Source organism: Oncorhynchus nerka, linkage group LG16 (genome assembly GCF_034236695.1).
Source record: "Oncorhynchus nerka isolate Pitt River linkage group LG16, Oner_Uvic_2.0, whole genome shotgun sequence".
In the NCBI taxonomy this organism is placed as follows: Eukaryota; Metazoa; Chordata; class Actinopteri; order Salmoniformes; family Salmonidae; genus Oncorhynchus; species Oncorhynchus nerka.
The window spans coordinates 23,755,774-23,821,956 of record NC_088411.1 but is presented as its reverse complement, the minus strand read 5'-3'; the positions used below and the strand labels follow the sequence as shown (position 1 = coordinate 23,821,956).

At 42.1% G+C, this 66,183-nt stretch overlaps 2 protein-coding genes across 2 annotated transcripts; both read left to right on the top strand.

The window, feature by feature from the left end:
- Nucleotides 1–15,117: 15,117 nt before the first annotated feature.
- On the top strand, nucleotides 15,118–24,363 carry pmp22b (peripheral myelin protein 22b). Its single transcript, XM_029685184.2, has 5 exons — nucleotides 15,118–15,258; nucleotides 15,918–16,009; nucleotides 16,227–16,320; nucleotides 20,797–20,937; nucleotides 22,038–24,363. The coding sequence occupies exons 2-5, from the start codon at nucleotides 15,932–15,934 to the stop codon at nucleotides 22,196–22,198; spliced, it is 474 nt and encodes a 157-aa protein (XP_029541044.1). The 5' UTR covers nucleotides 15,118–15,258; nucleotides 15,918–15,931; the 3' UTR covers nucleotides 22,199–24,363.
- A 24,683-nt stretch (nucleotides 24,364–49,046) lies between these two features.
- LOC115144279 (uncharacterized) lies at nucleotides 49,047–56,665 on the top strand. The gene is made up of 4 exons (XM_065002531.1): nucleotides 49,047–49,354; nucleotides 49,504–49,550; nucleotides 51,983–52,084; nucleotides 53,608–56,665. The coding sequence occupies exons 1-4, from the start codon at nucleotides 49,176–49,178 to the stop codon at nucleotides 55,050–55,052; spliced, it is 1,773 nt and encodes a 590-aa protein (XP_064858603.1). The 5' UTR covers nucleotides 49,047–49,175; the 3' UTR covers nucleotides 55,053–56,665.
- Nucleotides 56,666–66,183: the final 9,518 nt, after the last annotated feature.

The window sequence follows — 66,183 nt, the reverse complement described above, 5'->3', positions numbered from 1 at the left end:
TCTTCACAGACATTTTCAATCTCTCCTTGTCCCTGTCTATAATCCCAACATGTGTGAATACGCTCTTTATGGCCGATGTGAGTAAAACTTAAAAAGGTTAATACTCATGAACCGCCGGGCCAATTGGAATACCAGGGTATATTCTTAAAGCATGTGCAGAACAGCTGGCAAGTGTCTTCACAGATATCTTCACAATCTCTCCCAGTCTGTAATCCCAACATGTTTCAAATTTACCACCATTGTCCCTGTTCCCAAGAACTTCAAGGTAACCTGTTAAAATAACTATTGCCCTGTAGCACTCACATGGTGAGGGTAGGCAACAAGCAACACCTCCAGCAAGTTTACCATCAACATGACTCCAATCCCATCATCAACTTTGCTGACTACAAAATGGTGGTAGGCCTGCTCACCGGCGGTGATGAGACAGCCTACAGGGAGGATGTCAGAGACTTAGCAGTGTGGTGCCAGGACAACAACCTAAATGTCAATAAAGACCAAGGAGCTGATCGTGGACTACAGGAGGAGAGAGCACGCCCTCATCCACATCAACAGGGCTGAGGTGGAGCAGGTCAAAAGCATCAAGTTCCTTGGTATCCACATCACTAAAGGCTTAACATGGTCCCCACACACCCGCAGAGTCGTGAAGAGGGCCCGACAGCACCTCTTCCCCCTCAGGAGGATGAAAAGATTTGACATGGGGTCTCGGAGCCTGAAAAGGTTCTACAGCTGCACCATCGAGAGCATCTTGACTGGCTGCGTCACTGCTTAGTATGGCAAATTCCCCTCCTTCGACCACAAAGCACTACAGACGTTGGTGCAGACAGCCCAGTACATCACTGGGGCTGAGCTTCCTGTTATTTAGGACCCCTACTGGTACTGGTACTTCCTGTATTTAGCTCCATTCTTGTATTTTATTGCTCTTGTGTTTCTATTTTAATTTTTATGATTATTTTTTAACTCTGCATCTTTGGGAAGGGCTCGTCAGCAAGCATTCACGGTAAAGTCTAAACCAGTTCGGCACGTATGACAAATGCAATTTTACTTAATTTGATACTGTTTGAGTCCCTGCCCAAGTTCCGAAAACTTCTGAAACCCTACCTCTTCAAAGAGTATCTTAAATAATACATTTCAGTCTTACCCCCCAGTATTTTTGTCACAAAAACTGTTGCATTAAATTTCAAATATACCTACTCTATCTCTCTACTATCTCATAGATACAGTGCCGATAGGCTGGTCTACATGATAAGATTATTATTGATAAGAGCATTCAAGCATCATGTCACCAGAATAAGACCCTCAATATTTATTGGAAAGGAGCATCAGGCTCCTAGTGTACACTTTCACCATGTGAAGTTCATCGTAATTTATTTAATCTGTAGCCTAATAAAAAAATTGTTTTTAATTTTACCTTTATTTAACTAGGCAAGTCAGTTAAGAACAAATTCCTAGGAACAGTGGGTTAACTGCCTGTTCAGGGGCAGAAGGACAGATTTGTACCTTGTCAGCTCGGGGATTTGAACTTGCAACCTTCCAGTTACTAGTCCAACACTCTAACCACTAGGCTACCCTGCCGCCCAAATCTGAATGGTTTCCCAAGTCATAGCGGGAGGACCACACACCATATCTATCAGGAATCAAGGTAAGACCCAGATGCAGACTTTCGAAGTAACAATGTTTATTATAGCAACAGGGGCAGGCAATGACAAGTCAAGGCAGGCAGGGGTCGTTAATCCAGAGTATAGGGGAAAACGTACAGGACGGCAAGCAGGCTCAGGGTCAGGTCAGGCAGAGGTTGGTAATCCAGAGGTAGGGCAAAGGTACAGGACGGCAGGCGGGTTCATGGTCAGGGTCAAGACAGGTAGAGTAGTCGGGCAGGTGGGCTCAGAGACAGGAGCGGCAAGGGTCAAAACCAGGGGGGGGCGAGAAAAGGAGAGACTGGGGAAAAGCAGGAGCTGAGAAAAAAGCTGGTTGACTCAACAAACAAGACGACCTGGCAACGGACAAACAGAGAACACAGGTATAAATACACAGGGGATAATGGGGAAGATGGGCGACACCTGGAGGGTGGTGGAGAAAATCACAAGGAAAGGTGAAACAGATCCAAAAAAACTGATTGGCCCTCTGATTGGACAAATTAACACAGGTTGGGTGAGCTAACGCAGTGAGAAGGTTTTGAGGGTTGCGAGCGTGAAACTGAATGGGGAAAATATATATATTCATACATATTTTAATAGGCTACATGTAGCCTACCATTTGTATTTTATATGTATCTTTGCTTATTCGATCTGGTCACTAACATAGGCCTACAGCATTGCACCACAATCTTGTTTCAAAAACGAGAACCAAAAAGTTGCGCTTCTTGACTGTTGACCAATGACCAGTCATCAGCATTGGGACGCAAAGGCAGGCGCACATATCCAGATTAGTGACCAGAAAACGTTGTTCAAATTTCTCTGGTTTTGCATAGCAAAAACAGAATAGCCTACCTACATTAATATTATCCATATAACTATTATTTAGCGATCTGCTTTAAATATCTTTGCCACAACAATAGGCTACCTGGTGATGATTGAATTTATCATTTTCATATTTGTGCATGGGGTTCGCAAGCTTTGAACCACTTCTTATTGGTGGTCATGGGTCAAATCATCTGATTTGCTGTACAGCTATATGATTGGGTGCAGCGTAAATGTCAAATTTTAGGGAGAGATGACTATCATAAATGAATATGCATCTGCAGCTCCAAAAATTGTTTGGTGATCAAGAATATGAACCGTTTGCTTTGCATGCTCACCAGCAATGGGGCATCAAGCAACAATTACTAGCATAGGCATACTGGTCTTTTGGTATGTCAAAATTGCTTGAAATTGATCATTTGCTTATCAAACAAGTCATTGCCTGTAAGGCCAGAGGGGCAGCCATCCTTATCAGAAAAGGCACCCCGTTTGTCTCCTTCAAAGTCATTTCAGATACTAACGGCAGTGATGGGGAAATTGTTTAGCACACAGGTTATTCTGGCTAACCTCTATGGTCCTAATTGGGATGATGCTACATTTTTCTGACCTCATTGGAACACTTCCCGACCTTAAACTCTCATCATTTGATACTGGGCGGAGATTTCAATTGTGTATTACATCCAAGTCTAGACATATCCAGACCGAAGCCCAACAATGTAATTTCAAAATCAGGCTCGGTAATCAACTCATTTTTAGAATCCTATCATTTGTCTGTTCCATAGAGGAGGAGCAACCCCACTGCTGAACAACACTCCTTTTTTTCTCCAGTCCACCAATCATAGAATTGACCTTTTCCTGTCGGACAATAGAATTCTTCCTTTTGTAACTAATAGCCAATATCACATCCTCTTTATCTCAGACCATAGTCCAGCTAGATGTCCAGCTAGATTGTCCAGCTAGATTTTCGTCTTTCCGGACAGTACCGTGTCACAACACGCGTGGCGACTTGACCCACTACTACCATCCTGTAGTCCCTTTAATAAATACATATCAACCTACATTGATGTCTTTTTACAGATCAACTGCACCCCTGACGTGTCTCATTATGCTGTGTGGGAGTCTTTAACAGCATATCTAAGGGACAAATGATTTTATACACAGCATATGACAACAAACTGCGCACTAAACGCTTATCGGCGCTATCTCAACTCATTCTAGATGTGTGTGTGTGTGTGTGTGTGTGTGTGTGTGTGTGTGTGTGTGTGTGTGTGTGTGTGTGTGTGTGTGTGTGTGTGTGTGTGTGTGTGTGTGTGTGTGTGTGTGTGTGTGTGTGTGTGTGTGCGTGTGTGTGCGTGCGTGTGTACCAGCTTGTTTTTGTGTTAGAGGTTAAACTTGCACTTTTATTCAGGGGTGCCATGTTTTATGACTGCACTGTATGTTATCTATTGTTTGCACAGAGATTCCCATATGACACACATACACACACACACGTCACTGCCCTCCCCCCTGCTGTACAAACAGTATTGCGCTTGACTGTGGCCTACAGCAGTAAGTACATGGTGGATCCACAGTGGTTTCTAGCATTCCCACCCTCCAGTGTTTGTTTGCAGGCCCCCCCACCTATCTCCCTTACATCACAAGACTTGTGCCTCTCATCGCTCAGTGATTAGACTTACTGACGGGCAGAGAACAGAGCTGAGGCTTTCCCTCATCGTCTCCCTCTCTTTGTCTCTCAGTTTCTAAGTGTGTTTATCTTTATCTGTCTTTCTGTCTTTTTCTCTCCCCCTATCTCTTTTTATAGTCCCTCTTTTGACCTCCTGTCCCTCCTCTCCCACCCCTGCATACAGGGAATGTCCTCTGGAATTGTCCCCACAGTCCAAGCATCTTGGCAGTTTATAACTTTGGTTATAGATGACCCTCAGTTCATAAACACAGCACAAAAAGGAACGTCCCTTTTTCAGGACCCTGTCTTTCAAAGATCATTTGTAAAAATCCAAATAACTTCACAGATATTCATTGTAAGGGTTTCAACACTGTGTTCCATGCTTGTTCAATGAACCAGAAACAGTTAATGAACATGCACCTGTGGAACAGTCGTTGAGAGACTAACAGCTTACAGACGGTAGGTAATTAAGGTCACAGTTATGAAAACGTAGGACACTAAAGAGGCCTTTCTACTCACTCTGAAAAACACCAAAAGAAAGATGTCCAGGGTCCCTGCTCATCTGTTTGAACGTGCCTTAGGCATGCTGCAAGGAGACATGAGGACTGCAGATGTGGCCAGAGCAATAAATTGCAATGTCCGTACTGTGAGACGCCTAAGACAGCGCTACAGGATGGACAACCTTATTGTCCTCACAGTGGCAGACCAGGTGTAACACCTGCACAGGATCGGTACATACGAACATCACACCTGCGGGACAGGTACAGGATGGCAACAACAACTGCCCGAGTTACACCAGGAATGCACAATCCCTGCATCAGTGCTCAGACTGTCCGCAATAGGCTGAGAGAGGCTGGACTGAGGGCTTGTAGGCTTGTTGTAAGGCAGGTCCTCACCAGACATCACCGGCAACGGTGTTGCCTATGGGCACAAACACACCGTCGCTGGACCAGACAGGACTGGAAAGAAGTGCTCTTCACTGACAAGTCGTGGTCTTGTCTCACCAGGGATGATGGTTGGATTCGCGTTTATCGTCAAAGGAATGAGCATTACACCGAGGCCTGTACTCTGGACCGGGATCGGTTTGAAGGTGGAGGGTCCGTCATGGTTTGGGGCGGTGTGTCACAGCATCATCAGACTCAGCTTGTTGTCATTGCAGGCAATCTCAACGCTGTGCGTTAAAGGGAAGACATCCTCCTCCCTCATGTGGTACCCTTCCTGCAGGCTCATCCTGACATGACCCTCCAGCATGACAACGCTGTGAGGTACAGGGAAGACATCCTCCTCCCTCATGTGGTACCCTTCCTGCAGGCTCATCCTGACATGACCCTCCAGCATGACAATGCCACCAGCCATACTGCTCGTTCTGTACGTGATTTCCTGCAAGACAGGAATGTCAGTGTTCTGCCATGGCCAGCGAAGAGCCCGGCTCTCAATCCCATTGAGGACGTCTGGGACCTGTTGGATCGGCGGGTGAGGGCTAGGGCCCAGAAATGTAAGTTCCCAGAAATGTCTGGGAACTTGCAGTTGCCTTGGTGGAAGAGTGGGGTAACATCTCACAGCAAGAACTGGCAAATCTGATGCAGTCCATGATGTGGATATGCACTGCAGTACTTAATGCAGCTGTACTTAATGCAGCTGGTGGCCACACAAGATACTGACTGTTACTTTTGAACACATTATTCAATTTCTGATGGTCTGTGGAACTTGTTCTGATTGGTCTGTGGAACTTGTGGAACTTGTTCAGTTTATGTCTGTTGTTGAATCTTGTGTTCATACAAATATTTACACGTTATGTTTGCTGAAAATAAACGGAGAGGACGTTTCTTTTTTTGCTGAGTTTATATTTTATGTACTATGTTTAGACTAGAGAGCTGATGATGTTTAGTGGGGAGCCACAGTTCAATACTATATCGGTCTCAACTCCACATACATTTTTAAAAGCCATATGGGTCGTTCCACCAATTTTGAGAAGTTTTAATTTCACCTCATTTTAACATTCTGTCAAAAAGACCACATGTTCAACTTCATAAAAAACACCTTTCCCATCTCAAGAGGTTAAATAATGAAAGTTCTGTAGTAAGTGCTTATTAAAGACATGGCCCGGTGACTAAGAAAGTATTTGAAAAACCTCGCCAATTTCGCCTGGATGTGTCACTGCGTAGTTCATACATTTATAATCTATGAGCAGCGACTGTTTACTTGAAGCTGTGCCGCTCCATTTTCAGTCATTTAGCAGACACTCTTATCCAGTGCAACTAGGGTTAAGTGCCTTGCTCAAGGGCACATCAACACGTTCTTTACCTAGTCGGCTCTGGGATTCAAACCAGCAACCTTTTTGTTTACTGGCCCAACGCGCTTACCCGCTAGGCTACCTGCCACCCATTCCCTACAATTCCTTCCACGTGGGCCAGCCCTCTAACATTTACCGTTCTAGCCTATGAGCTTTAGCCTCTCGCATTTGTGTGACAGCCAGTCCCAATGGCTCAGTGGACACAGCAGAGAGAGAGAGAGAGAGAGAGAGAGAGAGAGAGAGAGAGAGAGAGAGAGAGAGAGAGAGAGAGAGAGAGAGAGCAATATCTGCACGTGTGACGTAGTACGCAGAAGTATACAAAAGTACCAGAGAATTTCTTAAAGTGTCAAATAAAGTAACAGGGTTGACTAACAGGGTTGATGATTTCTTAAAATCAGCCATAAATCCCCTTGTGACAGGGAAAATGGAAGCTTACTGTGTATAACAGTAAGTGTTGTGCTTGACAAGCTCAGTTTTCCACCGCAAAACATCAGAAAATGGTCAAATGAGTAGAACCAGCTCACATGCTTTTACTCTATGATTTTACTATCAAATGTTAAATCTTTAAAAAAATTCCCTTATTAAAATGAGAGTTCAGTTCACGTAACAGGATTTTACTTAAAATGAGGGAAAGACGTAAATGATTCACTAATGACATGAAATAAACAATAATCTTCAGAAATGACTTTGTCAAAGCAACAAATAACTAGGGCTTTACAATGATGGTGTAACTTGGAGACATTTGGGGATTAAGTGGGTTAAAATCTTCCTAGAAGTGACACAGGGTTGACAGAGGCACATGACTATATTAAAGGGCACTTAATTTATTATAACGGGCTTTTAAAATTCAATATTGGAGAACAAGTTCTACTTAAAATATCAAAGCGACGCAAAAGGATCTCATTTCGTGGGAGACCCACATAAAATATAATATTTGTGAGGGCCTCCTGGGTGGCGCAGTGGTCTAGGGCACTGCATTGCAGTGCTAGCTGTGCCACCAGAGACTCTGGTTTTGTGCCCAGGATCTGTCGCAGCCGGCCGCGACCGGGAGGTCCGTGGGGCGACGCACAATTGGCCTAGCGTCATCTGGGTTAGGGAGGGTTTGGCCGGTAGGGATATCCTTGTCTCATCGCGCACTAGCGACTCCTGTGGCGGGCCGGGCGCAGTGCACGCTAACCAGGTCACCAGGTGCACGGTGTTTCCTCCGACACGGTGTTTCCTGGATTCCGGGTTGGATGCGCGCTGTATTAAGAAGCAGTGCGGCTTGGTTGGGTTGTGTTTCGGAGGACGCATGGCTTTCGACCTTCGTCTCTCCTGAGCCCGTACGGGAGTTGTAGCGATGAGACAAGATAGCAGCTGGAATACTACTAACAATTGGATACCACGAAATTGGGGAGAAAAGGGGGTAATATATATATATATATATATATATACAGTATATATATAATATTTTTTTATTACATTCTATTTTCCAGATGTGTCTTGGAGACAGAGTGACGTGAAACTAAACTTATCCCACTCTAGAAATTGATATTGAATTACTATACATTTTTCACATTTTGACCATTCAATTAAATTTTCTTAGGAATCAAGGCCAATTTAATCGAATCCTATAGTATAATTTATGTGGCTCTACTACCTGTGTGCATAGATTAGTCCGTTGAAAAACTATATTACACTTGTATACTAGAAAATGCAATGATATTATATAACATCAAAAGGCAATACCTCAATGCATCCAAGTCTGATAGTGGTTATGATAATGTTACCTGCTAATTTCACAAAACAAAAAAGGTGTGATTCTCTACCTGGGAGGAGTGTCATATTACAACATTATGACAGTCATATGGATTATTCAACAAGTGGAACATTAGCTCATCTAATCTCTCATGGACAGACTAATTATATCTTAGTTCTGGACAGAACCTGGGTTAACCGAGACTAGCTCATCTCTGATCCCATAGTACCACCAGGGCCCCCATACAACCAAATCCTCCACAGCTGGTACAAAGGCCTGCAGGAATATGACAACAAGCAAACTAACTGTGTCTAACCTGACTTCTCCTATTGAGTTTTCAGTTTCCACATCATGCTAACAGTGAACCCTAACATCCACAGGAACAATTGTCTTCTCAGGGGACTTAGTCCCTGGCCTCACCACTAATATTAGGCTAGTGTAGATTCTGACTATGAGAAACGGAAGGGCTGTGATGGTGAGAGAAAAACAGTAGTAGAAGGGTGCGAAGGTGAGAGGTCACACCCTAGTACACATGATTTAATCTACGGCTAAGCAGGCATTCAACGTGACTTGTTTCATGGAACCTATGCGTAATGATAGGAAATGTTGATACCAAATGTGTCTCTATCCTGGGATTGATGTAATACATTTATTTTTGGTAATTTTGTAATAATCCTAGACCTCATGGAGATACAGTCAGTATGTGATGTCAGCTCTCTCTTTGTGGTCATGAGAAGAAGAAAACGGCCCAACATCAGTCACTGTAGTCGTGCAATCCCTCCCGACCGTTAGAGTGAAGCAAGAGGAAGCTTGAGGCAGCCAAGATAATGCTTTTCTCTGCATGGTTTCCTATCATAGCTGACATTGGCCATGTCACAGTGATGCTTTTTATCCCTTTTATTCTCAGTATTGCCATAGTTCTAACCTGTCATTCAATCCCTCATATCACTCACCGGCATACTCCACATAACTAAGTTTCATCAAACAAAGTGAAATGATAAGATTCAACTGCAACCTGAAGATCAGGATTCATAAGCAATGTATTGAATCACATTGGGTTAAAGAGAGATGGCCAACTCATGGAGCCAAGAGTCTGAAGATTCCACAGTGAAATTGTTTGGAATGCCTGGACAATCTATTTAATAGATCGGTTGTTCTCTCCTTCGGTTCATTCTGCAGGCAGATATTATGTTAGACTGAATGAGAGAGAGAGAAAGAGAGAGAGAGAGAGAGATGGGTGGGTGGGTTTGGTGGGGTGAAGGAGTGAGGAGAGGGGGGTGATGTTAGCCGACTGTGCTGAGAGTGTGGGATGATTCTAGAATTTATCTTCATTCACTGTTGTTTATTTATTTGTCTGTCTCTAAGGAGACAACAGGAAATGGGGTAGTTATAGAAAGATAAGGGAAAGAGGCCGTCAGGCAGCCAAAGCAGAGCAGTTCCTCACACCACCGTGAACTGATTCTGATCATAGATGATCACATTATCTTTAGAAACAGCACAAACACCTCGCAAATTAGCATATTTTAGCAGTGGCACTCTTTGGTTTTGTTTCCGAATGGTACTCTATTGCCTATGTAGTAGACTACTCTAGTCAAAAGTAGTGCACTATGTAGGGAAAAGGGTGCCATTTCAGACACAGACTCCATTGTCAACACCTCGTGCTTTGTTTGTCTGAGAATGTAATGTAAACCTGATGACAAGACTGCCATACTAGAGCATGAGGTTAAACTAATAGATACACAAACACACTTAATCGTGTATCCCTCTCTCTCTCTATCTCTCCAACCATCCCCCTCCCTGCCTCCTCCCAGCACATTCTGTTTCTCTGACTACACACGCAACATTCTCCTAACCTCCTCACACACACATGCTCAGAAAATGTGCTGACTCATATCATGCCACTGTTTCCTATGCGTGCCATTTTACCGGAAGAAACACCATGTGCCTTCACTAATCCCCTCTATGTAAACCTGCTTTATATTTGCATCTCCATGAACCCTAACCCACATGCATATATGTGCATATGCACGTGTGTTTGTACGTGCATGTGTGTACGTTTGAGAGAGACTGCATCTCAATGTCTTTAAATAGCAGGACTTAGCAGTCCATTGTGACACATCTGGGCTGTGTCAGACAGAGGGAGGGAGCGGGGCAGAGCGGGGGCGGGCGGTGAGGGTGGGTGGGAAGCTGTTGAACTAACTCTAAGGGCCAACAGAGATGAGCACTTCACACTGATGCCAGCCCAGGACACTGGGAGCAACCTAACCCTCGTCTGACCAACACCCAATGGCAGCTTTCCAAGTGGTTATCCTTTGTCCCTGGGTACTCCTGACCTCCAAGGAAGGAATCCCACCTGGAACCTATTGCTTTGCTGTCCGTCAATAGCCAATCCACTGTAAGTCTGATGAGTTCTTTCCCGGGTAACTACGTATCTTTCTTTTTTTGCTCTCTGCACCTACAAGTAACTGAATGGGCTCTATTTGAACGTACATACATAAAAAAATGGTAGCATCCCCTAGTCGCTTCTTCACACTTCTTCACGTTGAGACTGGTGTTTTGCGGGTACTATTTAATGAAGCTGCCAGTTGAACACTTGTGAGGCGTCTGTTTCTCAAACTAGACACCCTAATGTATTTGTCCTTTTGCTCAGTTGTGCCCCGGGGCCTCCCACTCTTCTTTCTATTCTGGTTAGAGACTGTTTGCACTGGTCTGTGAAGGGAGTAGTACACATCGTTGTACGAGATCTTCAGTTTCTTGGCAATTTCTCATATGGAATAGCCTTCATTTCTCAGAACAAAGCCTTTGTTTCTGGCCATTTTGAGCCTGTAATCGAACCCACAAATGATGATGCTCCAGATACTCAACTAGTCTAAAGAAGGCCAGTTTTATTGCTTCATTTATCAGAACAACAGTTTTCAGCTGTGCTAACATAATTGCAAAATGTTTTTCTATTGATCAATTAGCCTTTTATAATGATAAACTTGGATTAGCTAACACAACAGGCCATTGGAACACAGGAGTGATGGTTGCTGATAATGGGCCTCTCTACGCCTATGTAGATATTCCATTAAAAATCTGCCGTTTCCAGCTACAATAGTCATTTACAACATTAACAATGTCTACACTGAATTTCTGATCAATTTGATGTTATTTTAATGGACAAAAACAAGGACATTTCTAAGTTTACCCCAAACTTTTGAACGGTAGTGTATCTTTACTAAATACTTTAACTTGAACCCATTTGCAGTCCACATTGTTCTAAGTCATTGCATGGCTTCAATAGCATTCACACTGACATAGGGGCCTGGCCTACTGTAAATTGCATTATGGCTATGCATGGTTATGCCAAACATTGTCAATAAGCAAGATTAAATTCATTATTGATAAGGCCTAATAAGTGAACAAATAATTCGAATCAGATTCTAAACAAAATAACTAGTTTTAAATAGACTATGTCACACTTACAGGTACCATCATTTCTCACTGTGGGCATATAATACTAAAACAATGCAGACTATTGAGAGTTTTATGCACATCCAAACGTTTCACACTAGCCAGACAAAGATCCAATATGAAGAGAAAGGGAGAATGTCCACTCACCGTTATATTGCTCCCAAATAGGCCTGTTTTATGAACATAATCGCAACCATTTTACAGATTAGATAGCATTCCCACATCTCCAAGAAGTTACATTGCAATCACGCCACGGACGTTGTCACCATGAAACCAGGAAGGTTAACCATTCTGTTAGGTTGTAATAAAAGGAAAAAACATAAGCATACAAATAATAATACATAAATCAGTGTAAAATGTAATGATATGATAATATCGCCAGGATAAAAAAGACATGAATTGCTGTTGAACCACCCTTTGTTATAAAAGGCCCAAGGGAGGGCTTGGCTTTTGAACATAAAACGGAAGACAAGCAATTGTACAGGTTACAGATAAACTTCTCAATACAAAAGTTCAATGGTATTCACCTCGGTTCAATGATATATCTATCATTGCATGATGGGCATGTAGCCTACAACATTTTACGCACGTCCAAAACGGGACTTGCGTGGCTAAAATAAGGTGGATCTGCTTATAATGCACAGATAAAAAGGAAATGCCAGCTCACTGTTTCATTTGATATAACACAGGTAAATTGCCGAACCTGGCGTTAGGGGTGGGAAATGTTCAGTGGGCAAGGTTTTACATGACGAAATTGCAAACTAATGTGCGTTTGACACAAGCGCCGCCTTATCACCAGCCGAAAATAGAGCCCAATTTCCTTCCTTTTTTGCTACAATATGGAATGAGTATTATGTTGTTTCTTTGTCTTGAAGTCGTGATGACATTTGATTACATTTCCTCAAGGATGTTTTAGCAAAGTAATACCATATTTCCCATATCAAGGATACACTGATAACAACGTGTTTCTCCTTTCCTTCGGGTCTCAGTATTTCTGAAAATGTTCAATTCTCATTTTGATTTAGCTTAGGTATTTTCCTTAGGCTTTCAAGTGCTTTGATTTTTGACATCAAGAATGAGGTGCTGATTCACTTGGAAAAGGGAAGACAGAGCTCCTACCATATGGTAGTCTGCTGCCATGGATAAGATACAGAAATATAAATAGGCCACAAAATAAGTTTTGTGGCCTATTTCTGAACATATGTCTTCTTTGTAATGCAGAGATAAATCACTGTGTTAGCTAGTTAGTGATGGAGATGCAACATTAGACACAGGTCAGATCCTGACCAGTTGACTGTCTCTTCCAGCTGGGTTGGCTCTGGGCCTCTGCTAAACAGATAGATTAAAAGTAACACTCCCGTGCGGTAGGAACATCCACCCACCAACACACTCACTAACTCTTGTCAGTCTTTTACAAACATTGGCATATATGGGGCTAGGAGGGTGTGCTAGCTTTTCATTTCAAGCAGTAGCGAGCTACTCCTCTAGCCTGGTCCCAGATCTGTATGTGCTGTTTGGCAAGGCATTGACTATAGCAGTTGAATATGCTAAATAAACAGATCTGCGGCCAGGCTTGTACTTCTCAGCACCTCTGGGGCAGTATGCTGTCTCTATATCACTGCCAAGAACTGCCATTGTATACCTACTACTACATAAATACATGGAATAAAGTGTAATAGGTGTCCGTGTCATCTTGATACACAACTACTGTCCTACAAAAGTACATTGACTAAATGGAGGAGTTTTGAAATACTCACGTGCTGTGAGGTCAATCAATGAACTGAGTTGAAGCTCTGTGTATCAGAAGTTTGTTCATTGACAATGTTTTACTAAGGGTGGGCAAACATTTCTATTGGGCATCATCCCTTGACAATAAGATACATTAAGATGTCAATGTTTATCTCTCACCAACACTTAACTGATACTTTTTCATTCTGCTGAACTTGCTTTCAGCCAAGATGCCTCCACCATTATCCAGAGAGAGGTTTGAGTGTGTATATATATGTCTGCTGACATGGGTTATCTAAGTCCTGTGGGCCTGTAGAGCTGCTCTACTAGCCTACTGAGTGTGTGTTAAGTGTCTGTCTGTCTGGCTGTCTCATGCTGTGAGTGTGACATCCACCCAACACACCCTGTATTCAGCATCCAGGGCTAAAACACTATGCTGGAGTATTCTTCCTTATAGGCATAATGACAGACTGTTGAGTGCAGCAGTGTGTGTATCTAATGAGCCTAATCTGGACCACAAAGACCCTTACACTGTATAATTTATAGAATATGTCTTTCACTGTGCAGAATTCAGTCTCTTTCACTCAGAATGTAGATTTCAGTCTCTCTCACTGAGAGTGAAGCAGCATTGACTGACAGTTTCTGTACAGCAGGTCTCCGTGCTGTAGTGTGCTACAGGTTGTTTACGTTAGAGGGAAAGTCATGTCTTAATACTTACAGAGAGAGCTTGGGACGGTTTCTCCAAAGTACTCCTGCTGAATGGAGAATCTCCATTGAAAGTACTTTTCAGTCCAGGACATTGAGTATAATCTGTGTCCAGGAATCAGGCTCCTAAAGTTTTGACTCCTCACTGCTCTTCACACTTAAAAGACGCTGTCTGAATTCCAATCATTGTAATCAGTGCAACACCCATGTCTTTATTACCCGGTTATCTGTATCTGTACCTGTAAAAAGGAGTAGAATCCATCCTTTTGGAGGTTGGAACGGCCCTGACACTCCCACACTCCTAGTTGTATGAGTCAGGTCAAACAGAAGATAGAGGATAGCCCCATATCCTGTCTGTGTCCCAAATAGCACCCTAATGCACATTGTGCATTACTTTTGACCGGAGGCCTATGGGCTCCCAGCTGAATGAGTCATGTCAAACAGAGGATAGGGGATAGCCCTAGATCCTATCTCTCCTATGCAGCAGGCCTACGTCCAATAGGCGCTGCGCTGCGGCTGGGGCATACCCACCCGTCCACACATGCAGTGTGATGGGGTGAGTCACTCATTGGACAGACCACACTATGTGTGCTATGGCTAGTATCCAGCGGGAGGGAGAGGGACTCCCACCCTTGGAACCAACAATGTTTGTGTACCTTATTGCCCAGACAACACTGCAGCAGGATGAATGAATGACTGACTGGAGGGAGACACCTCAGTATTAATTCAGTTTGGAGCACGTCCAACATACCGTATTCTATATAGCATACTGTACATGGTACATCCACCCTGACCCCTCTCAGTTTCAACATGAGAGACATTATCATGTCTAAGGAATTATATCCAGATAGATGAATAAATGCATGTGTTGTTCATGGTATTCAGGATAAACAAACAATGTGTCATGAAATCACTTATTTTAAAGTACACAAAGTGAGTAATTTACAAGCGGCTTTCCTGCTGCGTAAATACGCACGGCGTCTTCTAGGGATATCAGGAATCCTAGCCGTCGGACACTCCATGACGTAGCGACGCACGGATGGGCGTTGTTCTTCCATAATGAGATACTTTATAACTGCAGCGCTGCCACTGACGTCAATCTAGCCAGAAGGACTTGTGACCGGTGGACTACAGTTTTTGGACTCTTTGGGAAACTTGCTTTTTGCGATTTTCGGCTGAAAACCATTTTTGTGATATTATAGTCACTCCGCAGTCGCATTAAGTAAGTTGACTTATCTTCCAAATGTGGTTATTTATTCGCTAGATTAATGCGCATGGAATATGTGGCACGCACGGAGCACCAACACCAAGCGGGCTTTCAGGGGAGCGGCTTGGTTTATTTTTCTAGTACCTATAACACCCATAACGTGGTTGACAGATGTTTGTCTTTATTTTACTTATCGACTATCAGTGTGTCGACATACAATAACCTTTTCTGTTATATTATGTGACATTTTTTATTTTTGCTACACAGTTGGAGTAGAATTATGTTTGTTTATAATTCATGCGCACTTAATGATAATATGGATGCAACCTAGGTCCAAATGGATCTGCGGTGTTGTGTGAAAGGTGGTCTGTTCTTATCTAGACTGCCTTTTATACATTTTTAGTAAGGACAGGCTACACTAAAAATCGTGTAGTTAGTATGCACATATCTTCATCTTATTACAAGTTGAATATAAGGAGGACATTAACATTGTCTTTTTTAGAACTCTGCTGATAGACCTTCCACGGTGCTGATAAAGTTTTTTGGAGTAGGCGCTGTTCTGAGTTCAGAACGGGTACTGCAAATCCTGCAGTGACACACCCATGTCCCAGTCCCACAGAACTGGAGAGAGACTGAGAAATTCACAAACTAACGGTGTCCCTTTTATCATTTAGCTTCTTCTGGCAAGATGCTGCTCCTTCTACTGGGAATTGTCATCCTGCATGCCGCAGCCCTAGTCCTCCTGTTTGTGTCAACAATTGTCAGCGTAAGTAAACCATCCTTATCAATAAATGATCTGATAAAGCAGTGTATTACTGATATCTCATTTCTGATAATCATTCCAAACAGAAAAAAATGTTTTATACATTTAAAAATCAATAGTTTGTTTTAAAGTATTGACATCTCTGCTATCTGTAAAGGTGTTTTCTATCAGGCTGCAGTGTTCTCTTGTTAATAGCAATACTGTGTTGTTTATCCTCTAGGCCTGGACAACAGGGTCCACTAGCAGCTCAGACCTCTGGAATAACTGCTCTACAACCAATGGAGGATACCACTGTGACCCAGCCTACACTGGAGGTAGGATGCAGTACAGACTGACTTTGTACATCTGATGCTGTGGCTTGTTTTTCTTCTTTTTTTTTCATTCTGCATGATGCTGATGATGCCTCCTCTTGTCCAATAGTAAACTTAATTTTGAAAGGATATACTGTAGACATGTATTTCTTGACCTTGTAAATTGAGTAGTGTGTTTGTGCATTTGATTCTTCTGAGGTGTGTCTTGAGAATAAGTTAAGCACTGTTGGTTGACTGAAAGATCAGTAGACAATAAGATGTGGGAAGACCTGAACTGTGATTAACTATAACTGGCTTAAGCCCACCCATTCACTCTCTAGTTTACCGTGCCTCTGAAGGGCGTGTCAGGCGCCACTGTGACTCTACTGCCATCAAGGGGTGAGGATGTGAACCTAGAGTTTGCACTGTTCATAGGCTCTCCTCTGTATAAATAGTCATGGTGTGATGTCCATATTCAGGCTGCATGTTTGGGAGGCCATAGTGCTGGGATGAAGGTTTAGGGTGGGACTTTGTAGGAAATTTCAAGTGTTAGATCTGGGGAGGTGTGTGTGGCAGACGGGGAGGCCTTGGACCACCCCATGTAGGACATAGTGTGCTGACAACCCTGGTCACGCCCATGTATCAGATTGTGTGTACAGCGAGATCATTAACAAAACGAGAGATCTAGCAGCCGTGATTGTCTGAGACCGATTTAGACCAAAGCCAACAGTGGTTGTAAGACTGCAAAAAGATTGCAACTAGACCATATTAAACAAAGTTATGACTGTGCATTACACCTGTTTGTCTAAGATCTCATTCCAAAATCATGGGAATTAATATGCTGTATGGACCTCGCTTTGTGCATTGTCATGAAACGGCAAAGGGCCTTCCACAAACTGTTGCTACAAAGTTGGAAGCTCAGAATTGACTAGAATGTCATTGTATGCTGCAGCTTTACGATTTCCCTTCATTGGAACTAAGGGGCCTAGCCCGAACCATGAAAAACAGCCCCAGACCATTATTCCTCCTCCACCAAACTTTACAGTTGGCACAATGCATTCGGGTAGGTAGCGTTCTCCTGGCATCCACCAAACCCAGATTTGTCCGTCAGACTGCCAGATGGTGAAGCGTGATTCATCACTCCAGAGAACATGTTTCCACTGCTCCAGAGTCCAATGGTGGCGAGCTTTACCCCACTCCAGCTGATGCTTGGCATGGTGATTTTAGGCTTGTGTGCGCGGCTGTTCGGCCATGGAAACTCATTTCATAAAGCTCCCGACGAACAGTTCTTGTGCTGATGTTGCTTCCAGAGGCAGTTTGGAACTCGATAGTAAGTGTTGCAACTGAGGACAGAAGATTTTTACACGCTACGTGTAATAACAGCACTTACATTTGACCAGGTCCGCTCTAGAAGGGCAGAAATGTTCTTGTGCCACATTGAAAGTCACTGAGCTCTTAAGTAAGGCCATTCTACTGACAATGTTTGTCTATGGAGACTGCATGGTTGTGTGCTCGATTTTTAAAAATTTTATACACCCGTCAGCAACAGGTGTGGCTGAAATGGCCAAATCCACTAATTTGAAGAGGTGTCCACATACTTTTGTGTGTATTTGCAATAGAATATCTTACAATTTCCAGAAACATGATTCTAGAGGCACTGTAATACTATAGAACTTGTGTTCAATTGCCTTAGACCCAGTACCACAGTGCTAACTGCAGTAGCCTCGAGCCCATCAGGCCGTAGCTAGCTGCCTGGTGATGTCATGTGTCTAGAATGTGCGGGTGGGTCTTGGGCCCCGGTGTGTGTTGTCAATGAGACAGGCAGTAGAGCCAACAGCAGGCTGAAGCCAACATGCTCACTCTGTCTTTCTCTCTCTCTCTCTCCTCCTCTGCCAGGTGGATTCATGGAACAGCTTGTTGGTTTGATTTGCTTTCATTACACCACTGATTGACGCACTGTTTGTATAAGGAGGCACGTGTGTTTGTGTTCTGTGAGGAGGGAGGGATCGAGGGGAAGATAGTGGAGTCTGTACTGAAGTGCACGGGGCCCGGCCCAGTCAATCAGTAGTGCTCAAAGTCCCCTGGAGTGCTTTACTGAGAAATCCGTACAGCTGGCATGCCTGGGCTGGGAGAGATAAACATGAGGACAGAGCATACTGAGTAACATGAGGCTCCGTATACTGAGAGGGCGGGATGGTGGTGGAGGCACGAGCGAAGGTCACACCCACTGGGTGGCCTTTTATTTTTAATTTTGCTATTCGGAGTTAAGTTATGCGTAGTTTATAATCCACATGGGGATTGGTTTGTTTTGTCCATCTTGTTTGTACTTGACCTGCCTTTGCCCCTGAAATGGGAATCCAGTCTTAGTTTGTATGACAAATTAGAGTTGAGCAAAGTCCACACTAGGGATGCGCCTTACTGTATGTTAGTTATTACATGTCATGGACACACAACAGCTGGTATGATCTCTACTGTAGCCACAAGCTGGCACATTAATATTTTATATGAAGCTTCGATAGTCAGGACTCAACAAAACTAGAACAATTCTTAATTTTCCTGTTTTTAACTTTTCTGTGAAATCTTTAGAATGTATATAAAAATACGTATAGACTCCAGTATAACATATTGTTGTACGGGTATACCCATGGCGCATATAATGGCAATACCTGTAGACACAAGCACAACGAGCGTTATTATGGTAGATCTTCTGGCCCCAGAGGACCACATCTCACACCAGAAAATTCCCCCATGTCACAGCCTTCTGGTACCAGACAGGCAGCCCTGAAGAGAGGAAAGAAGAGAACACGTCTGTTTATCAACAGTATAGATGGAGATATTTATAGAACCCTAATATAGAGCAGGACAACCAAGGATAATGTAACCTATCATGTTTAGGCCTATACATGGAGTTATTGCATCACATATACATTCCAGTATTCTCGTTATGAGAGCTGTTTGTATTGGTTTTGTGTAATGCTTTCGTGGATATAAATAGTGTTTGTCATATTGCTGTACAGTGGATGGGTTCGATGATAGTGTTGTTGGCAATTTCCTCCGCCATATCTCCTGTCTAGTGTGCTCTGCTCTGGGGTGAGGGCAGCATGGGGACAGACATAACTGTCGTTCTGGGTAACCTGACTCTTTGATGGCCTCATCGACTCCATTAAACCCTGTTGTCATTTCCCCAAACCTCTCATGAAAAGATGTATTAGTTTCCTGGAAAACTACAGGTGCATCATGGGAGATCTACCAATGATGTCAACTGAAGAAACTTATGAATTAGTAATGTGTTTGCAGACTGAGTACTTTTGCTGGTGATGTTTGTGTAGTCACGCAAGGTCGCCACAAAGCCAACTGTCTCCTTACTTCAACATTATTTACACATCTACTTCTTAGCCGCTATCATTCATTCAGGTTTCTTAACCAATTTAGTGACGCTAAAGCAGTCTGAGCAGGGCCTCAAACCATTGGCTTCGTGATGAATTAAATACTTGTAAAAACAAGCATGCACAGTAAGTTTGGTACCTGACAGACTCAAATTCTGAGACCTGGAGGATGCATGGTATATACTGAGACTGGAACCTTCTCTTCCTACTTGACTAAGGTCCAGTGTCTTTAGTATCCTATGGGAGCATGCAGATCTGTTTGGCTCTGTAGAACAACATTTCTTTTTGGGTGGGGGGGGGTAGCATTAGCCACCAAAAGAGGACTGTAGCAGACACAGCTAAACATGAGATGAGAGAGATGTGTGAGGAATGGCTTCAGATAGAGGGATAGCTGGCTTAGGAAACCTGAGAGTGGATGCAGGTTGCATGCATGACCCTCAGACAAGAAATAGACCCCCTTGGAAGTCCAGGCATTCCAGACGTAGATAGCGCTACAACCACAGCACTAACACACAGATTGGTGGGGGCAACGTCTCAAAGTCCCTGGCTGTCAATACAGGTTACTAGAATGGGTTAACAGGGCTTTCTGTACTGTAGTACGCTGGCCTTGGAGCAGTGGTCGGTAGCCAGAGGATCAATATGTAACACAAAGTGTTAGGGGCCTGTGTGTATTACTGAGTACGCTACAATGCTTTCAGGAACAGAATATCTATGTAGGTACCATTATTGTAAATCCATTAAGGATTCCAGGTAACTAAACAAGACTCATTCTGTGTCTGGCCAGACCAATATTTAGCTGATTTAACAATTTTGAGTTTCATTCTCATTAAAAGTGGTTGCTTTAGTGTGGCGACCTCTGCATTATTCGTTTATCATGTTGTGTATAAAAAGTGAAGTTGATTTCTAGAAGTGAGTCTTATGGGTCCATGTACTGTATAGCCATGTATCCTGTGTGGTCCTCTGTAGCTCAGTTGGTAGAGCATGTCTCTTGCAACACCAGGATAGTGGGTTTGGGACCAACCATAATAAGAAAATGTCCACTTTGGATAGAATCCTCTGCTAAATGGCATATATTATCTATAATTGACTGACAAGCTCCCTCTCTTCCCTACAGAGTGGATCCAGGCAGTGCAGGCCCTGATGATCCTGTCCATCATCTTCAGCTTCATCTCTCTCTTCCTGTTCTTCTGTCAGCTCTTCACCCTCCAGAAGGGAGGACGCTTCTTTGTCACTGGAGTCTTCCAGATCCTCGCCAGTGAGTAGCCATTTTGTCATCCAGGAAAACAAAACTGAAACGGACACATTCAGAAGTTTACACTACATTCTTCGAAGTATATGTGCCTGGAAGAACCTTTTGGGTTGCCACACCTGCGGAACCTTTCCACTTGAAACATGTTGCTCAAGCAACCCCTCTGAAAAGGTTATTTGAGGAACCCATGTGTAAATGTTCAAACCAGAACCTTTATGTGATTTAGAGGGGTTCAATTCTTAACCTTTTATTGTAGAGGGGACAGCCTATCAGATTTTGAGGTGAGGCTTATTGGAGGCATAGCTTTCAGATAATTATTTTTGTTCACACTTTAGCATAAATGTCATTCCTGTTCAAAGTTGTACACCGCAATTCAAAATGTTCCTTGATCATATTAGAATATGTAATATGCATTCATCATTGCTGATTACATATAGTGGTAACTATTTGAACTTTGAACTTTTTATATGCTCTTGAAGAACTCAAACTCCTCTGTTAGCTTGATTGAAACTACAGAACCATCAGTGTTCAACCTTAGCATGCAATGACAATCGAACAGATGAACTGGAATGACATTTACTCTTAACGGGTGACTAAGATATATTTTACAGCCACACCTCTACTCCAGGGTCCCTCCATGAACCCGTTGCTACAATAGGGGTTTATCCATTGTTTATTGTGTTCTGTGCCCTTTGGCTATGGATAGACTTCTTCTAGTCTATTGTGTCAAAGGGCTGCCAATGTCAAACCTCCCAGGTTGGCACTGTAGACTGTGCCAGTGGGCACAGAGACGATCACACAAGTGGAAATGTCAAGACAGGCAATGTAGGGGGTGAACAACAAAACATCAACAAAGAGACAATGCCATGACATGCCAGTTCACAGTGGGCTGGGGAACTTGGAAGTAGACAAAGGTTCTAGATGAGGAAGTGAGAGGCCTGTTTATGGTTAAATAGCCACCATCTCCCCCAATGCTGCCCAGCAGGGTTCATAGTAGGACACATTAAATAAAGCACAGATTGTGATTACATGACACACAATTTGATCTTCAGGTTCAAATGGAATTGACTGCATTGTATGTAAATATTTCCTCTCATCGTTTCCAGGTCTGTTTGTGATGAGTGGAGCAGTGATCTACACAGTGATGAGTCCGAACTGGGTGCCAGTATCGGAGGCCTTCGGCTGGGCTTATATCCTGGCCTGGGTGGCCTTCCCTCTGGCCCTGATCAGCGGACTCATCTACGTCATCTTGAGAAAACGGGAATGAGGCCCATGTCCCCTAACCTCCACCCCGCCCTCAGCATTAACAATCACCCTAGGAGACTAAACTCAAAAGCCTGAGGACCTGTATACCTCACTGGGTCACAAGGCTGCTTCACCTAGGTCTGCACCGCACCCTAGGGGTAACACCAAAAACACAACCACCAAAAATGACATAATGAAACAACCAATACTGTCAAATGTATATACTGTAGTATCTATGGTTTAAAACCTATTTATAACACATTTTACGTGTATGTACATAGTATTGTCGTGTTGCTCCGTTGACAAAAATATTCGTATGAGCTTCATTTTAGCTGATAAAGTGCCTAAATATTTGTTTGTAATTATGAAATAATTAGACGCTGTTTGTTTCTCTCTATGTAACCCACCAAAAAATGAAGAATAAAAAAAGTTTTGAACTATTTTAACCAAAGTGCATGTATAAAATATAGAGCTAGAAAGAATGTGTAACTGAGCTTGCTTTACAAAAACTAAGTGGTAACATCCAAATGATGGTTGTTAAAGGGATTCTCCTGTACTTTTTAAATACTTTTTAGCCAGTAGTTTTAAAAGTAGAGCTCACGATCCAAAAGTGGCCCCTGAAAATTGCGTACTACGACACGTGCCCAATGTCACTGCTTCCGCTCATGCTCTGCTGTGTGTGCATCATGTGCCTCTTCCTAGTTTTCACAAATATGGTGAGGAGCTGAGGCTCATTGGTTGAACTCAAATTGCTAGGGCACTGGCTCAAATGGGAGAAATTCTAGGAAAAATGGCGAAGCACAGCTTCAAGAAAAAGTTTCTTTCAAACTAGGAATTTCGTGGCTAATTGAGGTAAGACAGTAATTCTGAACTACACATCCAGCCCAAAGCGGGTGGTTTAAAACCAATACTTAGTAGTTGCCAAAGGTCCGGAGCATGTCTTTAACCATTCAAATGTTGGTTTGGTTATTTCTGTAAAATGTTTCAACATTATTTTTTTCTATTTTTTTTTTATTTTCAACAAAGATGGTGCTATGTATTTACCATTCCTATTACTGATAGCCATTTTGCAATCATTTACAGTCAAATGACTTGACTTATGCCATGACGTAACTAGGACATCAGGATGAGAAGTAGACTCCGTTGTAATGTCCATGTGCCTAACTGCTTATGTGTATAGAGAAGGCAATTCCATTTTGATCTGTCTAAATCAAAGCTTTGAAACGATCAGCTTTGATTGTTCGGCTACAGGGCGTTTGAGTGATGTAGCATTAGTTTATTTTGTTGGAATGCCATTTGGAATGTCAGTATTAGAAGATCCTGCCAATGTTCCATTTGCATTACTTAAACTGTTTTAGACAAGTTCAAGGAATGTAAGCTAAATGAAATTCACGGTGACTAAGATCTGTGTCTTTTCTCTCTTTGTAAGGCCATGCCATGTTGATTTGTTGTGTTTGTGTTTTATAGCATATGTACGACCAGTAAACACACTAGAACCTTTCTCTTGGACAGAGTACTGTAACAACTAGTAGGGCATTATAGCCAGATCCAAATTGATTTAAGTTTTTATATCTAACATTTTAGAGATATTTCAATAGTAATGGTAAGCTCTGAGGCAGCCTACTCAAACCTGATCGAGGCAGAATAGAGGACATTACTTTTAGTATTAGCTTTGTCATGTGGGAGAAAATGGACAGTGTTTGCAGTTTATGTTCTGTTTGCATACAAATGTTCTGTTTCACATACTTGAAGTTTGACAAGCTGCAGTCTCTGCCACCCTGAAGAACGCAACTTCTTTCTTTTTGGGGAAAACATTGTTTAATATATCTATGACTATCTAGTATGCAGACTGATTCAATAAAACCAACCAAATTGAAAACAGCTCCTACCTACGGGGATTTCTATATATTTCAGTACTCATACTGTATGTTGTGTATTCTTCCTCATCACAGAATATAACTAACACTAACCCCATTAGACCTATATCTGATACATTGCATAATGTTGAACTCTAACTATTTAGCCAAATACAATGTTAATAGCTATTGTCTGCCTTGAAGTTATGGTAAACTACTGACGTGAAAGGTGCAGTACATGAAAGAGTGTAAAGTGGAATCCCTGCCAATGTTAACTGTATCTGGTTGGTCTTAGATAACTGTGTGCTATTAAAGAGAATGCAAATTCTGAGTTCTCCCTCTCTCTGTGTCCATGATGTAATGATACCTGCACTAGGGGCTCGATTCAATCTGTATTGCCGAAGTCCAGCGCTATAGCGCGCTTTAAATTTAAAGGTACTTTCCTATTGAGCCGACATATGCAGCGTTTACTGTGAATGCAGTCTGTGCGGGAACATTGCCTTTAAATGTGTAGTGCATTCATAAATTATTCAGACCCCTTGACTTCTTCCACATTTTATTACGTTACATCCTTACTCTAAAATTGATGAGAAAAATATATATTTTATCCATCTACACACTACCCCATATTGACAAAGCAAAAACTGAAACACGACATTTGCATAGTTATTCAGACCCTTTACTCAGTACTTTGTTGAAGCACCTTTGCCATCAACTACAGCCTCGAATCTTCTTGCGTATGATGCTACAAGCTTGGCACAGCTGTATTTGGGGAGTCCCATTCTTCTCTGCAGATCCTCTCAAGCTCTGTCAGGTTGGATGGGGAGTGTCGCTGCACAGCTATATTCAGGTCTCTCCAGAGATGTTAGATCGGATTCAAGTCCAGGCTCTGGCTGAGACACTCAAGGACATTCAGAGACTTGTCCTGAAGCCACTCCTGCATTGTCTTGGCTGTGTGCTTAGGATCGTTGTCCTGTTGGAAGGTGAACCTTCACCCCACTCTGAGGTCCTGAGAGCTCTGGAGCAGATTTTTATGAAGGATCTCGCTGTACTTTGCTCTGTTCATCTTTCCCTCGATCCTGATTAGTCTTCCAGTCCCTGCCGCTGAAAAACATCCCGCAACACGATGCTGCCACCACGCTTCACCGTAGGGATGGTGCCAGGTTTCCTCCAGATGTGATGCTTGGCATTCAGACAAAATAGTTCAATATTGGTTTCATCAGACTAGAGAATCTTGTTTCTCATGGTCTGAGAGTACTTTAGGTGCCTTTTGGCAAATTCCAAGCGGGCTGTCGTGTCTTTTACTGAGGAGTGGCTTCCGTCTGGCCACTCTACCATAAAGGCCTGATTTGTGGAGTGCTGCAGAGAGAGATGGTTGTGCTTCTGGAAGGTTCTCCCATCTCCACAGAGGAACTCTGAAGCTCTGTCAGAGTGACCATCGGGTTCTTCTTCTTCCCTGACCAAGGCCCTTCTCCCCCGATTGCTCAGTTTGGCCAGCCCTAGGAAGAGTCTTGGTGGTTCCAAATTTCTTCCATTTAAGAATTATGTTGGCCACTGTGTTCTTGGGGACCTCCAATGCTGCAGAAATTGTTTGGTACCATTCCCCAGATCTGTGCCTCGACACAGTCCTGTCTCTGAGCTCCACGGACAATTCCGTTGACTTCATGGCTTGGTTTTTGCTCTGACATGCACTGTCAGCTGTGGGACCTTATATAGACAGGTATGTGCCTTTTCAAATCATGTCCAATGCATTTCATTTACCACAGGGGGACTCCAATCAAGTTGTAGAAACATCTCAAGGCTGATCAATGGAAACAGGATGCACCTGAGCTCAATTTAGAGTCTCATAACAAAGGGTCTGAATACTTATGTAAATAAGGTATTTCAGTTATTTTGTTTTTTTTGCAAACATTTCTAAAAACCTGTTTTCACTTTGTCATAACGGAGTATTTTGTGTCGATTGATGAGTAAAAAATGTATTTAATACATTTTAGAATAAGGCTGTAACATAACCAAAATGTGGAAAAAGTCAAGGGCCTGAATACCTTCTGAATGCACTGTATATCGCGCTGTAGCGCAGGTCTTCAGCACTACGGATTGAATCCAGCCCTAGCTCTGCATACACAAACATACATTTTCTGTACATCTCCTTATTTAACATGTGCTGCATACAGTATGTGCTTCATGTCACTGGTTTAAACACACCTTCTGTGCCCATTCCGGGGCAGTCTGTCTGTAGCATGTGGGCTACTGTAACTTAAGGTACCTGGTGTGACTGCAGCAGCAGCTATGTGACTAGTGTTTAACATGGTGGTACTAAGGCATGATGGGCGACCCGGCGATGCAGTCATCCTTGGCATGCAGCTAGTGTTTCTCTGTCAGCAACCTGTCAAGAGAACCATCGCGCTCGCCCAGAAGCTTGACTGATGCGTGAAACCCGCAAATTCAGACAAACAAAAAGGTATACTGGGTTCGCAATCAAAAAGATATCGCATAAAGCTTATTTCATTATTATTATTAATACTATTTTTTATTCACTGGATCATGGATAGCGTGCACAGACGTTTTAGCTTTACAGCTTTACAAACTGAAGAAGGCTGTAAAGCCGAAATGTCTGTGTACACTATCCCTGATGCAGTGAAAATCATTTTCAAAAAGTGAATAAGGAAGTAAGCATTATGCTACATCCTTCTTTTTAATTTTTTTATTTTATTTCACCTTTATTTAACCAGGTAGGCTAGTTGAGAACAGGTTCTCATTTGCAACTGCGACCTGGCCAAGATAAAGCATAGCAGAGTGAACAGACAACACAGAGTTACACATGGAGTAAACAATTAACAAGTCAATAACACAGTAGAGAAAAAAAAGGGGAGTCTATATACAATGTGTGCAAAAGGCATGAGGAGGTAGGCGAATAATTACAATATTGCAGATTAACACTGGAGTGATAAATGATCAGATGATCATGTACAGGTAGAGATATTTGTGTGCAAAAGAGCAGAAAGGTAAATAAATAAAAACTGTGGGGATGAGGTAGGTGAAAATGGGTGGGCTATTTACCAATAGATTATGTACAGCTGCAGCGATCGGTTAGCTGCTCAGATAGCTGATGTTTGAAGTTGGTGAGGGAGATAAAAGTCTCCTACTTCAGCGATTTTTTACAAATCGTTCCAGTCACAGGCAGCAGAGTACTGGAACGAAAGGCGGCCGAATGAGGTGTTGGCTTTGGGGATGCTCAATGAGATACACCTGCTGGAGCGCGTGCTACGGATGGGTGTTGCCATCGTGACCAGTGAGCTGAGATAAGGCGGAGCTTTGCCTAGCATGGCCTTGTAGATGACCTGGAGCCAGTGGGTCTGGCGACGAATATGTAGCGAGGGCCAGCAGACTAGAGCATACAAGTCGCAGTGGTGGGTAGTATAAGGTGCTTTAGTGACAAAACGGATGGCACTGTGATAAACTGCATCCAGTTTGCTGAGAAGAGTGTTGGAAGCCATTTTGTAGATGACATCGCCAAAGTCGAGGATCGATAGGATAGTCAGTTTTACTAGGGTAAGCTTGGCAGCGTGAGTGAAGGAGGCTTTGTTGCGGAATAGAAAGCCGACTCTTGATTTGATTTTCGATTGGAGATGTTTGATATGGGTCTGGAAGGAGAGTTTGCAGTCTAGCCAGACACCTAGGTACTTATAGGTGTCCACATATTCAAGGTCGGAACCATCCAGTGTGGTGATGCTAGTCGGGCAAGCGGGTGCAGGCAGCGATCGGTTGAAAAGCATGCATTTGGTTTTACTAGCGTTTAAGAGCAGTTGGAGGCCACGGAAGGAGTGTTGTATGGCATTGAAGCTCGATTGGAGGTTAGATAGCACAGTGTCCAATGACGGGCCGAAAGTGTATAGAATGGTGTCGTCTGCGTAGAGAGTGGATCAGGGAATCGCCCGCAGCAAGAGCAACATCATTGATATACACAGAGAAAAGAGTCGGCCCGAGAATTGAACCCTGTGGCACCCCCATAGAGACTGCCAGAGGACCGGACAACATGCCCTCCGATTTGACACACTGAACTCTGTCTGCAAAGTAATTGGTGAACCAGGCAAGGCAGTCATCCGAAAAGCCGAGGCTACTGAGTCTGCCGATAAGAATATGGTGATTGACAGAGTCGAAAGCCTTGGCAAGGTCGATGAAGACGGCTGCACAGTACTGTTTTTTATCGATGGCGGTTATGATGTCGTTTAGTACCTTGAGTGTGGCTGAGGTGCACCCGTGACCGGCTCGGAAACCAGATTGCATAGCGGAGAAGGTACGGTGGGATTCGAGATGGTCAGTGACCTGTTTGTTAACTTGGCTTTCGAAGACCTTAGATAGGCAGGGCAGAATGGATATAGGTCTGTAACAGTTTGGGTCCAGGGTGTCTCCCCCTTTGAAGAGGGGGATGACTGCGGCAGCTTTCAATCCTTGGGGATCTCAGACGATATGAAAGAGAGGTTGAACAGGCTGGTAATAGGGGTTGCGACAATGGCGGCGGATAGTTTCAGAAATAGAGGGTCCAGATTGTCAAGCCCAGCTGATTTATACGGGTCCAGGTTTTGCAGCTCTTTCAGAACATCTGCTATCTGGATTTGGGTAAAGGAGAACCTGGAGAGGCTTGGGCGAGGAGCTGCGGGGGCCGGAGCTGTTGGCCGAGGTAGGAGTAGCCAGGCGGAAGGCATGGCCAGCCGTTGAGAAATGCTTGTTGAAGTTTTCGATAATCATGGATTTGTCGGTGGTGACCGTGTTCCCTAGCCTCAGTGCAGTGGGCAGCTGGGAGGAGGTGCTCTTGTTCTCCATGGACTTCACAGTGTCCCAGAACTTTTTGGAGTTGGAGCTACAGGATGCAAACTTCTGCCTGAAGAAGCTGGCCTTAGCTTTCCTGACTGACTGCGTGTATTGGTTCCTGACTTCCCTGAACAGTTGCATATCGCGGGGACTGTTCGATGCTATTGCAGTCCGCCACAGGATGTTTTTGTGCTGGTCGAGGGCAGTCAGGTCTGGAGTGAACCAAGGGCTGTATCTGTTCTTAGTTCTGCATTTTTTGAACGGAGCATGCTTATCTAATATGGAGAGGAAGTTACTCTTAAAGAATGACCAGGCATCCTCAACTGACGGGATGAGGTCAATGTCCTTCCAGGATACCCGGGCCAGGTCGATTAGAAAGGCCTGCTCACAGAAGTGTTTTAGGGAGCGTTTGACAGTGATGAGGGTGGTCTTTTGACTGCGGCACCGTAGCGGATACAGGCAATGAGGCAGTGGTCGCTGAGATCCTGGTTGAAGACAGCGGAGGTGTATTTGGAGGGCCAGTTGGTCAGGATGACGTCTATGAGGTGCCCTTGCTTACAGAGTTATGGTTGTACCTGGTGGGTTCCTTGATGATTTGTGTGAGATTGAGGGCATCTAGCTTAGATTGTAGGACTGCCGGGGTGTTAAGCATATCCCAGTTTAGGTCACCTAACAGAACAAACTCAGAAGCTAGATGGGGGGCAATCAATTCACAAATGGTGTCCAGGGCACAGCTGGGAGCTGAGGGGGTCGGTAGCAGGCGGCAACAGTGAGAGACTTATTTCTGGAGAGAGTAATTTTCAGAATTAGTAGTTCGAACTGTTTGGGTATGGACCTGGAAAGTATGACATTACTTTGCAGGCTATCTCTGCAGTAGACTGCGACTCCTCCCCCTTTGGCAGTTCTATCTTGACGGAAGATGTTATAGTTGGGTATGGAAATCTCTGAATTTTTGGTGGCCTTCCTGAGCCAGGATTCAGACACGGCAAGGACATCAGGGTTAGCAGAGTGTGCTAAAGCAGTGAGTAAAACAAACTTAGGGAGGAGGCTTCTAATGTTGACATGCATGAAACCAAGGCTTTTTCGATCACAGAAGTCAACAAATGAGGGTGCCTGGGGACATGCAGGGCCCGGGTTTGCCTCCACATCACCCGCGGAACAGAGAAGGAGTAGTATGAGGGTGCGGCTAAGGGCTATCAAAACTGGTCACCTAGAGCGTTGGGGACAGAGAATAAGAGGAGCAGGTTTCTGGGCATGGTAGAATATATTCAGGGAGGGCATAATGCACAGACAGGGGTATGGTGGGGTGCGGGTACGGCGGAGGTAAGCCCAGGCACTGGGTGATGATGAGAGAGGTTTTATCTCTGGACATGCTGGTTGTAATGGGTGAGGTCACCGCATATGTGGGAGGTGGGACAAAGGAGGTATCAGGGGTGTGAGGAATAGGACTAGGGGCTCCATTGTGAACTAAAACAATGATAACTAACCTGAGCAATAGTATACAAGGCATATTGACATTTGAGAGAGACATACAGCGATGCATACAGTGAACACAGGTGTTGAATTGGGAAAGCTAGCTAAAACAGTGGGTGAGACAACAGCTAATCAGCTAGCATAACAACAGCAGGTGAGATGGCATTGACTAGGCAACTCGGCCGACAGATAAAACAAACAAGCAGAATGGAGTACCGTGATTAATGGACAGTCCAGCGTGCATCAGCTATGTAGCCAAGTGATCAGAGTCCAGGAGGCAGCGGTGGATGGGGCAGGGGGGCTGGGCTGGCGAGTGTTATCCAGGTTAAGAAAACTAACAATGACTAAATAGCTTGTAGCTAGCTAGCTGGTTAGCTTCTGGAGGTTCTTGAGTGTGTTCTAAAAATAAAGATAATAGCGATTCCGTATCACATTGGGTGAGGCAAGTTTCCGGAAGGTATAAACAATTATTATTTTTTTTATCGGGAAGAGATAGAGTACATATGGGCCACTGCGTTTTTGGGACGCAGCGGGACGGTTAGCAGGCATGTGCTAACAAGCTAACAGATTAGCAGGCCGGGGTAAACAAGGTAGTAGTTAGCGGACCTGGGCTAAACAAGCTAGCAGTTAGCGTGCCGAACTAGCAAGCAAGGAGATAGCGAAGGCTAGAGAGTTAGCCTTTGGAGGACGTCGCGATGGGGTGAGTCTGTTTATTCCTCTTCATGCAGTGATATCGATAGACCGGTCGTAGTCAAGGTATTGTAGCCCAGGAGTATGCTAGGAGCTCTGGCCGGGCTAACTTCAAGCTACGTGGGTGGAAACGCTAGCCAGGAGTAAACGCTAGCCAGGAGTAATCAACCAGGGTTGCTGTTTAGCTCGATAGCTAGTTGCGAGGATCCAGCTGAAGAATGTTCCGTTTGTGGTGGGAATCCGGGGGTAAAAAAAATGTATTAGGTCCGTTATGCTCTGGTTAGTTGATGACCGCTAGCATAGCTGGTAGTTAGCTGGCTAGCTTCAGTTGAGAGGGTCCGGTTCCGAAGTAAATATAACTACTTTAGGAAAGTAGCTACATTGGCGGGTTGCAGAAGAGTATTTGGAAGCTTAGGTTTAGCAAAATGTTTTTAAGGATATGTGAAGAAAAAAATATCTAAAAAATATCTAAAACGAAAAAGAGACGATATTTACAGAGAGACGATACGACAGGACAACTACTGCTACGCCATCTTGGATTTGAAGAAGGATGATGCTACATCCTTCTGAGTGCGAACCCATAACAACTTTTTGTTTGTCTGTCAGCAAACTGCCCAGTGAGAGAGAGAGAGAGAGAGAGAGAGAGAGAGACAGAGAGAGAGACAGAGAGAGAGAGAGAGAGACAAGAGGACTCAGATAAGATACAGTATGATCACTGTTGACGAGAATCTGTCCATCTTAAACTCTAGGTGAGAAGTAGCTACAGTATGTAGCTACAATCTTTCATATGGTCCTGCCAAAAACATACAATCTTGTGAGAGAGAAACAAGCTGAGCTGTCAGGAGTAAAATAAGATCTAAACAGACAGATGTAGGATCTTCATTTGTTCACCCTTTAGTTGCATGAAATTTCTTGCACAGCAGGAAATGCAAATGTGTAGTGTATTCAAGGTTTACAAATGCTTCTAAAGTTTGTAGTTTCGGCTTTAAAATGTCAACGTCTACATTCGTTATTCATTATAAACCACACAATAATTCAAATTTCTTGTTGCTGCAATATTATTTTCCTGCTGTGAGAAACTGGTCAATTTAAGATCCTACATCTGTCTGTATTCCGTATAGCTGCCCAAACCACTGTTCTTTTCATGTGTGTTTATACGGTCATTAGCTAACTGTTGTACAAGGGTTCAGTTAGAAGATAAGTTCCTGTAATGAAGACTGCACCTTCATGTATCTCTGTCTGTACAGCTGCACAGAGTGCCATGTTCTGAGCTCAACTCAAATGATTTTTGATATGACTAATTCTAAACTCAAATGACTTTTGATATGACTAATTCTAAACTCAAATGACTTTTGATATGACTAATTCTAAACTCATCAATAAAGGATGTTTGTTACCACCTCCTCTTTTTGCAGCCTTGTGGACAAGGCTAAATATTTTTTTTTTAAATAAAAAATTAAATCCCTTTTTTTATTAACAGCATTCTGTTTGAGTATCTAGACTTCCAACTAGGGTTGCAAAATGTCTGCTGACTTTCCACAAATTCCTAGATTTACTCCTTATTCCCTCCTAATTCCAGAAGTCCCCCCAACTCGGATTTCTGGAAAACCTGGGGATATTGGTTAAGTTACCAGAATTTTGCAACCCTACTTAAGACATACAGTATCACAATCCCATCTTTAGAACAGAGGCACTTCTTGTTCACGAATGAAATTGTCAGTTCAGAACCAGCTCACTTTTGTAGATCTATGTCATGTTTGAAAGCGAAGTGATGACGGGTGAGTTTCCAACCATGAAAGAGGACACCTGGAGACATCTTGGATTCCTGCTGGAGGCCTGGGAGGTCACTCTGGCCAACTGCCTCCCCTCATACTTCACATAGCTGTGGGTAAAACAAGGACACTGGGCTGTCTCACTGTGTGTTGGCATCCAGCACAAGAAGCTGCTGCCTGTCTACCCAGATCTCTTTTTATACACACTGGCGAAGAAGAAGATGATGATGCCTGTGCACTTCATGGCAGCTTGAGTACTTTTAAACACTAAACATTATGCAACTAAAGTATGTCTTGCCAGTGACGCAGAGGAAACACATTTAGGGCTCTATTCAATCTCTATTGCTGAAGCCTTCAGAAATTATTCCCCTTGACTAATTCCACATGTTGTTGTTCCAACCTGAATTCAAAAGAGATTACATAGATTTGTATTTCTTAACCATCTACACATAATGACAAAGTGAAAACATGTTTTTAGACATTTTTGCAGATGAAATAAAGAAATATCTCATTTACATAAGTATTCACACCCCTGAGTCAATACTTGTTAGAATCACCTTTGGCAGTGATTACAGCTGGGAGTCTTTCTGGGTAAGTCTCTATGAGTTTTGCACATCTGGATTTTACAATTATTTGCACATTATTCTTTAAAATATACTTCAAGATCTGTCAAGTTGGTTGTTGATCATTGCTAGACAGCCAATTTCAAGTCTTGCCATAGATTTTCAAGATGATTTAAGTCAAAACTGTAACTAGCGCGCTCAGGAACATTCAATGTCGTCTTGGTAATTAACTCGTGTTGATTTGGCCTTGTGTTTTAGGTTATTGTCCTGCTGAAAGGTGAATTTGTCTCCCGGTGTCTGTTGGAAAGCAGACATGAATCAGGTTTTCCTCTCAGACTTTACCTGTGCTTTAGTGCCTTATTGCAAATAGGATGCGTGCTTTGGAATATTTGTATTCTGTACAGGCTTCCTTTTTTCACTCTGTCATTTAAGTTAGTATTGTGGAGTAACTACAAAGTTGTTGATCCATCCTCAGTTCTCCTATCACAGCCATTAAACTGTTTTAAAGTCTCCATTGGCCTCATGGTAAATCCCTGAGCAGTTTCCTTCCTCTCTGGCAACTGAGTTAGGAAGGTCTGCTTTTTTTTTTTTTTTTTTACACATCTACCAATAGGTGCCATTCTTTGATGTATGTGTGGGGGACAGAGATGAGTTATTCATTCAAAACTCATCTTAAACACTATTATTGCACATATTGTGTCCATTCAACTTATCATATGACTTGTTAAGCTACATTTTACTCCTGAAATATTTAGTCTTGCCATTACAAAGGGGTTGAAAATCCAAAAAACATAATTCCACTTTGACATTATGGGTTATTGTGTGTAGGCCAGTGACACAAAATCTGTAACACAACAAAATGTGGAAAAAGTAAAGTGGGTGTCAATACTTTCTAAAGGTATGTGTGTATGTCTGTGTAGGTGTACTAAGATGTGGAGAATCAGAGCAGGTGGTCAGCAGTCTGATGACCTGTACTGTAGATAGAAACTATCTCTGAGCCTGTTGGTATGGGGTCTCATGCTGCGATACTGTCTCCCCGACAGTAAGGGAGAGAACAGCTCGTGGCTGGGGTGTGTGGGGTCCTTGATGAAGCTGTGCGTGCCTTCCTCAGACACCGTTGTAATGTACTGGGCTGTCTTCACCACCCAGTGGAGGGCCTTGCGGTCATGGGCGGAGCAAATTCCCTTACCAGGCCGCGATGCAACCGGTCAGGACGCTCTCGATGGTGCAGCAATAGTATCGGGGCGGTACGCCACATTTCTTCAGCTGTAACACATTCTAGATGACAGAATATTCTGAGAGAAAAGACTCAGAAGACATTACATTGTTGTTTTGAAATACAATAAGATGTGGCAGTTTGGCATTTTTGAAAAACCCCTGTAAAGCATGGCCAGTAGTCAAAAAGACTTCAACACAGCCATTATTAGTAGATCATATATTTACCATATGAGGTCTGCATTAGTTCACTGGCCTTTGTAGACTAATATAGCCTCCTGCCTCTATTACGACTAATGATGAATAGTGGAGGTCAGAGGATTTCACAACCTTGTTTACATGATAATAGCCCCTGATTGACTCACATTCTAACAAAGAAATGTCTGTTCCTACTCACTTTAATTGGATGAAATCCAATCGATGATTCTCTCCGTACCATGTTTGTTTTGTTGTATTCAGAATTGTCTCTGTTCTCTCACTGCCTCCAATTGTTTAAGTTAGGGTAGCCCATCTATTTTGGGTGGAGATGCCTGGAAATCTACAGTACTAGCCCTCTAAATGTTTCCTTGTTCGCTTAAACCACATGGGCCAAGCTGGGCCAATTGTGTGCCGCCCCAATGGGACTCCCGATCACAGCCGGTTGTGATACAGCCCGGGATTGAACCTGTGTCTCTAGTGACACCTCTAGCACTGTGATGCAATGCCTTAGACTGCAGCGCCACTCGGGAGGACAAACCTTTTCCATTTCTAACACTAGATCAGGTTCTATGGTTTTATGGGGATAATTTCCTTAACCAAACAAATGTAATTTCTAAAAAGGGATTTTCTTTTGGGAGAAATGGTGGGAGTGCCTGTGGGCCAAAGTTTAGCTAGAATAAACAACATATTTGCTCTGCACATGTACATGTAGGCATTATCTCACATGTACAGTTCAACATGGCTAGAGAAGGGTGTAATTGCAAACAACAATTAGGGACGTCTTCTGATATAGGCATTTCTTGATATCAAGTTACACCGATTGATGCTAGCCATTGTTCCGTGGCCATTTTTTTTGCATCGGGTACAACAGTTCTTGACAAATGTAGCTAAGCCTAACCCTTTTCCTAACCTTAACCTGTCTCCTAACCTGCCACGTTAATTATCCTAACCTGCCACGTTACTTGTCCTAACCTGCTATGGAAACAAATCATCAGATTCATAATACCAGAACTGACCATTGGCAGGTATCAATGGACATTTCTTGATATCAGGGGACACCTACATCAAGAAATGCCCCAAATTGCAATCTGCAATTACACCATATTCCATGGCTGATCATACCTGGATGTTGTCTTGTGGTGCTATAGAGTGCCATAGTATGAGTCATAATACCCACAAAACCTAGCGGTCAAAAGGGAAAATGGTTCCAATCATTTTTCCAACACTAATTTTTCCAACAGAGGATTTTTAGAAACACTTAAAATAAGGGCTGGGTTTCGTGTAGGGTTACCCTGGAATGTTGTTTTGATAGCCGTGTTAATCTCCCTAGAACAAGGTGATGTTTATAAAGGCAAACTCTCTTACCACACCATTCCAGCTCCTTCCAACACCTTCCCAGTTAGGAGGCTAATAGAGCCCAGCTGAAGTTCATTAGTCAATCAAGTGTGTGATTGACTGGACAATTAGCCCAAATAGTTGAGAAGACTGCTGCTCACTTTCAGAGATGATTTTTCTTGAGCATTTCTTTAACTTTAAATTAACTGCCCTCTGCCTCCAGGGAGTGATGTACTGACACTGCACAATGTAGCTCATGGTCCTCCGGGCCAGCAGATGGTGCTGGTGCACCCATTCTCCGCCATTTGTGACAGAGCCTGGGGAGAGGCCACCGCCACAGACCAGAGCTAGGAGGGGTCTCAGGGTACAGAGGCTCAGTGAGGCAGAGTAAACGGCTTAATTCCCTAGGCTTGGTTACATCTTTTTACAAACAGAAATGCTAAGAATAAGGAACTTAAAGTATAAATTCAGTCTCTAAGGTTTCTCTTAAACTGAAAGTATTTAAGCTCCCAACTTGTCTGCTGCTGTCTCCAGTCCTTTCTCCTCTGAAGACTGGTTCAGCCTTCTCAACTGTTTGGGCTAATGGTCCAGCCAATCACACAAAATTATGAAAATAATATATATATATGACATTGGTTTTAGCGTTGTTAAATAGGAATGGCGCTCACATTGGCTTGGTCTCGTAGTGAGGAGCCTATTAAACGTAGCTGGTTTCATAAACATATTTTGGAGAATTCGTAAATTCATTTAAATAAATGACCAAACTATAAAACTAGCTAGCCGGCTATGGGTAATTGTAGCTAGCTACCTGAAAGTAGTGCTACGTTAGCTTGCTGGTACATTAATAGCTCAGGTTGGTTGTTTTTAAGCTCAACTTCAAGATTTTCACCAAGGACGTTGCCTCTCCGATCATCACTCTCCCTGCTTGGGCAAGTGATATTTAAGGTACACTCGGATGTGGCGATGTAAAACATCATTCAAGGGCTGAGGGTTTAGGGCCGAGGGCTGTTTACTCTGTATTTGAACTACAGCTTTCTAAAACAGGAGGCACAGTGCTAACCCTAAGGTCTGGGGGCAACGGGAGCCTGACAAATTCTGTGACAACCCCTCATCCCACTTCCTCTGAACACTCAACAAGATGGGCCCAAGCAGCCCCTCCGGACCCCAGGTTTCCTACCCAAAATGAGAGCCTGATCCAAGGGCCCTCCTCTCTCCATATGCCAGGATGTGGGAGGGCTTAAAAAAGGTTCACTAAAAGCAGATCTGGGCATTCAAAACTGTGATATTGAAGAAGGAAAAGGATGGAAGAAAACTCTCCTTAACCCAAGTCAAAGATCAAATAACCCAGCATGTATGTTTGTGTAAGCTAAAAACAGTAAGCTATTCATTCTCCTGCTGACCACTTATAAGTAGGAATCTACAATTAATAAAACATGTTTAAAAGAGATGGCACCACAGGTTCAAAAGGGGTGTGTAAAAAATGTATGTCTCTTTACTGGGGCCTCTTTTCATGATCAGTTAAAACTCTGGGTCCTATTCGTAGACTATGACAAAATATTCTTATTACAGATAGCTTCCCTTTCCATCCGTGCTATGACTAGGGCTAGGGTTTTTCTTGTCATGTCATGTGAATTGGAAACACTCCTGGCCTAAGGTGGATCAAACTCTTTCACACTACCACAATCTTGTTATTATTAATTCTGAATCTGATATCAAAAGAGCCAGAGAAAAGAACTTCAACTTCTTCAACATACTCTGACGTTTTGTGAACTACTGTAGCACGGCTGAGTGTTATGCAAAGAATGGTTACAATGTCTTCAAATATTAATTTCATCACCTCAGCTTTGTCAAAGACTGGTTCACCCTGGCTTCCTGACCCTGCTGAGACCCCGTTCACCGTCTGATCCTGCTAAAATGAGGCTTGCCAAATAATTCACTCGGTGTACATTTATACATTATATTATCCAAGAATAGAATCAATGGTTCAATAATTGAAATGACCACTATTTCCAGATACCATACTGTAGCTTTATGTCACGTCCTGACCATAGAAAGCCTTTATTTTCTATGGTGGAGTAGGTCAGGGCATGACTGGGGGGTGTTCTTGTTTATTATTTCTATGTGTAGTCTAGTTTTTGTATTTCTATGTTGGCCTGGTATGGTTCCCAATCAGAGGCAGCTGTCTATTGTTGTCCCTGATTGGGGATCATATTTAGGCAGCCTTTTCCCACCTGTTGTTTGTGGGATCTTGTTTTTGTATTGTTGCTTTTGAACCCCACAAGGCTGTACGTTCGTTTGTTTGTTTCTCTTTATTGTTTTGCTGTGAGTTTCACTTAGTAATAAAAAGATGTGGAACCCCAGATCACACTGCGCTTTGGTCGACTTATTATTATTATCGTTACACTTTAAGCTAAATTAAATGTAACTATATGTAATAAAAGTCAGAATTTATTAGGAGAGGACCATAAACAATAACTAGTAATGCTGCATACTGGGTGTGTGTGTGTGTGGGGGGGGATTAGTAATAGTATTACTTTAAATGATAGGTATGTACAATCCTGTTACTCTGGTTGTGTAAGATGCTGTTGTCACCTAACTCTGTCTCTAAATCCACAATGGCTGTGCACATCTCATGTTCTTACCTCCACCCCCACCCCCTGTAATCTGAAACTTGCATGTACGGAAAGAGGTATCTCTGTTCCAAACAAGTCTCTCCTTATCCTCTTTTCTAAGAACAAACAGTTCTTAGTATGAGAACACAGAAGACCATCGGTTGGTTCAACAAATTGAGACAGTTGTGGTGGATTAAGAAAATGGAACAAGGTTGGGCTATACAAGGCAAGCACTCTATTCACTTTTGTGTGTGTATTGTGACCAGCCCCCTAATCAATACATTTTTAATAAAGTTAATATCCTGATTGGTGATTGGCCTCGTCTCTCCTCATTATTGGTCATTTAAAATATCCACCACAATACTAGTGTCAGAATCAAGTGGTGTCTATAAACTAACATCAAGGCGGTGGCCCGTTCTTGTAGGTTCATGCTCTACAACATCCGCAGAGTACGACCCTGCCTCACACAGGAAGCAGCGCAGGTCCTAATCCAGGCACTTGTCATCTCCCGTCTGGATTACTGCAACTCGCTGTTGGCTGGGCTCCCTGCCTGTGCCATTAAACCCCTACAACTCATCCAGAACGCTGCAGCCCGTCTGGTGTTCAACCTTCCCAAGTTCTCTCACGTCACCCCGCTCCTCCGCTCTCTCCACTGGCTTCCAGTTGAAGCTCGCATCCGCTACAAGACCATGGTGCTTGCCTACGGAGCTGTGAGGGGAACGGCACCTCAGTACCTCCAGGCTCTGATCAGGCCCTACACCCAAACAAGGGCACTGCGTTCATCCACCTCTGGCTTGCTCGCCTCCCTACCACTGAGGAAGTACAGTTCCCGCGCAGCCCAGTCAAAACTGTTCTCTGCTCTGGCCCCCCAATGGTGGAACAAACTCCCTCACGACGCCAGGACAGCGGAGTCAATCACCACCTTCCGGAGACACCTGAAACCCCACCTCTTTCAGGAATACCTAGGATAGGATAAAGTAATCCTTCTCACCCCCCTTGAAAGATTTAGATGCACTATTGTAAAGTGGCTGTTCCACTGGATGTCTTAAGGTGAACGCACCAATTTGTAAGTCGCTCTGGATAAGAGTGTCTGCTAAATGACTTAAATGTAAATGTAATGTAAATGTGTCAGTATTCACATCCTGCTTTCACACAGGCAAAAGAGACATACCCTGAGAATCGGGGTCTACCGCTCAATGCGATGGTGTCTGTGGATCAATTTAAAGCATAAATGTCAGCCGGAACCAGTACCAAAGCCACGCAGGTCGCCAAAACAAGGGACTTTACATCTAAGAGGATCATTAAGCTGTTGCCATGTAGCTTCTGTAGGCCTGCCCATTAACTCAAGAAGAAACGTTGTATCCATTCACTGATATTGTTAATAATATACTAAATTCACCTGAGCTGCATAGACTGGTCTTCCCTGGCTGTCTGACACTGTTGGGACACCTTTCACCATCTGATCCTGCTAACCCATGATGAGCATAGTGTTGTGTACTAACTGTTCACCCCAACAGTGAAGCCATAAGGTGAAAGCACCAATTTGTAAGTCGCTCTGGATAAGAGCGTCTGCTAAATGACTTAAATGTAAATGTAAATGTAAGCCAGTAGAGCTGTTTATTGCTGTGTCATTGTGAAAAGTTGGCAGTTAGCTAACTGACAGATCAATAACGTTGCACATCTAATAAAATGTCACATTGCACTGAAATAAATTAAGAATATCAGTCTTCAATCGTTTTGCCGCTGGTTTCATTGTTTGATTCAGGTCTAGTGTGATGGAGGCAAAAAGAATAGCTAACGTTAGAGAGATAGCTAACTAGCTAACGTTAGCTAACATTTGGCTAGCTCTCTCTCTCAAAAGTTACAACAACTAGTGAAAGCTAGCCAAGTTAATTTACTTCTGTTGAAAAGGGACAAAACAAAGTCGACAAAACATTCCCATACACACAACAGCTTTTAGATATGAAGTGGCTATTATAGCACTATCTGACAGATAGCTAGAGGCTAGCGATGAACATATTGACATATTGATTATCGCGGACTAGGCCCAAATTCCCGACACTCAAGAAGAAGGAGGAGAAGGAGAAGGAGGAAAGGCGTGCGGGATACCTGACAAGACTTCGTTGGAGATTGGATAAATTTCCTCTACCCTCTGTTCTATTGGTGAAAGTGCAATCACTGGAAAATAAACTGGATGAGCTCCGTTCGAGACTATCCTATCAATGTGATCTGAAGGACTGTAATATCCTACATTCCTCAGAGACGTGGCTGAACAAGGACATGGTCAATATAAATCTAGCTGTTTTTCTACACATCGGCAGGACTGAGCGGTTGCGTCTGTTAAGCTCAGGGGAGTGGGTGTGTCACTTTGTTAATAAAAACTGGTGCACGATCTCTAATATTAAGGAAGTCTTGCGGTTGTGCTCGCCTGAGTTAGAATACCACATGATAAGCTGTAAACTACACTATTTACCAAGAGAGTTTGAATCCATATTTTCTTCGTAGCTGTCTATTTACCACCAAAAAATGATGTTGGCACTAAGCACACACTCAACGATAAGGGCATAAATAAACAAGAAATTGATCACCCAGAGGTCGCGCTCGTAGTGGCCAGTGACTTTAACGCAGGAAAACTGAAATCAATTTTACAAAATCTTTACCAGCATGTCACCTCTACAACTAGAGGTGAAAAAAACTAGATCACCTTTATTCCACACACAGACACATATAAGGCTCTCCCTCGCCCTTCTTTTGGCAAATCTGACTAACTTTATCCTCCTAATTCCTGTTTACAAGCAAACACTCAAACAGGAATTACCAGTTACGGCCACAATACAGAAGTGGTCAGAGGAAGCAGATGCCAAGCTACAGGACTGTTTTGCTAGCACAGACTGGAATATGTTCCAGGATTCATCGGATGGCATTGAGGAGTTAATAAGCATTAATAAGCGTCTCGAAGACGGGGGATAATAATCCTGACCAACAACTGTCTGTCATATACAGTGCCGTCAGAAACTATTCAGACCTCTTGAGTTTTTCCCCATTTTGTTACGTTACAGCTATATTCTAAAATGGATTTAACAAATCAAACTCAGCAATCTACACACAATAACCCATAATGACAAAGTAAAAACAGGTTTTTAGAAATGTTTGCAAAATTATTCAAATTAAAAAACAGAAATACCTTATTTATATAAGTATTCAGACCCTTTGCTTTGAGACTCGAATTTGAGCTCAGGTGCATCTTGTTTCCATTAATCATCCTTGAGATGTTTTTACAACTTGATTGGTTTCCGCCTGTGGTAAATTCAATTGATTGTCCATGATTTGGAAAGGCACACACCTGAATATACAGTGCAAAAGCATTCACTCCCTTGGCGTTCTTCCGATTTTGTTGCATTATAACCTGTAATTTAAATGGATTTGTGGTATCTGTGGTATGACCTAAATATTGCTGTACACCAGCGGAACCCATCCAACTTGGGGGTGAGGGGGGGTGAATGGTTATGCACGCTCAAGTGTTCTGTTTTTTTTGTCTTATTTCTTGTTTGTTTCACAATAAAACATATTTTGCATCTTCAAAGTGGTAGGCACGTTGTGTAAATCAAATGATACAAACCCCCAAAAATACATTTGAATTCCAGGTTGTAAAGGCAACAAAATAGGAAAAATGCCAAGGGGGATGAATACTTTGGCAAGTCAATGTTTAAGGTCCCACAGTTGACATTGCATGTCAGAGCAAAAACCAAGCAATGAGGTCAAAGGAATTGTCTGTAGAGCTCCAAGACAGGATTGTGTCGAGGCACAGATCTGGGGAGGGGTCCCAAAACCTTTCTGCAGCATTGAAGGTCCACAAGAACACACTGGCCTCCATCATTCTTAAATGGAAGAAGATTGGAACCAACAAGACTCTTCCTAGAACTGGCCGCTCAAGCAAAACAGCAATCGGGGGAGAAGGATCTTGGTCAGGGAGGTGACCAAGAAACCGATGGTCACTCTGACAGAGCTCTAGAGTTCCTCTGTGGAGATGGTAGAAACTTCCAGAAGGACAACCATCTCTGCAGCACCATACTTTAGTTTATTTGGTAAATATTTTCTTAAATATTTATTGAACTGCATTGTTGGCTTGTAAGTAAGCATTTCAAGGTAAGGTCTACACTTGTTGTATTCGGCGCATGTGACAATGTTTGATTTGATTTTGACATGCTGGTAGAAATGAGGTAAAACGGATTTAAGTGTGCCTGTATTAAAGTCTCCGGCCATTAGGAGCGCACTTCTGGATGAGCATTTTCTTGTTTGCTTATGGTCTTATATAGCTTGTTGAGTGCGGTCTTAGTGCAAGCATCGGTTTGTGCTGGTAAATAGACGGCTACGAATAACATAGATGAAAACTCTCTTGGTAGATAGTGTGGTCTACAGCTTATCATGAGGTATTCTACCTCAGACGGGTAATACCTAGAGACTTCTTTAATATTAGACTTCTTTAATATCGCACACCAGCAGTTATTGACAAATAGACACACACACCAACACACCTCGTCTTACCAGACGTAGCTGCTCTATCCTGCCGATGCACGGAAAACCCAGCCAGCTCTATATTATCCATGTCGTTGTTCAGCCACGACTCGGTGAAACATAAGATATTACAGTTTCTAATGTCCCGTTTGTAGGATAGTCTCAACCGTAAAGCATGGAGTTTGTTTTCCAGTGATTGCACGTTGACCACTAAAACCGATGGTAATGTTGATTTACTCACTCGCCTATGAATCCTAACAAGACACCCCAACCTTCTCCGTCGGTATCTCCGTCTTTTCTTCACGCTAATGACGGAGATTTGGGCCTGTTCTCCAGAAACCAATATATCCTACGCGTCGGACTCATTAAAGAAAACATCTTCACCCAGTTCGAGTTGAGTAATCGCTGTTCTGATGTCCAGAAGCTCTTTTTGGTCATAAGAGACGGCAGCAGCAACTTTAGGTACAAAATAAGTTTCAAACAATGCAAAAAAAAATAACAAAATAGCAGTTGATTAGGAACCTGTAAAACGGCAGCCATCCCCTCTGGCGCCATTATGAGTTAAGTACTTCTCTGATGATGAGACGATACTTCTCAAGTACTGGGGGAAATGCTTTCTCGCCACACATTTTTTGGTGGCTGTTTAACATTCTAATGTTCAAAATTCTTACACACATTTCATCCGCCATGTGTTTTAATCTGTGGGGTGTCTGTGAATGGATTGGTGTTTTTAATTCACAGGATATCTTTTCATCTTTTGTTTAGTTTTTTTGTAATTCACAGTATCGCATCCCTCTCTGTGTTTCTATCCAGTTTCCAGCACGTGACCCTCCCCCAAACACACCATGGATTACAATTTCCCCCTGCAGAACGACTCCCATTCATAAATCGACGTCTCTCACCTGCTGTATACATCAGCACTGGGATTTCTGACAACTGAGCTCTGCACTCTGACAATAAAACGAAGCAAAAGAATTTCCTCCATGGCTGGTGTTTTCGCATACATTGTTCTTGGCGTACCTCAGGGGTATGTTTCAGAACTGTTTTTTTTTCAAAGTGCTCCACTGAAAACCATTAATGTGTGGATGTTATCCTTTCATTCAAATGTGCTCGGTCAGCTGAAAATGACTGTATATGGCTGGCAGCTAAGAACCAGAACGAACACCTATGTTGCAAGGGCCTCTTGAACCATTCCAGTAGATATACAAATGACTACATGTCTGCAGAAGGTTTCTCTGTCTGGATTGTAACAAATCAATGACTCTAACGACTATTGCCTCTTAGGCCATCACCCATCAAAATAGTTAAATGGTGTTTTGATTGCAATGCACTTCTCCTTTCCTCCTTTTGGCTCAGCGGTACCTGTTACTCTCAGAGTAAATTGCATGTCATTTTGCTGAGGATAAAAAGACTGTGGTTCTCTTACTCTCCAGCTGATTGTGTGTATATTTGTTATTTGTTTAAGTGAATGAAAGGCCACATATTCAGCATGTGAAACAGGGGTGTAGCAAAGCAAAGCCCACTTACTTCCTCCCATCCTGTATGGTCCAGTCCAGAGCAACACGTTCACGTGATTGGGTGATGAGACACACACACAGCCAGGGAGTCATCATGGGAACGGTGGGATTAAGACGTGGGCCGATCAAAACAAACACAGGCTGGGCATGGAGCGTCGCCAGGGGAACTGAAACAGACCACATGTACCTAACACTTACAGTGCCTATAGAAAGTCGACACCTCTTGAACCCTTTTCACATTTTAATGATCTAATACTAGAAGTTGAGTAATTGTTGATACAATAAAGCAGAATCACATGAAGACCTTGGATTTGTCTGGCGGAGTGCCTGTGCGCTCCAAAAATAACAAGCTGGGTTTTCTACATGAGATGGAAAAAGGAATCTATTCAAATAAAATAATTCTACACTAGCGAGCATAAGCTGAAGCCGCTGGTTGCAGGCTGCTTAGAGCCATACAGAGCTAGAGTGTTTTTAGTCAATGACAGTGTGTGAGAAAAAAGATGGGGTAGTGGTTGGGCTAGACTGTATTCACTCCCATGTACACACTAACACTTATCAATTGTTAAGACGTTGAATATCTTCCAGGTTGTTGTCAGTGTTACACTACCTCTACGTAAATTATTTCCCTAAGCCAAGGACACTAAATCCATTAAACTCTACTGCAAACCACAGGCTCCCTCTACTGTCAGAATCATAGAATATGGAAAACCCACAGAATGAGAAGGATTTCTTCACATAACAAGAGTCAGTGCCAAACCAAAAACATCCTCTGGTTGTTGGATCACTAAAAGTGAGAGACAAGTGAAATACATAATATATAGTACAGTAAAACACACCAACAAGCAAATGTACACAGTGTTGTTTCAATTCCTCTCCCAAGACATGTAAATGCAGCATTTTTATCTGAGTTTGTCATTTTGATTGCTTGGTAGGTTTACAAGTTAATAATTGCGGGGGTTCTAAGCTGACGTATGGAATTGTTTTAAGATGGACATACCATGAATGATTTAGCTATTTCATTTATCATTTTAGGACCCCTTTAGGTATAAAAGAAAAATACAATACAAATGTTTGATACAATATTGAGTTTGGCCTTTTGAATAACACACCCATAAATGGCACAAAAAGACAGTAAAACAAAAAGTCATAAGGAATGAGGTTTTGAAGTGTCTGCCCTATATCTAGAAGATACAAGAAAGCTCAGGAAATAGATATATATATATATATTTGTTACACATATTTAACCCCTTTTTTAGATAGCACAAAACTGCCTCCATACTTCCATTTATTTTTTAACCGGTACAGGTTACCTTCAGACGAGTCCCGTGACACTTGTGGGGGTCACATTCATTTGTAGCCCAAACTGTTTGGATGCTATAAACACAAGTTGGCATATCAACGGTACCAACTTCAGACGAGTCCTGTGGGGCTTGTGGGGGTCGTAGAGCAAAACAAAGACCACCATCCTGTTCATGAGACTCTAATCTTTTTTTTTTGTAACTCAGGCTTCTCTCTTTTCACTTTGTCATTACAGGCCAGTAATATGGAGTGAATGTAATGTTACCGGCAATGACAGGGGAGTTTGTTAGGATCTAAAGAAATATGAAAGGAGCAAAGACCATGTAAAAAGTTAGAGGAAAACTCACCTCAGTCTTCAGAAACCTAACACTGGGATAGGGTTTTATACATTGTTTATGCCAAAGACACACCCGAATGGCTTTTCAAGAGGTGTTGAATGTTCCTGAGGGGTCTAGTCTCAGTCCTGACTTAAATCTTTTTTTTTTTAAAGACAATGTTTGAATACTGCTGTCCATCAATGATTGCCAACCAAATGTTGACAAAAAAATTGATATATGTTGTGCAAAGTTGGTAGAATCTTATTCCAAATTATTCACATCTGTAATGGCTGCCAAAGGTGCTTCCACCAAGTATTAACTCAGGGGTGGAGGGTGGAGACTTATCCACCATTTCACTACACCCGCAATAACATCTGCTAAATATGTGTATGTGACCAATTTCAATTATGATATTTCAGAATATTTCATTCTTAATTTGTAAAATGTTCTATAACTTTCTTTTACTTTGAAAATGGAGAGTAGGTTGTGTAGGTAATAAATATAATTTAATACCTGTTTAGATTTTAAAGCAGCAAAATGTGAAAAAAATAAAAGCTTATGGGGGTGTCGACTTTCTATAGGCCCTGTAAGTGTGAAGTACATGTGGTCTGTTTTAGTTCCCCTGGCGACGCTCCAGACGGATTTACCCGCAAGTGTACTCGAAGCATGTGGGGACCAACTGGCAAGTGTCTTCACTGACATTTTCAACCTCTCCCTGACCGAGTCTGTAATACCACCATAGTCCCTGTGCCCAAGGAAGAGAAGGTAACCTGTTTTAATGATTACCTTTCCCACCTGGACAAAAGGAACACCTATGTGAGAATGTTGTTCATTCTCTACAGCTCAGCGTTCAACACCATAGTGCTCACAAAGCTCATCACTAAACTAAGTACCCTGGGACTAAACACCTCCCTCTGCAACTGGATCCTGGACTTCCTGACGGGCCACCCCCAGGTGGTAAAGGTAGGCAACAACACATCTACCACGCTGATCCTCAACACTGGGGCCTCTCAAGGGTGCGTGCTTAGTTACCTCCTGTACTCCCTGTTCACCCAGGACTGTGTGGCCAAACACGATTCCAAACCATCATTAAGTTTGCTGACGACACAACAGTGGTAGGCCTGATTACAGACAACAATGAGACAGCCTATAGGGAGGAGGTTGGAGACCTGGCAGTGTGGGGCCAGGACAACAACCTCTCCCTCAATGTCAGCAAGACAAAGGAGCTGATCGTGGACTACAGGAAAAGGAGGGCCGAACAGGCCCACATTAACATCGACGTGGCTGTAGTGGAGCGAGTCGAGAGTTTAAAGTTTCTTGATGTCCACATCACCAACAAACTATCATGGACCAAACACACTAAGATAGTCGTGAAGAGGGCACGACAACACCTTTTCCCTCTCAGGAGACCGAAAGGATTTGGCATGGGTCCCCAGATCCTCAAACAGTTCTACAGCTGCACCATCGAGAGCATCCTGACCGGTTGCATCACCGCCTGGTATGGCAACTGCTCGGTATCTGACCATAACGTGCTACAGAAGGTAGTGCGTACGGCCCAGTACATCACTGGGGCCAAGCTTCCAGCCATCCAGGACCTATATACTAGGCGGTGTCAGAGGAAAGCCCCAAAAATTGTCAGACTCCAGTCACCCAAGTCGTAGTCTGTTCTCTCTGCTACAGCACGGCAAGCGGTACCGGAGCACCAAGTCTAGGACCAAAAGGCTCCTTAACAACTTCATGGTGGCAGGTAGCCTAGTGGTTAGAGCGTTTGGCCAGTAACCGAAAGGTTGCTGGATAGAATCCCCAAACCGACAAGGTAAAAATCTGCCATTCTGCCTCTGAGCAAGGCAGTTAATCCACTGTTCCCGGGCGCCGAAGACATGGATGTCGATTATGGCAGTTTTTTTTTTACTTTAGTTTATTTGGTAAATATTTTCTTAACTATTTAACTCTTTCTTGAACTGCATTGTTGGTTAAGGGCTTCTATTTCACTGTAAGGTCTACTACACCTGTTGTATTCGGCGCATGTGAGCTTTGCTTTGCTACACCAGTTTCACATGCAGAACATATGTCCACCTCAGGCAACAGAGGAGAGGTTACACAGTAGACCCAAATCAAGAAGCCTAATATGACAAGAAACTGAACTGCTTACATCTGTCATCCAATCACAGTGGAAGGAAAAACATTTGTTTGTCACCGAAACGGTATGGATGATGCAAACAGACACATTGACGGTACCGGCTTCAGATGACTCCCGTGGGGCAAAATGGAGACAACCATCGCGTTTGTGATAGTCTCATCCTCCAATAAGGTGGTCATATTAGTTTGTATGTCAAACAATGCGGACACGGCTAGAGACATTTTCGCGAGAAGACCGATTTTCAGTATGTTTCATGGTCTGACAAACACTGCTGTAGCTCGGCTCCCTTCCACCGCAGATGCGGAGGGCAGTCATAGGCAGCGATATCTCTAGCTTAAACTGATGGATTGTGTTGGTGTTTCTTTGTATTATGTTACTTAAATTGACGCACCGGTGCAACAATAAACTCTTAAGAGGTTTGTACAGGTGACGTTCAAATGACAGTCATGACAGATCCTGGAAGCCATATTCCTTTCCTTTCATTATTCTAGTCTCTCATTATTCATAGGTAGACGTTTGACGTGGCAAGGAGGTGGCTTTCATTTCACTAGAACAGAAACAGAAACTTAGACACGGGACATATAAAGACCTGTGTTCTAGGAAGCCATCACATTAAGGTTATTCCCTACTCTGGTTATTAAACGGCTCTGAACTTGTCAATCAAGTCAAGCACAAGCAGTCAAAAATGTATGCTAATTATAGTCCAGGCAAAGAAGTTAAATGTAGGATGATGAACTCGAACGATTCAGGATTGGAACGAGGATATGGAAACGACTACCAGATCACAAAGCGTACATACTTCCAACAGCCAGATTCCTATACTGACTCAGTGAGCACAGAGAGAAGCCCACATGTGAGAAACAGGTGAGTAAACAAGGACAATTATTGGGTAGTCATTCTGTTGTTGACCAAGATTATACTTTTGAATGTATAACTGAAGGAGAATACTGATCTGACGTTTATATTATTATTAAAAAAGACAAAAACATAATTCCATTATCATGCTCCAACAGGAAGTGGAATGGGGGTTCCAAGACGTTCCAGAAAGGACCTTATTCTCGTAAGACAACATTTAAAATCTATTACCAAAACAATGAGAAAACTAACCCCATGTACACTGTTTATTTGTTTTGTAAAGGATGCAACAGCAAATCCACTACAATCTAAAACATTTATCTGAAAACCGACCATGATATAGATGATGCAGTGCCTTCAGAAAGTGTTCACACCCATTGACTTTCTCAAACTTTTGTTGTGTTACAGCCTGGATTTAAAATGGATTAAATTCAGATTTTTTTGTCACTGACCAACAAACAGTACCTCATAATGTCAAATTGGTAGTATGTTTTTAGAAAATGTTACAAATGAATTAAAAATGAAAAGCTGAAATGTCTTGAGTCAATAGGTATTGTAAAAACTATTGGTTGCTAAATCTGGAGAAATGACAGACCATGTAAAAATCTGACTAAAAGGACCACGTAAAAACGGTTGGCTGGTGGTATGCTCTCACCAGTCTGAGTGGTCGGCTGTGAATGCCCTCACCCGCTATATACTTATAACTGATTGGTTCTGATTGGTTCAGTCCTCACACACACACACACACACACACACACACACACACACACACGTAGACGCAGCTGTTTCCATTTGAAGATGTTTATAGGATTTTGGTCATCCGAATGACTTGGAATCTTATTGTTGTGGTTCTATAAAACAAAGATATGCACACATGTAAACAGTATTAGTTAAAAGTTATGACTATGCAATTTACATATCTGCACATGAATAAACGGCAAATGGCATAACACTTGTCTATAAAGGGCTATAAATAATAATTCCCTGTCTTAGGTCAGTTAGGATCATCACTTTATTTTAAGAATGTGAAATGTCAGAATAATAGTAGAATTGATTTATTTAAACTTTTATTTATTTTATCACATTCCCAGTGGGTCAGAAGTTTACATACACTCAATTAGTATTTGGTAGCATTGCCTTTAAATTTTCTATAGGGTTGAGGTCAGGGCTTTGTGATGGCCACTCCAATACCTTGACTTTGTTGTCCTTAAGCCATTTTGCCACAACTTTGGAAGTATGCTTGGGGTCATTGTCCATTTGGAAGATCCATTTGCGACCAAGCTTTTACTTCCTGACTGATGTCTTGAGATGTTGCTTCAATATATCCACATAATGTTCCTCCCTCATGATGCCATCTATTTTGTGAAGTGCATCAGTCATTTTATCATCAGTTTCCCTCAGCCAATCATCAGTCGTTTGTGTAAGTGCTCTGCTTGTTGATTGTCCTTCCCCATAACTGTGCTAAAAGTCTGTTTGTTTACTGTGAAATAGCATTGTATCTGGTCAAACCCGATCCAGCAGGTTTGCAAGCAGAGTAAAACAAAATTAACAAAACTGATGTATCTTTCAGGGCCTATTCAGGCCGTCGGTAGATCCACCCAATACAAACATTAAATTATTGTGTACTCACTCCTGCCTGCTATATTGAACTATTTGCTGAAAACAATTAATCGATTCTCGGAAGACATTCGCTCTGCTAATCGTCAGCAGGAGGAAAACAATTAACCGATTCTCGGAAGACATTCGCTCTGCTAATCGTCAGCAGGAGGAGAACAATTCACTTTTTGTCCTGAATACAAAGTATTTTGTTTGGGGTAAATGCAATACAACACATTACTGAGTTCCAATCCTCATATTTTCAAGCTTAGTGGTGGCTACATCATGTTATGGGTATGCTTGTAATCGTTAAGGACTGGTGAGTTTTTCAGAATAAAAAAAGAAACATAATGGAGCTAAGCATATGCAAAATCCTATTTGAAAACCTGGTTCAGTCTGCTTTCCACAAGACACTGCAAGATTAATTCACCTTTCAGCAGGATAATAACCTAACATGAATGGCCAAATAAACACGAGTTCCTTACCAAGAAGACAGCAAATGTTCCTGAAGGGAGGTTGAATATTTATCTAATCAAGATATGTTAGTGTTTTATTTTTCATGATTTATTTGACAAATGTTAGACTTTCTCTTCCACTTTGACATTACAGAGTTATTTAACTAGGCAAGTCAGTTAGAACAAATTCTTAATTACAATGACAACCTAGGAACAGTGGGTTAACTGCCTTGTTCAGGGACAGAACCAGATTTTTACCTTGTCAGCTCAAGGATTCAATCTAGCAACCTTTCAGTTACTGGCCCAACGCTCTAATCACTAAGGTACCTGACGCCCCAGGTAGCTTAGAATTGTTTTAGCTTAAATCTTATACTTATTTTTTATAATTAAATCCATTTTAATCCCAATTTGTAACATCAAGGGGTGTAAATACTTTCTGAAAGCAATGTATTTCAAGAACTGCACCATAAGCAGGTTTGATATGGTAAAGTGTACCTAAAAATGCAGGAAGTAATGGTACAAGAATAGGGTTGGGAATTATGCTAACCTGAGATTTCAATGTACCTGAAAAACACCTTTAATGCAGGGATGAATGGTTCCAGGAGTGCTTCATTAGAAGACACCATACAAAGAGGAAAAGAAAGGAATACATCTGCTCTGCATGACACAAGTTGCAGAACTACACAAGGTGAGAGAGTAAAGATTTGTCGCAAAATATACAGTACAGTTCAAACGTTTGGACACACCTACTCATTCAAGGGGTTTTCTTTTTTTTCTTCTATTTTCTACATTGTAGAATAATAGTGAAGACATCAAAACTATGAAATAACACATATGGAATCATGTAGTAACCAAAAAAGTGTTAAACAAATCAAAATTTATTTAATATTTGAGATTCTTCAAAGTAGCCACCCTTTGCCTTGATGACAGCTTTGCACACTCTTGGCATTCTCTCAACCAGCTTCATGAGTTAGTCACCTGGAATGCATTTCAATTAACAGTTGTGCCTTGTTAAAAGTTAATTTGTGGAACTAATTTCCTTCTTAATGCATTTGAGACAGTCAATTGTGTTGGGACAAGGAAGGGGTGGTATACAGAAGATAGCCCTATTTGGTAAAAGACCAAGTCCATATTATGGCAAGAACAGCTCAAATAAGCAAAGAGAAACCACAGTCCATCATTATTTTAAGACATGAAGGTAAGTCAGATTGCAGCCCAAATAAATGTTTCAGAGTTCAAGTAACAGACACATCTCAACATCAACTGTTCAGAGGAGACAGCATGAATCAGGCCTTCATGATCGAATTGCTGCAAAGAAACCACTACTAAAGGATGCCAATAAGAAGAAGAGACTTGCTTGTACCAAGAAACACAGGCAATGGACATTAGACCGGTGAAAATCTGTCCTTTAGTCTGATGAGTCCAAATTTGAGATTTTTGGTTCCAACCGTCGTGTCTTTGTGAGACAGAGTAGGTGAATGGATGATCTCCGCATGTGTGGTTCCCACAGTGAAGCATGGAGGAGGAGGTGTGATGGTGTGGGGCTGCTTTGCTGGTGATACTGTCAAGGATGTATTTAGAATTCAAGGCACACTTAACCAGCATGGCTACCACAGCATTTTGCAGTGATACGCCATCCCATCTGGTTTGCCCTTAGTGGGACTATCATTTGTTTTTCAACACGACAATGGCCCAACACACCTCCAGGTTGTGTAAGGGCTATTTGACCAAGATGGAGAGTGATGGAGTGCTGCATCAGATGACCTGGCCTCTACAATCACCCGACCTCAACCCAATTGAGATGGTTTGGGATGAGTTGGACCACAGAGGGAAGGAAAAACATCCAACAGGTGCTCAGCATATGTGGGAACTCCTTCAAGACTGTTGGAAAAGCATTCCGGGTGAAGCTGGTTGAGAGAATGCCAAGAGTGCAAAGCTGTCATCAAGGCAAAGGGTGGTTACTTTGAAGAATCTCAAATATAAAATATATTTTGATTTGTTTAACACTTTTTTGGTTGGTACATGATTCCATATGTGTTATTTCATAGTTTTGATGTCTTAACTATTATTTTTCAATGTAGAAAATAGGAAGAAAAAAAACTTGAATGAGTAGGTGTGTCCAAACTTTTGACTGGTACTGTACATTGTTGAAACACTTTATAAAGTAGCTTCCACAATATCATACAAAATAATTATATTCATTTGACATAGGTGACACTTCAACAGCACACAAAATCCCAAGCTGTTTGTTAAAGATGATTGTGATTGACCTACAACCATTGTCCATTGTTGAAGACAAAGGTATCTGCGCTGTTATGAGGGCCATTGAGCCCACACCGGAAATTTCACGAGTGACATCCAAAGACCTACGCTTACAACTTCTTCAAATGTATAAAGAGACTAAAGAGATGGTGAAAAAAGAATTGGCTTCATCAGATGACATTTCGTTGACATCAGAATTGTGGGTTTCAAGAGCTGAAGTATCTTTTGTGACGGTGACCTGTCACTATCTAGGCAAAGACTGGCATCTGAAGTCCCATGTGTTGGAAACAGCCAATTTACCTGATGAACATACTCCAAAAAACATAGTGGACCAGTTGCTGAAGACCGCAAAAGCATGGGGCATTAAAGACAAAATCCATACCGTTGTCATGGAAGGAGGAACAACCATGAAGGACGAAGTCTCAAAAGCTGGATGGACACACATCTCTTGTCTTGCTTATACTTTGGACTTGGTGTTCAAGGACGTCCTAGAAAAATATCCTGGACTTAAAACTCTGCTGAAAAAGTCCCAGAATGTTGTGAGGTTCTTCCACTGTGACATCAAGGCAGAACAAAAACTCAAGGAGTACCAACTGAAGCTAAAGTTGCCTGAAAGTGTACTGATCCAGTCTGTTGGTAACGGTTGGCTCTCTTCACTCAGCATGCTGGAGCGATTTGTAGAACAGCACCAGGCCATTGCAGCTGTGCTCCTTCAGAGGCTTGAGTACAACCTATGGCTTGCAGACGAAGACATAAAGACAATCAACGATGTCATAGCCGCACTTCAGCCTTTCAAAAAGGCAACAAAAGAAATGCCAAGAGCGAGATATGAATCCATATCATTTATCATTCCACTTATGAGCAGATGTCAGAGAGACATCGAAAAGTTGGCACAAAACGGTAACGAGGTAGCATTCGGTCTGGCCAAAATGTGTGAATGGCATTTTTGCAATGTCAAGCTCAACCGCTGGCTTACAGTTAGCACAGTCCTGGACCCAAGATTCAAGAAGCTCCTACTCTCTGATGACAACAAAGTCCAGTTATCCAGAAGACAAATCCTCAAAGCAATGGATGACATCAGCACAAGTGCAGTGTCTGCTCCAGTTGGTTCTGGCAAACAATCACACTTTGATTGTGACTTTATGAGGTATGTCAAAGAGAGACCCATCACAATGTTTCAGAGCCCCCTGAAATGGTGGAGGGTCGACAAATACTTAGTGGATCTAAAAAGGATTGCACATAAATACCTTGGCGTTGTTTGCACAGCAATACCACTGGAGAGAGTTTTCGCCAAAGAAGAGAGCAATGTCTTCTGTAACAGGCGAAGCTGCTTAGAAACGGAAAATGTCAATATGGTACTATTTCTAAACAGCAACTGTTCTACAACAATGTAGCAACCCACTGGGGAAAAAAACTGGTTGAATCAACGTTGTCTCCATGTCATTTCAATCTATGTGATGACGTTGAATCAAAGCGGAAAACTGATTGGATTTGCAAAAAGTAATAGACGTGACATTTTATTTATTTTTTCACCCAATTTTTAACCTTAATCCAATGGCATGGTGAATGTGTTTGTTGATTTCACTTTAGTTGAGAACTCAACCAAATGTAAATCAAAACAAGACTTTGAATTGACGTCTGTGCCCACTTGGAACACACCAATGACAAAAGTACTCTTTCAATTATAAAGCAACCTGAGATTATATATATATATAAAACACTGTAACAATATGTGATGATCATGTGTTTATATAAACTACAAAGTAAACATAACTGTCAATTACCTAACACAGAATTATATTTAAAACATTACAACATAAACATTAGAACCTGATCAACCTTTAATCGAGAGAAAAAAACGATAACACTGAAAACACAGATTACGCCTGGCACCTGGTGGAAAAGATAACACTTTATGCCAACTGGTGGAAAAGATAACACTTTATGCCACCTGGTGGAAAAGACAACACTTTATGCCACCTGGTGGAAAAGACAACACTTTATGCCACCTGGTGGTAAAGACAACACTTTATGCCACCTGGTGGTAAATATAACACTTTATGCCCCCTGGTGGAAAAGATAACACTTTATGCCACCTGGTGGAAAAGACAACACTTTATGCCACCTGGTGGTAAATATAACACTTTATGCCACCTGGTGGAAAAGATAACACTTTATGCCACCTGGTGTAAAAGATAACACTTTATGCCACCTGGTGGTAAATATAACACTTTATGCCCCCTGGTGGAAAAGATAACACTTTATGCCCCCTGGTGGAAAAGACAACACTTTATGCCACCTGGTGGTAAATATAACACTTTATGCCACCTGGTGGAAAAGATAACACTTTATGCCACCTGGTGGAAAAGACAACACTTTATGCCACCTGGTGGTAAATATAACACTTTATGCCACCTGGTGGAAAAGACAACACTTTATGCCACCTGGTGGAAAAGACAACACTTTATGCCACCTGGTGGTAAATATAACACTTTATGCCACCTGGTGGAAAAGATAACACTTTATGCCCCCTGGTGGAAAAGACAACACTTTATGCCACCTGGTGGAAAAGATAACACTTTATGCCACCTGGTGGTAAATATAACACTTTATGCCACCTGGTGGTAAATATAACACTTTTTCGTGTGCAACAGGCAAGATATATTCTCTTTCAGTATGATACTGGATGAGAACAAAATGACACACAAGATAACTTCACCAGATTTTTGGGGGGATAAGATGAGAGTCACAAGAGGTAGATGTTTAATGCAGCTCTTTTCAGTTTTACCTTGAGCTTCCTGCATTGAAAATCTGATTGTTACCTTTGGGTTGAGTAAATCTTGACTCAAAATAATGTCACATAGTCATATTGTATAGTCATATTGTTTGTACCAAGAATAAATATGAAGTGATGTTTGTTTACATTTATCAAATATTCTGTCTGCTAAGCTATATAAAAACGTGTACATTTTTACATTTTCATCAATAAATGTACATGTTACATTTATCTCAATGCATTCCTCTGTCTTTATTCCAGTATAGGACAGTTGAAAGGACTGTTTTAACTTATTTAACTAAATGCCAACTATAGGCTGAATATCCACAATATGCAAGTCTTGTCAACCAGTAGAAGAAATACATGTTGTACATGACAAAATGGTTGATGTTCTCTATGCTTTTGAGGGAAGTAAAGACAAACATCATAAAGAAATAGTTTGATAGATTTGTTTATAGATAGAGTAATTTGTTACATCTACTACAGTAAGCTAGTGTATGTCCGGCTTGACCTCAGTGGCACCAACCTTTGAGTGATCAGTGTTGTAGATCCTGGGTATCATCTGCCATTTTGGGCTGAAGATTGAAAAAAGAAAAACAGAGCAATCAAACAAGTAAGTAAACAGGAATAAAAGCAATTTTGGGTTGTTAGGTTCTAAATAAACGGACGACTAGGAAAAGCTCAAACCAAGTTTATTCACTCACTGAGTCAAACAGCTGCAAAGACAAAGACCTGTTTCCACAAGTACATATATTTCTACCCTCTACTGAGCAGAGTCAAATCCTTGCACATCTAGACAGCCAATACATCTCTGTTGCTAGGCAGAAACTTAAGTGATGTGTGTAATAAACTGTTCCTTCTCCCATCATGTGACCTGACCTGACCTCAGCCCACATTCCTCATTAATCCACAGCTAATCACCCTTATCAGTGACCGCAGCCATGTAATTTCCTTTTCCCTTACTTAGTAACTATCCAGGCCCATGGCTCTATTCCAACCTCCATTGACCCCACCATATACATATCACTATTTCAAATTATAGCCCAACAGGGTCTTAAAGTTGACTAGTTAAAAATGCACATCTTCTCATGAGAAGAAGTGGCATCTTACTGGCTGAAACTGCAGTCTGCTCCATATGGATAGAGGCCAATCAGGTGCTTGGGACACATCATCAACCCTGGGATATGGGGACGTCTACACTTAGGGCCTATATAGAGCATGAGCATGTCTCAGAGGAAGCATTTCACAAAACGAAAGCCATTGGACATGTACAGTAACTCTGTGCCAGCATCTACTTCACTACTGTGTTATGAAGAACAATTGAATGTTTCCCTTGTACAAACATCCTATTCAACTTTAGTCCAGTCCCACTGAAAGCTACATCCTCCATCAGTCAAAGTGATGCTTCCATTCTCACCACTGATGCAAAATCCCCTGTTGTAGAATGGGCAGACTTGAAGTCTTCTGGGGGGTGATCCAATGAACAGGGTACTCCAGGGGGTACTCCCAGTCATTGTAGTCCACTGATTGATTGGACAAAGACAAAACAGATGACTACTTTCACTAGTCAACGTCCATTCTCTAATTGGCCCACACTGTAATGGAAAACTATAATTTATTTTGGTAATTTGGGGTATTATGTAAACACATTACCTAGCAGCCAACCTAAAAGCACCGATCCCTGGTAATTACTGTAAAATACTGTGAAATACAAACCCCATCTCCCCTCAATGAATTTCATTCATCTATTCATTCAATGCAAATACAGCAGCCTAAACTTTTTTTTTTACAGTACAATATAGTTAATTTTACAGTATTGTATTATGTCATTACACAGTTACTTGCTTTGAGATTGTATTAGGATTACAGTAGCTGTACTGAAATATCAAATACAGTCAATTACTTGCCAATGAGCTGCCTGTAAATGACTGACAATTTCAGGGCAAACCTTTTACAGTGTATGATTGTATTCAATGTGACCCCTATCACGCCTCATAGTTATACCATACCGTGATATCTCATTCCAGAGGGGGGTAGAAACCTAGTGGGAAAAGGATCATAGTTGCACTTGTTGGACACCCTTGAATCTCTCCTGTGCCCATGGAGGAACCTGCATGTGTAGCCATTCCTGCACTGTCTGCATATCCAGAACCTGCACACATGGTTGGGTAGGTTACTTTCTAAATGTAATCCGTTATAGTTACTAGTTACCTGTCACAAATTGTAATCAGTGATGTAACTTTTGGATTACCCAAACTCAGTAACGGAATCTGATTACATTCCATTACTTTTAGATGGTGTAATATTCATACGTGTAAACATACTGAATTGTAATTGGATGCATTTTACCGCCATATCATACTGTGCTATGACTGGTTAAGACCACCCAAATGGTTAGGTCATCGTCAGTTTGATCCTGGTTGGCGATACGTGAACATGCCAGTTATAGCTAGCTAATAAAGAGCTACGTTAAGAAATATCCTGTAGTACTGCATTTTATTATTTTGTACAAAGTGTGCAAAACAAGACAGATGACTTCTCCCTTAAGAGGCATTAGAAGAAGACAAAAAATGTATGTTACCAATTGAAAGACATTTGCAGGATAAATCAATGTTAAAGTTTACATAGCTGGTCATATATGGATTTTAAATTTTAGTTTATAGGTTGGTTATGTAGGCTTCTTCTAACCCATCACTTTCTACTACATATAATAAAATGATTAAATTACATGTTTACATTCATTCCAGTCATTACAATAAATGCTATACCCCTTGATCTTCAAGAATATGACATGGAATATGGAAGTATAGATTAGCCAAATTGTTTTACCTGGGCATAACCCCAAAAATAAGGACTTATTAGCCAGCCCTACTCTGTTGTTTATGATTTTGTTGTCATAGAGGACTGAATGGCATGCTTTGCCAAGAGTGTGCAAAGCTTTCATTAAGGCAAAAGGGGGCTACTTTGAAGAATATAAAATATATTCAGCTAGCTGCATTAGGTATTGCAGTGCATCTCCTCCTCATGGACTGCACCAGATTTGCCAGTTCTTGCTGTGAGATGTTACCCCACTCTTCCACCAAGGCACTTGCAAGTTCCAGGACATTTCTGGGGGGGAATGGCCCTACCCCTCACCCTCCGATCCAACAGGTCCCAGACGTGCTCAATGGGATTGCCGGCCATGGCAGAACACTGACATTCCTGTCTCGCAGGAAATCACGCACAGAACGAGCAGTATGGCTGGTTGCATTGTCATAATGGAGGGTCAGGATGAGCTTGCAGGAAGGGAACCACATGAGGGAGGAGGATGTCTTCCCTGTAACACACTGCGTTAAGATTGCCTGCAATGACAACAAGCTCAGTCCGATGATGCTGTGACACACCGCCCCAGACCATGACGGACCCCCCACCACCAAATCGATTTAAAAGTAATCGTCGAAGTAGTCATCTAGTTTTTCAAAAGTATCGGTAATCTGATTACAGTATTTTTGCTGGTAATGTAACGGATTACAGCTACCGTTTTTTTGTAATCCTTTATAATATGTTACTCCCCAACCCTGCCTGTCCCTCCTATCTGTCACCGTGGCAGCTTGGAGAAGAGGAATATGAAATAAGGGAAATTAGGCATTTTACTAAATCAATTAATACAGTCATCGTTTATATATGATTTAATAGGCTACCCTAATGCTTTTAGGCTTCAAGTGTTTCATCATTCGAGTATTTCAAGTGTAGCTTTTTCGATATCAGTTACGTAACGTTTGCCTAGGCTAGCCTACTCAACAAGCAGACATCACAAAGTGAGCCAGTTGAAACATAATTTAACTCTTCATTGTCTTTCAAATTGTGTAGCCTGAGCATATGTTTCATTTCAATAACATCATTTATGGCGTTCTTACTTATCATTTCGAAGATTCAACACAACGAACAGTTTTAGCTTCTTCGTTCGAATACAACCTAGTGAAAGGTACATCGAATCGATGCACCGAATGTCTGAATGCCGTGAGTGTTGTATCAGTGTACTCAATGTCACACTCTACTTGTCGCTAGGGAGCAGTAGATACTAATACCAGCAGCGCCGACTCGGAGACTCATGCACAGATAACAGGGCCGGCGTCAGAACAAAATAGTTTGATGGCCCTTTGGGGCACGTTTTTTTCACAGGACCTCCTATGTGTGCACGCGCTTGGGTGTTACGGTAAATATCATAGGCAGCTTTTGGAGTTTCTTGTTTGGGGAAGTTTACAATTTATCCTACGATCTGGGTGAAAGTTATGGTTGTTGTTATAAGTGCATTTTCGTGGAACATTTTCATTTCAATAATAACATTTTCATATCTCAAAATCACTGTCACGTGGTTAATCATACAAATCTGAAGTAAAATGTGAAAAAAACAGCTACGGCTAGAACACCAGCCTCTGTCATATGGACACTGACACACTGTGGTTCATTTAAGTGATAATGCCCGAGAAGCCTAGAGGGCATTATCACTTTTAGACAAGGGGTTACCAACATATTCAAATAATGATTGACATATTTTCATTAAAAACGTTATTTGGATTAATTTATTCATACCATTTATCCTTCCACAATATATAATCCCGACACACATCTACGGTTGCTAGAGACGCGACCCAGTCCTTCAGTCCTTTTGTTCTGTATCTAATGACGCGACCCAGTTGTTCAGTCTTTTTGTTCTGTATCGATGGACGCGACCCAGTCGTTCAGTCTTTTTGTTCTGTATCTATGGACGCGACCCAGTCGTTCAGTTTTTTTGTCTGTATCTATGGACTCGACCCAGTCGTTCAGTCTTTTTGTTCTGTATCTATGGACCCGACCCAGTCGTTCAGTCTTTTTGTTCTGTATCTATGGACGCGACCCAGTCGTTCAGTCTTTTTGTCTGTATCTATGGACGCGACCCAGTCGTTCAGTCATTTTTGTTCTGTATCTATGGACGCGACCCAGTCGTTCAGTCTTTTTGTTCTGTATCTATGGACGCGACCCAGTTGTTCAGTCTTTTCGTTCTGTATCTCTGGATGCAACCCAGTCATTTGTTCTAAATGTTCCATTACCATACTGGCAACGATCTTATCCCTTGCTTGCTAAATCGCCAACTACAGCTAACTTACAGTCATGTCAAAAAGTGCAGCCAGAATAACAGCAAAGTAGCCGCATGTGCATTTGTTTAAGTTGTTTTCTAGTGACATTTATTTGGATACATCCATAACAATTAGCTAAATACATTTTATTGATTGATTGATTGAGTGATAGAACTCAGAGATAGCCTATAGGCCAATGCAGCAGTAGGCCTATAACTTCCATCTTCAACTAAGTAAAATACATAAGCCTAAAGCCGACAGAAAAAAAACGTACAAAATATCCTGATCAAAATTCTGGTTCTTTCAAACACATTCAACTCTCGACTCCGCCTGTCTGCCTCCCTTTCTATCTGTCTTGACATGAGCTATTGCAAGCGAACTTGCAACATTGTATAAACTAGACTATTCGGGGCCCTCAGAGTTTCCCACGCCAGTGATCTCGGGACAGACAGATGTTTTTTTTATGACGTCTCCACTGGATATATGGGATCATCATCTTTCACACCGAGGCTTGGTGATTATCGAGGCCGGGAGTGTTGGAAATATTTTTCAACTACTGAGGAACTATCATTTGCAATGGATGTTTAAAAAACAGACTTAATTTACATTGTGTGAGGTAAAGGAAAAAATACAGATTACTGGTGAACGTGGTGAGTTAAGACAATAAGAAATCAGGCATCGCCAAATGGGCACTTTCCTACGTTTGCATGCAGGAGGCCAGGTAGGGCTACTTCTAAGTGTGCTTAGGCACGCTCGCTCCCTCGGCGTTATCAGGTCAGAGAACCCAGACACATGATCATTGCTCACCGAGGACTCCAAACAAAAGACAATGAAAGATTGACAAAGCTCTTAACGGTTGTGAGCTCTGCAAACAATGTTTCCACTCCGAGAATGAGAACAGTAAATGACTGTAGCCTCATTAATATATGCATTAACAGAAATGTATGTAACCAAATGAAAAGTGATTAACGATACATCTTTTACATCAAAGGGCAACAATTCACACAATGAAATGAATGGGAAAGAATTGGCAGGAGACAGCTGAGCGCATTCTGGACAGCAGAGTGCATGCATTCTGGAGAAGACGCCCAGTGGCGAGCCTTCATTCAGGGTAGGTGGGGCTCTGTTTTTGAGCCCCTCCTGTGCCTGTTTTGTATGTTATTTTAGCATTAATACGTGTCACATATCAGTTTGCAAATACTGTTAAAAAAAAATTGAGTTAATAAAGCCGCATACAAACATAAGTCTTTTTTTTGCTTTCTTGAGTAAGGCAGCTCCAAAATGCAGGAGTTTCTTGCCTAGCTCAGTGCTTTCTGTGGTTTTGGGGCAGCCAGTAGAATATATGGAGCGTAGGGGTTGGTAATGTCCTCTAGTTGTGCCATGAATGCCTCAGTGTTCTGTCACTCATGGGGACACTACGTCACTGCAAAATCTATGGGGAGAGCTCGGAAATTCAAGCCCGTTGGTTGCTGCCACAGAGTTACATTAGAAGTGCCCATGCAAGAAGGCTCAAGGTCATTGGCCACAGATAAAATGACGTCAAATCACGTTATATCTACAGTAGCTTTGATTGGACTGATCATGTCAACATCATACTTTCAAAATCTTAGCTAGCAAGCTAGCAGTTATCATCATGAACCAAGTCGACAATCAACAGGCAAATCCGTTTCAATCCTTGTCATATGAAGAACAATTATGAAGAGAAGTTATAGATAAAAGGTATTGGTGCTCATCGGCTATTGGACATAAACATTACACAACATGTTGGAAATTGCAATTTTAACAATTAATGGTTTGGAAGGAAACTGCAAGCATTGCAAAGCAATCACTAGCCTGCTATTCAGTGGAGTGGATGTGTGGTCCAAGTCTGGATTTAAGGGTCTCTTTTCCTAGCTTAAAAGGATAAACATTCAACATTGGCCATGCTGTCAATCAAGCATGAATTCTCCTGCTTTCAAAACAACTGGAAACTCGGAACTGGGAAATCTTAGACTCCAGTCTAAAGACAACTGGGAACTCAAGCTTCAACTGGCAAAATATGTTTTGAACGGTCATCCAGCTCAGAATTCCAAGTTGGGAACTCTGGCTTTTTCACGAGCTCCGACCTGAAGATCACTAACGTCATGATTCGATCTTGTTCCCAGTTGTTCCCAGTTGTCTTGAAAGCACAATAAATCCAGAGAATGCCAAACTTTGATGACAAAGTTTGATGACAAAATTTGCCCACCAAGGACTGCCTCGCCACCTTCCTGTTCAAGTGAGCACAACACAGCAAGGTGAGTCCAAAAATGTCTTGTATGCTGCTGCATAAATTATGTAATATGCCAGGGAGATATGTATACTGTTGCTAAGAAAGTAATACTAAGTGTATGTTGTATAGTAAGCGGTTAATAGCCCATGTTCCTCACCCTAATAATTTGGTCCCTCTTCCCCCGCATAATTTAGCCTACGCTTCTGACTTGGTGGTGCACGTGTAGCCTATAGCCTGTTTTAGAGAAATGTCATCATTGCATATTGTAAGAGCTTTCATTGTTTGCTTATATGCTCCCTTTATTCATCCTATGGTTCTGACTTGGTGTACAGGGAGAATACTGTAAGAATGGTACATGTTCTGCCTTCTGTCTCTGTACATTTCAAAGCTGCTGAACAAATAGTTATATTGACTACGTCCGTCGTCGCTCGCTCATTAATGTCTTAATCAAAATTATGGATAGCCTCTTATCCGCTCGTCGTCCCCTTATGCCATAGTTTGTACATCTCAATTTTCAGTACAAACCACATTTGTTTAAGCAATTCAGCCATATCAGCTATGTTTTTTTTAAAGGCAGTAAATGAGGCTGAATGAACTGTTTCGCTGCCATACAAGGCTCTGCTGATAGCCAGGTGTAACAGTGGTAATGTGTTGGGGCTGCTGTTGGGACTCTGCTGTTGGGACAGCTTTATGTAGGCCCTAACAGTTTGTGGGCACCATTTGTCACTAGGCCCTAACACTCTGTGGGCACCATTTGTCACCATTAGAGTCCAATTCATGTATTGTTTAGTGTTGTGTTGTGTAGTGGTTTTGCTGGCATGCATCTAAAACATTATTTTTGAGTTTGCCCCACCAAGATTTACATGCTAAAATAGCCACTGGACACACCATATCTACGCCACACACCCCTCCCCTTCTTGTTGCGCTGTGGGATTCCCAAATAGGCATAGGCCTAAGGCACCTATGATTTGTAACAATCAACAGCTATATTTTTTTTTAAATGAGCTAATGATCCTCTGTGGCTAAGTCATGCTCTCTGGTGAAGTCTGGGTGGCGGGGTAGCCTAGTGGTTAGAGCATTGGGCTAGTAACTGAAAGGTTGCAAGTTCAAATCTGTGAGCTGACAAGGTACACATCTGTCGTTCTGCCCCTGAACAAGGCAGTTGACTCACTGTTCCTAGTCTGTCATTGAAAATAAGAATTTGTTCTTAACTGACTTGCCTAGTTAAATAAAGGTTTTTAAAAAGTATTCTGTATGTTTTTATTTAGACAGGAGTAATTCTATAATTTTGGCAAAACATCAATTGACTTTAGGGGAAGCCAGCATCCACTGTACACCCACCAACGTTCCTTACCCATTCGCAAGAGGCTGAAACCAGAGATCTGTATATAATGACGAAATGGTTATGTCTCCGCCCTAACAATGGGGGTCGCCCCAAAGGCTGGAAGGCAGGCAACAAGCTTAGGTCTGCATATTATGCCCATAGAAACGCATTGGGCTTATTCTGGACAGATTATGGCAAAAGTGAGCCCTCTTGCATCACCTCTTTCTCTCTGCTGAAACTCATTTCAATTTCAATGTCAATTTAAGGGCTTTATTGGCATGGGAAACATATGTTTACATTGCCAAAGCAAGTGAAATAGATAATAAACAAAAGTAAAATAAGCAATAACAAAAATTAACAGCAAATATTACAATCACAAAAGTTCCAAAATGATGAAGACATTTCAAATGTCATATCATGTGCAAATAGTTCAAGTAGAAAAGGGAAAATAAATAAAGATAAATGTGCGTTGTATTTATAATGATGTTTGTTCTTCCCTGGCTGCCCTTTTCTTGTGGCAACAGGTCACACATCCTGCACAAAACACTCTCACCAGAGAAAGCATCTGAGTGAGCGAGATGTAACCCATGTGACTGATGGTGTCTGGCCAGGAATAGAACGACAGACCACACTCGTTTGGTCCAGACAGCATCAGATACATGGTCTACATGTACAAAGATAGAGGTGCTCTGTTTCGCTCGCTCAGATGCTTTATCTGCTTAGATTTCTGTTTTATTGTGATCTCTTTTAGTCCTCATTTGGACTAATCTTCCAAGAGTCCTTAAACATAAAAATACAATTTATGATACGATCACATTACAAACAGACATAATACACTGACATACTGACCAGATAAATACTCTAACAGTCTAAACAGATAGATGAGTTCCTTCATCTACCATAGTCCTGCACAACCTTCCAATTTATATTCAAATGGTTTTAAAGTATTGTTTGAATGTATATATTGAAAGGTTTCTGATTTGCTCAGATAATATTTTTTTTTTTTTTGCTCTGAATCTAAATGTTATTTTGCCGATTTCTCTTTTCTGCTGGGATAACACATGAACTCAGCAAAAAA

Excerpts from the sequence above, each read along its gene's own strand:
- pmp22b (XM_029685184.2), top strand. The coding sequence starts at position 15,932 with ATGCTGCTCCTTCTACTGGGAATTGTCATCCTGCATGCCGCAGCCCTA. Across the intron at positions 16,010-16,226 it reads TTGTGTCAACAATTGTCAGC|GCCTGGACAACAGGGTCCAC; the intron begins GTAAGTAAACCA and ends TTTATCCTCTAG. Across the intron at positions 16,321-20,796 it reads TGACCCAGCCTACACTGGAG|AGTGGATCCAGGCAGTGCAG; the intron begins GTAGGATGCAGT and ends TCTTCCCTACAG.
- LOC115144279 (XM_065002531.1), top strand. The coding sequence starts at position 49,176 with ATGTATGCTAATTATAGTCCAGGCAAAGAAGTTAAATGTAGGATGATG. Across the intron at positions 49,551-51,982 it reads CCAGAAAGGACCTTATTCTC|GGATGAATGGTTCCAGGAGT; the intron begins GTAAGACAACAT and ends CCTTTAATGCAG. Across the intron at positions 52,085-53,607 it reads AAGTTGCAGAACTACACAAG|GTGACACTTCAACAGCACAC; the intron begins GTGAGAGAGTAA and ends CATTTGACATAG.